This window comes from Solea senegalensis, linkage group LG1 (genome assembly GCF_019176455.1).
Source record: "Solea senegalensis isolate Sse05_10M linkage group LG1, IFAPA_SoseM_1, whole genome shotgun sequence".
Lineage (NCBI taxonomy): Eukaryota > Metazoa > Chordata > Actinopteri > Pleuronectiformes > Soleidae > Solea > Solea senegalensis.
Genome location: NC_058021.1, coordinates 15,419,348 through 15,481,166, shown reverse-complemented (window position 1 = coordinate 15,481,166; position 61,819 = coordinate 15,419,348). Strand labels below are relative to the sequence as shown.

At 39.4% G+C, this 61,819-nt stretch overlaps 8 protein-coding genes across 13 annotated transcripts; 4 read left to right on the top strand and 4 right to left on the bottom strand.

The window, feature by feature from the left end:
* Positions 1 to 3,808: 3,808 nt before the first annotated feature.
* Positions 3,809 to 12,232, bottom strand: ccdc13 (coiled-coil domain containing 13). Of its 5 annotated transcripts, none has more exons than XM_044042767.1 (14): positions 12,030 to 12,232; positions 11,342 to 11,553; positions 11,072 to 11,220; positions 10,837 to 10,979; positions 10,173 to 10,259; positions 9,955 to 10,071; positions 9,739 to 9,843; positions 9,431 to 9,601; positions 9,181 to 9,357; positions 8,531 to 8,752; positions 8,081 to 8,178; positions 7,750 to 7,812; positions 7,529 to 7,660; positions 3,809 to 6,993 (listed from the first exon to the last, which is right to left on the bottom strand). In XM_044042767.1, the coding sequence occupies exons 2-14, from the start codon at positions 11,527 to 11,529 to the stop codon at positions 6,885 to 6,887; spliced, it is 1,761 nt and encodes a 586-aa protein (XP_043898702.1). In that variant the 5' UTR covers positions 11,530 to 11,553; positions 12,030 to 12,232; the 3' UTR covers positions 3,809 to 6,884. The 5 variants fall into 5 exon arrangements, with proteins under 5 accessions (XP_043898702.1, XP_043898717.1, XP_043898709.1 ...); XM_044042782.1 differs by having other exon boundaries at positions 8,531 to 8,749; XM_044042774.1 differs by having other exon boundaries at positions 9,955 to 10,068.
* A 2,131-nt stretch (positions 12,233 to 14,363) lies between these two features.
* Positions 14,364 to 19,266, bottom strand: higd1a (HIG1 hypoxia inducible domain family, member 1A). Of its 2 annotated transcripts, none has more exons than XM_044024840.1 (4): positions 19,119 to 19,266; positions 16,682 to 16,756; positions 15,975 to 16,109; positions 14,364 to 15,849 (listed from the first exon to the last, which is right to left on the bottom strand). In XM_044024840.1, exons 1-4 carry the CDS (start codon positions 19,177 to 19,179, stop codon positions 15,776 to 15,778), a joined length of 345 nt encoding a protein of 114 aa, XP_043880775.1. In that variant the 5' UTR covers positions 19,180 to 19,266; the 3' UTR covers positions 14,364 to 15,775. The 2 variants fall into 2 exon arrangements, with proteins under 2 accessions (XP_043880775.1, XP_043880783.1); XM_044024848.1 differs by lacking the exon at positions 19,119 to 19,266 and adding an exon at positions 17,291 to 17,418.
* A 1,650-nt stretch (positions 19,267 to 20,916) lies between these two features.
* Positions 20,917 to 22,805, top strand: LOC122768649 (7-alpha-hydroxycholest-4-en-3-one 12-alpha-hydroxylase-like). Its single transcript, XM_044024806.1, has one exon. The coding sequence runs from the start codon at positions 20,946 to 20,948 to the stop codon at positions 22,479 to 22,481; it is 1,536 nt and encodes a 511-aa protein (XP_043880741.1). The 5' UTR covers positions 20,917 to 20,945; the 3' UTR covers positions 22,482 to 22,805.
* A 2,863-nt stretch (positions 22,806 to 25,668) lies between these two features.
* On the bottom strand, positions 25,669 to 27,225 carry LOC122768658 (5-beta-cholestane-3-alpha,7-alpha-diol 12-alpha-hydroxylase-like). Its single transcript, XM_044024817.1, has one exon. The coding sequence runs from the start codon at positions 27,208 to 27,210 to the stop codon at positions 25,684 to 25,686; it is 1,527 nt and encodes a 508-aa protein (XP_043880752.1). The 5' UTR covers positions 27,211 to 27,225; the 3' UTR covers positions 25,669 to 25,683.
* A 4,473-nt stretch (positions 27,226 to 31,698) lies between these two features.
* On the top strand, positions 31,699 to 45,455 carry gjc2 (gap junction protein gamma 2). Its single transcript, XM_044024829.1, has 4 exons — positions 31,699 to 35,727; positions 40,368 to 40,442; positions 40,527 to 40,644; positions 42,331 to 45,455. The coding sequence occupies exon 4, from the start codon at positions 42,360 to 42,362 to the stop codon at positions 43,611 to 43,613; it is 1,254 nt and encodes a 417-aa protein (XP_043880764.1). The 5' UTR covers positions 31,699 to 35,727; positions 40,368 to 40,442; positions 40,527 to 40,644; positions 42,331 to 42,359; the 3' UTR covers positions 43,614 to 45,455.
* Positions 45,456 to 47,430: 1,975 nt separating this feature from the next.
* iba57 (iron-sulfur cluster assembly factor IBA57) lies at positions 47,431 to 51,682 on the top strand. Its single transcript, XM_044028346.1, has 3 exons — positions 47,431 to 47,924; positions 48,790 to 49,139; positions 51,183 to 51,682. Exons 1-3 carry the CDS (start codon positions 47,563 to 47,565, stop codon positions 51,563 to 51,565), a joined length of 1,095 nt encoding a protein of 364 aa, XP_043884281.1. The 5' UTR covers positions 47,431 to 47,562; the 3' UTR covers positions 51,566 to 51,682.
* A 118-nt stretch (positions 51,683 to 51,800) lies between these two features.
* Positions 51,801 to 54,148, bottom strand: jmjd4 (jumonji domain containing 4). The gene is made up of 6 exons (XM_044028322.1): positions 53,519 to 54,148; positions 53,264 to 53,429; positions 53,055 to 53,180; positions 52,703 to 52,970; positions 52,392 to 52,538; positions 51,801 to 52,285 (listed from the first exon to the last, which is right to left on the bottom strand). Exons 1-6 carry the CDS (start codon positions 53,769 to 53,771, stop codon positions 51,953 to 51,955), a joined length of 1,293 nt encoding a protein of 430 aa, XP_043884257.1. The 5' UTR covers positions 53,772 to 54,148; the 3' UTR covers positions 51,801 to 51,952.
* Positions 54,149 to 54,174: 26 nt separating this feature from the next.
* snap47 (synaptosome associated protein 47) lies at positions 54,175 to 61,119 on the top strand. The gene is made up of 5 exons (XM_044028334.1): positions 54,175 to 54,441; positions 54,562 to 55,083; positions 55,736 to 56,250; positions 56,537 to 56,661; positions 59,321 to 61,119. Exons 2-5 carry the CDS (start codon positions 54,587 to 54,589, stop codon positions 59,465 to 59,467), a joined length of 1,284 nt encoding a protein of 427 aa, XP_043884269.1. The 5' UTR covers positions 54,175 to 54,441; positions 54,562 to 54,586; the 3' UTR covers positions 59,468 to 61,119.
* The last annotated feature ends 700 nt before the right edge of the window (positions 61,120 to 61,819 follow it).

Sequence of the window (61,819 nt, the reverse complement as noted above, 5' to 3'; positions counted from 1 at the left end):
GTACATTATGTTCTTCTTTACCTTTAAAAAAAGCCACAGTGAGGGGGGGGGGAAATTGCTGTGAAAGCAAAGAAACACTACCATTAAATAACCTCAGAAAAGAGATTTATTATTTTCTTTTACAAAACGTTTCAGTGTTATGGTTTGGGATATGTAGCCACATCTAAACGCCATCACAAATTACTGTGTCTGGTTTCAAATGTGCCAACAGATCATTTTCCTTTTGTTTATTTCATATTTTGTTTGTGAAATCTCAACCGCCACAATCCTGCAGACACAAAAATGCTGACGCTAATCACTAGCAAACGTGTCGAGTGTGTTGTTGCCCTCCAAAACTGTACAATATGCAATTACCACAGGAAGATGACGCACAATATAAACTTTTTTTTTTTTTATATAACTGATTAGTTTGCCTGAGTGAAATATATATACCATATCCATGTGGTGGGTTTTACTTGTATTTACACGCTGGTAATTGTATACAATCAACAAGTAAAGTGTAATTCACAGTTTCAGGTGTAAAATGCTTGTAGATAGCAAATTTTGTTCCGCTCCAGGCTAAAGGTTTCCCGCTGTTTTCTTCTAAGCTGAAGGCAGAATGTATTTTAATTGACAGAGATGTGGATGAGGAACACTTTTTTTTAATTTTACTCCTCATGTAGTAGCCATCAATAGAGTTGTCTGGGGGAAAAAAAACTGTTTGTTTTTTTCCGGGCGGAGTTTTGACATAAACAAGACGTGAGATGTATCACAACTTCAGTTATTGATCAGGCAATACCTGTTAAAAGATGAAAGACACAACACTCACTGTTTGTGAAATACAGACACACAGAGGCAGAATAACAACGTCAGGAGAAAACAGCAAAGGTTACGCACTGCAGCTTTAAGTGTGGTCTGGTATTAACATTTATATACACCGTCTTCTTATATAGCGTTCAGCACCAGTAGCCAAATCTCACCTTTATCTGTCTTTCATACGAATGTAACATAACACTGATTTTAATGACAGCCAGATCTGAGTATGGTATGAAACTATATTATTTTACAGTGTATTAAGATACGCAGGACTGGCTGTGGTGGAGACATTCCTCTTACTCGTGTCAGAAGTTCTTTTGCGTTGTATGAAAATTGAAAATACTGTCCGTACTATGTTATTACCACAACATTACCTCCCTGTGACAAAAGTATTACCATGTTTTTGCTGTGCCATTTGTGTAAAGTGTTGATTTTTGACCACATTCACTATTCACACATCGCTCTTATATCTCAGTTAAAAGAAAGTTATATCTTCAGTAAGAAATGCTGCCATTCAGAGTGAATCCATTTACTCCACCTTTTCTTGGTCTGCAATTATGATCAGTCTGTCAGAAAACGCAGGGAAATATTCTTCTATCGCCAGGAAAATCGAGGCACGGTGAATGTGTATTGATCACTACATACACTTAGAGAACACACTTGAATCACTGTACGCTGATGATAATTAACAGCAAATGTATTCTAGATACCCACAGTGCCATCCTGACGATTTCTGGTGATCATTACAACCCTTATCGTCAACTTTATTGTCATGAATAGCTTGCAGTGATTGGCTTTTGTCAGAGTTGTAGAATGCAATCACCAAACTCATCACATAGAAAGCCTGCTGTCTAAAGTATTTGCTATTTAGTTGCTCTGTTTACAGAGAAGTACTTCCAGTTTGTTTTGTGATTGTTCAAAAACTGTAATAGATATAAAAAACTTTGACTTTCACGTGTATGTGGGAATTCTTCGCAGTTTTTTTTTTGCAAAGAGGAATAATATTAAGAAGAAGAAACGTGGAAGAATAACAATAGGTGTTTGCTTTGCAATACAAAGCAGGCACTGTAATAAGATGTTATTACCATAATATTACCTCACTATTGTTTAATTATTACTAAGTGTTCCGTGCCAGTTTTATTTACCTCTTTATTTAATTGTTTATTTTACAAAAAACACCATCACTAGAGACATCCTGGCATCATGCAGGTGTTTTATATCCTACACACATAATATGGAAACCTAGTAAAATGCAAATACTACTACACAAACCGAAAAGAAAAGCACAGTTTAAGTTCTTCAGCCTGAGGGCTGTGTGTGTGTGTGTGTGTGTGTGTGTGTGTGTGTGGTATGCCATGATACTCTGTAAGTGAAATGACTTGTCTGACTGTAATCCAGAGAGTCAAAATGTTTCCTCCAGTGGGAAACCTTTGAACGTTTGACATTTTCCTCCTATGTCCATTTGGTGTGTCGGATTCTGTGTGATAGAAGAAACACACACGGAGGAATTGACGCCTTGTTATTGAGGTAGAGGACGAGCAAGGTGAAATATTTGTCAAATGTGGTCAATTTGTTCTTTACCGAAATAATTTTCTTTAACGAGTGATCAGGTACTATAGAAAAGGAGACAACATGCAGCAACCAGGCATTTCAAATAGAGTGAATGTGAACCTGTATCTTATAAAGAGTTGTCTGGAAATGTCTGAGCATCATGCTTATTGTTAGTCCTGAAAGTATTTGAATGAATCTACCATCTTTTACATAAGTGTGTATGTACCAGTGCCGACACAAGGAGGACCAATTAAAGATTAATATAGATGTCACTGTTCACCATGGAAGACTTCATATAGTTATATTCCTGAAGCGCACGCGCGCACACACACACACACACACACACAAACACAATTTCTCTGAGAGAGAGGCAGCCTCCTGGGGCGTTGTGGTGCCTCGGCTGACATCCCATCCTCGTTTTTGTCTTTCCAATTATTTTTGTCTAACGGATAAAGGTACAACTACAAACAGCAGCCGCTTGTGATCACCGGTGCTTATGCACACATCTCCAAAAGGTGGCACAAATGTGCTTAGCACTGTTGTCTCAAAGCAAGGAGGTTCACCTTAACCGTGTCTGTGAGGAAACAGTCGACACCATTGTGTCAGCATGCAATACAAGAATGTTGTTGTTCTCTTTTGTTTGTTGTGGGACCTTTCTCCACATGTCTGCTGCTTGGACACCCACACTCAGCATCACAGGCCAGGACTCTATGTGTGTCAGCCAGCTGGAACACTGAGGACATCTCCTCCACTGATGATGGGAACACATGACACGGCCAGTGACTCAAACTTCCAGACCTATTACATGGTTGTGTTATTTTGGCTTTAGAGTTGCGCAGAAAAATGCAACAATGTCAGCAATTAGAGCGCTAGAAACTAAAATAAAACAAAACGTCTAGTTTTAAACTCTTATTGCCGGGGCATCACATATGACCTGGATTATTTTCCAGAGGAAACAGATTATCTATTTCCATGTATACAGACAACTTCGATTTGTGTGGAAGAAATTGTTTAATAACCATTGTGCAAATGAGACAGCGATGAGGGCAGAGTGGAGGTTGTGGGTCGTCAGTGCATTCAGTGCACAGATGGTTTGTCAAAAAGAGAACAGATTTTCTAAGAAGGGGTGTCACCATTTCAGAGTCACTTTATTTCAGTGTCAGTTTTCTCTCTCTGCACTTTCCCAACACAGCTGCTGTACTCTGCAGTAATGCCTCCACCAATATAGAAACATGGAGTAATCCATGTTTCTATAGTTGCCTGTTTTAATTAAATTTACAGTAAAGTGTAAGGAATATAACTATTGTATTATTATTGTAATAGTGTAAGTATTGTACCATTTCTGTAATTACCAAATGTTTAATTTACTTTAAAGGCGGAGATCACATAGCTTATAGTATACTGATGACATGACAAGGGCAATTAAAAAGTACGATATAACAGTTACCGAACAGACTATCGATTAAGCTTACTGCAAGTTTAGTTCATTTATTGCACCATTGCAGAAATACAACTAATATGAGTTAATATACAGTGTGTGATCAACCACACCACCAAATAGTGATGTTGGATGTGCCAAAAATAAACAGAAACAGCCAAAGTTTGAAAATGAGCAAAGTGGAAGGGAATTGGGCTAACCAGAGGGCTGCCGGTTCAAATCCCAGGACAGGTCAAGGTCTTGGGTGGCCCTGAGCAAGGAACAAAAACCACCCATTGCTCCCCAGGCACATTATGCTGCCCACTGGTGTGTAAGAAGGATGGGTTAAATGCAGAGGTCAAATTCACTATGTGTGTGTGTGTGTGTGTGTGTGTGTGTGTGCGCGTGCAAATAAAACAAACTGCATTTCACAACTTTTTGAGTTTAAAGAGTGGGTTCGTAACAAGAGGTCAAGAGATCAAAGTCATCTGTTAAACTGTCGTAAACAGTGTCAGCAACAATTCTACTCGTCTTGAAGACTTCCACAAACATTTCACTTGTCGAAAAGAAATAGTGTTAAATCATAGTTTCAGCGCTGCCTCGAGGGTGAGATAAATGCTCATCATTTAATTTCTACTTACTGTAAATGAGCACATTAGGACTCTGCTGTTTATTTTCTTTCCATTACATGTAAATGAGAGGCACTGGTACATGAATGGACTCATAGAGGCACAAACCGTTTTCTGGCCTGACTTAAGTTCACAGATCCCTCATATACTGATGGCTAACTTTAACCTCTGCGTTCACAGCTCCACTATTTACTTTAGTTTCTGGATGCAGTCAATGGTCTGCAGGAAGCATTGGTCCAGAACGAGGGAATACCTCTGAGGAGAAGGATGGAGAAAGGAGTCATTCAAACCTGGAATGACAAATAGGTGAGGCTGTTTACGTATGCTGTGTTTACATAAGTTTGTGTTTGGTTTGGTGGGTTATTGGGCATTTTGGAATAAATCTACTCCTTTCTGCGTAATACAGCTGCATAAAACAATATTAAAATTGTTGGGTGAAGTCTAATTTATTTGAAAGTGATGACACTTTCAAACGACTGAAGTCAGCAGTTGTTGTTTTAAACAATTTCCTTTTACTGGAATTATAGTGAAAAGAATATTGAACAGCGGAAAGCATTATTTAAAACCTGAGCTCTGTATAGTTGTGTTCCTATCCGGTATCACATAGTGGAAATGAAACACTACGCATGCTTACAAACACTGACTTCCCTATTAGTGTGTGCGACAGCAAATATAAAGAACATAACAAAAATAAATGTGTTAAGTTCAAGGTTTTCCCTGGAGTTGAATGCAGTTTGGGACCATGGACAAGTTTGGCTCCATCAACACCTTTTCTGGTGCACACTGCACTATTTCATATATAACTTGTATTTGTGCAGGACACGGAGTCACATGGTATCTCATCTGTTCCTCCTTACGCTACTACATTAAAGGGAACCACACCTTCTATCCAGGAGGCATTCAAAACGAGCTTATTTTTGTTAATCCGAGCATAAAGGCTTTCTTCATCATGTCAAAACGCTGATATTTTTGTCTTGTGGCACTTTTTCACTCAGTCCAATGGGGACCTGCCAATCTCCCACAGGGTCCTGGAAGAAATAGTGCGGTATTTGAAGCTGCACACTAACTCAGCCATGGTTTTAAATTAAGCGTGATGTGTGTGTGTGTGTGTGGGGGGGGGGAGGGGGCGGGTGGTCTCTGCTGAAATCCTCTTGGCTACATCGGAAGAAAGTAACTCGGATGTAAGTATGAATGTAGGGGCCACTCCCACCAGGCTGTGCATATCCACACAACCACTGAGTTAAGAATTTAACATCACATAGTGTACATACAGTATGTGTGACATGGCCCAGGGACTGCACGGAGCACTCTGCATTCATTTTCAGCCACTACTCCAACACAGCTGGTCAGCGAGTCAGAAATTATTAACACTAATATTTTTAAAGGAATATTGATGCTTTTGGGAACTTAACTGAGGTGTTTACTATTTGGATTGGCCTGTCACACATTAACGTACAACCATCTGAAGCCAAAACAACTAAAAACCCTAGGAAGGTTAACAGCCATGAAGGCAAACAATGTATTCAAAACATCTGGACAGGATTTGGCTTCCTTTTCACTGATTCAGATGGATGTCTCATTAGTTTACAAGACACTTTAAATACATAAATTATTGCTTTTTATACCTGCAATGCACTCAAGGTTGCCAGCAGTGCAAAAAAAAAAAAACATACAATGATTTAATAAAATGTGACAGTGACATTAATAAAACTGTAAACTGACAAAATATGAAACCATGGGGAAACATCCTATCAGCACCAGACATTTCTGTAATCGTTGAGACCACCTGTCTGATGCCATTAAGGTTAAGTTGAAAACTGCTACTCAGGATTCTTAAATGGTTTAAGTGAGGTCACCTGAATGCACAAAGGGAGCATCACGGACCGTCATTGACAACTCAAATATAGAAGAAGAGGCTCTGTGTGACGCTTGTGCGGCATAACAGAAGAGTCTGTTTCCCATAAGGCTGCTGTTTGACACATGTGACGGGAGAAGGTGGGGCTCAGCTCGACGTGAGGTTGAGCAGGGATCAGCCAGTTTCTCTGGTTAGTGTCTTGTCTCCGCCGTCACGGAGCCTGCAGGAATACATGCTTGACTTGTCTCATCACGTCACTTCAGAGCTACAGGTCCTCGTGGAGTGTGCTCTTCGGTGATGCCCTTGGCACTTTCATGGCCTCTGTCGTGCAACGTGAACATATTTGTGCCGCCCAAACATGAGGATTGGGATGACCGTATACCAGGCAGAAGCGTATGCGGCGCAAATGCCAATCAAATTGATGCGCAGTCAATTTTAGTTTGTCTGTGGGTGATTGCTTTACGCAGTCGTGCCATCCATTTGCAGGGGCGACACCGCTCCTGAGGGACAGAGGTGACAGCCAAGAGAGCAACCGGTGAGCGTTAATAAACAAAACAAGCAAAAAACCAACAAAAATCAGCTCGACACTGTCACACGCTGCTGTAAGTGAGCCCTGCTGTTTGCACGGCCTTCACTTCTAATCTAATTTAGTCCTCTCCAGCTGCTGCTCCAAGATTACTGTCTTGCGGCGCTCCTCCTGATACTTGTGCTCTGCGTCCAAACACCTCTGGTTTACCTCTTTATCACTGGAAAATTCAAACACACGAGTTAAAATGAGAGTGATGCATTCATCGCTTGATGGCGAATGAAGCTTTGATATTCGACAAATTGATACAACGACTCAACTGTCTGTTCACCTTATTTAATTATCATTTTCAGAACACTGTGTTAAAGATATTCTATTTCTAATCAACTAACTGTATATTCTGAGGAATCTGAAATAAACAAAGACATTTAATGAAGAGAGTGTTTCATTGCTGTAACATTGCACAATTTCCTTAAGGCTGTGGGGTGTTGTTGTTTTGAGGGTTTTTTTTACCAACGAAAAGAAAATATAAATAATAACAGCTAACTGCTTTAAAAGGTGCATGAACATGAAAGTGCCAACACTGAGAAAGAGCTTACATATTATTACACTAATATTACTATATGACTTTACATCAGTAAAGACTCATACGACTCACCAGGCACTGCATTTCAACACCGTGCGTACACCTGACAGTACGAAAAACCTGAATAGTGTTAAATTAGAGAACAAAGACGTGTTGAAAAAGAAAATACCTTATTTGTAGGACATTCACCAGCTCAAGAAGTCTGTCCTTCTCCACACAAAGGACTTTGTATTCATAACTCTGAGTCATGAGTGCACTCACATCAGCTGAACATTGTGGACATTTTGAAGGACCTGAACCCCTACAAACAAATGGACACAACATGAACTGATTCATTTTGCTTTCAATGTATTTCATAGTGGTAAAAAAAAAAGAAAAAAGACCACGTACTTTAATTCAATGCTGTTTTTCACAGTAGGCAGCACCAGTTTATGACCGTATTTATTAAGTGAACTGTGGAAAAAGAACAGACACTTGTATTAACAGACAGCAGAGGCGTAGACTGACAACATTGTCAGGCACCAAACAAAATCAATGAACCATGAGGAATTAATAACAACTGGTGCTGGACAAGATGTCTCACAACCCTGTCCTATCATGAACAGTTAGTAGAAGAAATCACAAGATATAAATGCCTGATCAATTATAGTCTGTGGCATATTATGGGAAATCAAACCACCGATACACCCCAGTTATCATTCACCATGATCAGCCAACATACCCTGAAGATGTTATTCGCTTGTTAATGTCTCCCTCTTCAGGGGAAAAACCTGAACTGCGATTTGACCTGATGCTGGACTGTCCTCCGTTGCCCTCTTCCTGTAAACACACAGTCAATGTCTGGCCAGAATTTTAAGACATTATTTTGGAATTGATAATAAGGCTGGCCAAAGAGTCAAATACCACATTAGAACATTAGCCTTCTTATTTTTCATGACACTGGCCCCGAATCAGATTTGGAATTGAAAACTTTCACACACACAAAGCCCTGCATAATTAGGCACTTAAGTACATTCACAAGCAAAAAATATATACAGAATATGTATGCCTGTTGTTGCCTTTTCAGTTTTACCAGTAATTTTTTTAAGTGTTTTAATTTGTATTTATTTTAGTCGATGTTTGCATGTTGTCTCTTTTTAAAGGTTCATTCTTCTCTCTCTCTCTCTCTCACTTTTTCTTTTACCGTGGTGGAGAGTTGCTGGATTTCCTCTATTAGTTCTTTAATCTTTGTCTCTTTCTCAGCAACCGTCTGCTTAAGCTTGTGGACGAGAGCGTTGTGCTCGGCAGGCTCGCTGCTCAGCTGTTGTCTCTGACTCGGCTGGATCGCTTTGCCTTGATCCTTCTGCTGTTGGCTGAGCTGTCTCAGCACCTCCTGCATCTGGGTCTGCTGCTTCTGTCAGACGGGGTGGGGGGGATGTGAGATAACAAGCAGACGGTGTAACACTTTGGTAAAGTTTGGGATCACTACAGCAGATCCCACTGTCTACATTCTGGGGCCCTGATAAGTGTAATATAAATGGCTGCCATTTGGTATGTGAAATAGAATTAAATGTGATATTTAAAAAAAATTACTCAAGTGTCCTGTGCCTTTCATTGAGCATATTCACATACATTATGTTAAACATTCGACCATACTTAATTCTTATTCCATCTCAAACCTTTTTCTGCACTTTAAACCCAATGTTGCATTGCAATATAATGTATTTCAGTTCTTGTAACATGCTCTTTGAGTCTGACAGCACTGCTAAATTAAATTAGGCTACAATTTGTCCGAACATTACGTGCATAAACAGTAGATTATTTTTTTTCCATATGGCTTACCAGCAGAGCATCCACAAGCTCATCGTCATGTTTTCCCTTCTCCAGCAGGGTGGAAATCTGGAACTTAAGAGTTTTCAGTTCAGCAGACAGAGATTTGTTCCTGGCTTTGACGGCTTCCAGCTTTTTCTTCACCTCTTCGTAGTCTTTCTGCAGGGCTGCGTAGTCCACTGAGATCCTCTGTACAGTTTGGGAGGGAAACAGCAAGGGCTTCATTCATTCACTTAAGTTCATCCACAATATGCATACGCACCTCAAACGCCTCCTTCTTCTCCTTCTCCATGGTGCGGATGTAGCTGAGGTTCCTGTCTTGAGGAGGGGTTCTCTGAAGAACGCTCGTGCCCAGACACTCCTCCTCTACACTCAGGACACTTGGCTGTCTCCTCTGTGTTGACTGGTTCAGCTGCTGCTCAAGGTCTCGCACCTGTTGCATGATAATTAATCTCATTTTGATATTTGACATTTCTTTCGCTTCTTATGTTGTATGGTTGATTTGTTTGTTTTTTTTATCAATTTACAGACATAATGAGTCGAGGTATAATTGAAATGATTGAACTTCACCCTCGTCTGAAGAGCCAGTATCTGTTGAGAGCGACCTCTAAAGTTTCCTGGGCAGCTTTGTAAATGCTGAAGGTTGACCTCCTCTCCAACCTCGCTTATCAAAACCTGCAACAGCCCAAGCAGTTTGTGCATTTCAAGCCATGTCACTGATTCTTCACTATATGAACACTTGATGTTCTTCTTGAGCTTGACTTAAGCAGGAAAACAAGATACTACCTTCTGAGCTACTTTGAGCTCCTGTTTGACAGCTTGAACCTGGTTGCGATACTCAGCCACCTTCAGTTGTGTAGCAGCTAATTTTTCCTGAAGGGATTTCACTGCTGGGTTTTCCTGCTTTAGAGATGAAAAAGAAGAAGCCCGATTTACATTGAGTTGCCACTATTACAACCCTGAAGCCATGGACCTGCACCTACTGTATGTCAGCAATGTATTACCTCACAATCATCGAGTATCTTCTTTTCATTGTGTGACTTGGTGTCCATCTGTTGTCCAGTCGTACACTGGGCCAAGGCAGACTGCAGCTATAGGAACGTGTAACATTTCAATAATATCTTTAATTATTCAATCTTTGACACAACAATTGACATGATAAACATTATTGGCTACTTTAATAGGTGCACGTATACAACTGCTTGTTAACGCAAATGTCCAAGTGACAACTCGCATGGTAGCAACACACTGTATTCAGTATTTAGGCATGTGCACGTGGTCAAGGTGCAGAAGTGCAAACTGAGCATATAATGGGAGGGAAAGTTGATTTAAGGGACTATGAGCGTAGCATGGTTATTAGTATTTCAGAAACTGCTGATGTGCGGGAGATACACACAAAATTATCACTTAAGTTTATAGAGCATTGTCCAACAAAATAGAAAATATCCAGTGAGTAGCATTTACAACTGTGATGTACAGAAGAACAGCTCTAAATGCTCAATGGTGCCACGCCTGCCACCCTGTCTGTGTATCTAATTCATTCTATCTTACCTTTTGTCTGTTTGAATTTGTCCTTTTTATTTTATCTTAACTTAACTTTTCTTGTCTTTAACATAATGCTTTCTGTGGGCTGTATTATGAAATGAGCCTTGTGTATCCTTGCGTTACCTCTTTTTCAAGCTCTTTGATCCTGTTGCTTCTCTGCTTTGACTTAGTCCTCTCTCGCTCAACTTCAGCCGTTAGCTCTCTGTTCTTCTTGGACAGCTCGACAATCTTGGTGGCTGCCACGTCCCCGGCCAAGCTTGATACCCCTAAGTGGAGGAGTGGAAAATGAGGAAGCGATAACCTTGTCTAATATCATTGTGGTGCACGTTAAGTTTAAGTTATGGAAGTCTATGTATACCTGTGAAAGCCAGTCTTTCTTCCTCCCTTGTTTTCTTTAGGTGATTAATTTCAAAATCCTTTTCACCCAGAAGTTTGAAGAGCCGGCCATGTTCATCTTTCAGCTCTCTCAGCTGATCTAGCAAATTCTGATTCTCATTCTGTAAGTGTCTATAGGACAGCAATAAATATAAGTTAATAATAAGAATAGTTTAATTTCTCAGACAAAATTATTCAGGTAGATATTAAAGAATGGCAGGTAAACATTTGATTCAGCCTTTGTAAAACTCACCTGTCATTTGAAGGCAGGTCATGTGCCTGGATGCCTTGTTTCAATAGATCCAAATTATCTGGTGTAACACTGGCATCAGGGTGATCTGGTTCTTTCTTCTTTTTTCTCTCCAGTTTTCTTTCCTCCTGCTGCTTTTGTAGAGTTTGAAACTGAAGCCGCAGGTCATTTAGCTCATCCTGGTGATCCATGATCTGTTATTTAGACCTGTGGGGCTACAAGAAAAAGTGAATTTCATGACGACAACTTTTGAATACTTGTGTGTCGTGTGTTACATAATAATAAATAAATAATAATAATAAATCATAATAATTGATACATATTATATAAATAAGAATTAACACAATTATTTTTTTCTTTTAGCGGAATGAAATACTATTATGCTTCATTTTCATTTTTTTTCTTCTCGGATTCTTACTATTAAGTTTGAATACTTTACGTTTCAAATATGTGTCATTTAAATGTCTGTGTTGATTTAAAGTAAGATGCCAAAGTGGCCTGTTTTTAGCAAGTCGTGATCCCAACAGAGAACAGGTCGAAACTGACTCGAGTCCTCTTAGCAAAACAGCAGCATTTGCTAGGTAACGCACAAGCACTTACAAGTTTGGCGTTTACGATTATGTAAATCATTACATGGGATTTGACACGTTAAAGTTCCGTGTCAAGCTTGTCAAGACTACGAATGTCTCACCTGTCATTTATCCACGCACATCCCTTGTACAAAGAAACAAATGCTTTTGCGCTGCCTCATTTTGTACAGCAGTTGAAGAAAGTGTTGCAGCTTCCCCCATTGAGTGCGACGCTTTTGTATCCATGACAACGCCCCTCCAAAGACTTGGAACAAGATCTCGCGGGAGCAAGCATACAGTCGTCAATGTTGTTGGGGTTTTCTGTTGTTGTTGTTGTTTTAACCCCGCCTCCACCAATGATGGACGAAGACCCGTCCCTATATTGACTCTGCTTGTCCTCAAACGAAATGATTGGCTCCGCTCTCCGTTACGTAATCAGAGGCAGGGAAGGGGCGGGTCTACGAAATAAATGTCCACCATTTCACTGCCGGCACGTAGTAATATTATTCTGGGATGTCTTTTCCAGTGGCAGCAGGTGAACGCACTGGACAGTGTGATACAGGAGTGCTGATTAAAATGTTTAAGTAGCCTTAATATCTGTCATTTCTGTCTGTAGGAGTGTCTCACACAGAACAATAACAACGTTTGAGTGAGGATTCATGTTTGGTTCACCTGTGCCTTTATGCAGACCTTTGTACTCTGAAGTTCAAATGACAATTTTTGTTTTACTGATTTTTAATGTCGTAACTATTCACAATAAATAGTGTCTGAAAAAAATCTGCCTGGGCTCCACACACTACTTTTCCTTTGCATCTAATGTAACACAGTTTGTCATCAACGAGAAGGTACAGCATTCATTGATAGCAGATGTTTCATATTATACCGGATATTTTGATCTTGTCATAACACTTAATCCACTTGCTTTCCACACAGTAATTTGTGGCTCTTTGTATTGTGACATAGTGCTAATGTTTGTCAGTGTTTTCGGGAAATTCTCCGTCAACAGGAAAATCCATCAATTCCTTGTTCCATCCATCAATCAGCAGTAAAGACAGTCATGGTAAAGGTAATAAATAATAAGCATGCTTTTTCACATCTACTGTATGAATGAAAAAGAATAGAATTCATACGGTATAGACACGGTACATTTTGAAATGAAACCTCTGCAGCACCATAGTCATTGCTTAGTGCAGGTTCAGAGGTCAGGGTTGCAACCATAACAGCTTTCAGGGTGCCAATTTGGTAAAAAAAACAAATGAGGAGTTAACAGCTACATGATTAGCTGTTATTTTTAGTTCACTGCAATGACTTCTGAAGCCTTAACCTTAACTAGTTAATGCCTTACCCCCAACCTTAATGTAACCACAATACACATCTTAATCCTACCTTAAACCAGAGCCTCAGGAATTAGGTTCTATCTCGTTGAGACTGGGTTTTGGTCTGCATAATCCTTAAAAAATTTCCAGAGAAGGTCCTAACGAAGCAACAAAAACAAGTATACACACACTCACACACAAAGAGAGAGAGAATATCTTGACTACGGTCAAGTTTATTTGAAATGTATATATTTCACTAAAAAGGCCTTTCTCAGGGGTTAAGAATGGAAGTAAATTAAGCCTTGTAATTTAACAATAATAACTCCTACACCAAATTTTGTTTTTCCCATTGTTATTAAGGGGATGTAACTTCATGTTGTTATGAGGAAAACAGACAGGTTACTAGAACAGTGCCTTCGTTTTACATTTACATACATTTAAGCAGACACTTTTATCCAAAGTGACTGACAAAAGAGGAATAAGCTACATAGAGGTAGTCTTGGAAAGAGCTCCACTAGATAGGAACAGTGGACTGATAGAGGATAAGTGCTTGGACAGAAGATCTGGGTTTTAGTAAGGCCTATACGCTTTTTAAACAGCGTATAGGAAGAATGTAGGATTCCCTGATAATTACAGAAATTATTTATTTATTTATTTATGTGTACCATTTTCAGACAACAATAAGACACTGTAATTTACAACAACAAGGTTGTACACATCAGTACTTACTGGGTGTCACATAGCCTCATCCTTTCGATAGTAACGGGCATCACTAGAAATACAGAGTCACAATGACACAGCGTTTTGCAATACGCAGGAAAGTGTAAAGGCTGTGGTAATTTAATCATTTGAGTCACCTGCTCTGTTTATTGTGATAATCAACTCAGATGTCACTTCTAGATGTCGCCCAGGTTTAGAACCAGGTTGTCCCCTTTGTTCCTGGTTCATCACCCAGATTAAGTTCAGGGTGCTGCGACTCTTGGCGGCCTTGTTTTTCATCTGCCACACACGAGTCATATTAATGCTTCTTTTTCAAACTTTGATTTAATTAAAAAAAAAAAAATCACACCATATAACAATGCTATCGGGCTTCGAGAACAGGGAAGTCGTATATGATGGGAGTGGAAGGAGTGGTTCAAACACATTCAATGGTTTTATTGTTTGGAGACTTTTTTGGGACACCGAGTAGGACAACAGTAAGTGATCACAAAAAAAGTTCCATTAGGAGGTTAAAAAAAAAGAAAAAGGAATATATATCACAGCTGAACCTTTGTGATCAATCATTTGGCAGTTTGGGATACAATATATTAAAAATTTAATCCTACTTTCATAAAAAGCTTTGTCCAGTTTTTGTTTTCATTGTGGATGACGTTTCCTTAAACGTTTTATTTTTTGTTTAATCAGTTCATCCGTCAGTACAGAGGTTATTCGAGTGTATGATGATTTACTCTTTAGTGCAAGAGAAACACAGCAGCATTTCAGAATGAAAATACTTGTCACTTTATTTCCTAATGAAAAACCAAACAAAACAAAACAAAAAATATTCTAAAATACCCTGCTCTGTATTTGCACAAAATATCTAAAGCTTGGCTTTGTGTTTATAAATTAAGGCATATATGTCATGAAGCAGGTAATACAGTTGTTTGTATGCACACCTGTCTGTAGGTTTAGAGGTCAGTTGAGGGCTTGTGAAATTCTGGATCCCTGTAAATCACAGCATAATGATAACAATTGGAATATCTTTTAAATGAAGCCCAGTGTAATTGTACAATATGCTCATATGGTCTAATAAAGAAATGTGGCCCTTTTAAGCTGTTTTATTTTATTTTATTTTCGTTTCCATGTCATCATTTAAACATTTTGTTTTTTTTGGAATGGTGTTCTGAGAGCTCAGGTCTTATCTGTAAGCCCAGAGTTGTCAAAGTATACCTTGCGTATATTCAGAGGCCCTTTTTTAAAAATAAATAAATAAATAAAAAGGGGCTATAATATATACAAGAATATACTGTGGCAATGATGGTGGTTGAAACTAAATGACCAGGTTGGTCACGGTTTTTAAATATGCTACACATCCTGCATTTTATCTTCCACTGACTTACCATTGATCATTTAAAAGAGACAATAAAACTCGAGTCGAGTCATGTCAGAACATCAAACCAGCAGGGTTTATAACCACAGACACACAGAGAGTCCAGTGGCTGGGATCAGTGGTACACCAGCTAGACCCTATGGTGGAAGTATCATCAATACATTACAGCCATGTACAGAAGAGGTGAGCTGCTAAACAGATGTGTGCCTGTTAAAATAATATGATACATCTGTGTAGATCAGAGGTCTCAAACTCAAATGACCTGGGGGCCACTGACTGTCTAGCTTGGTCAGTAGGTGGTCAGCGAGTGAAAATAAGTCCTTCTTTCATACGGAAATAACTCAGAACTTGACATTAAGTGGCGGGCCGCAGGGAATTGATTGGGCGGCCACACGTTTGGGACCTCTGGTGTAGATAATACATAAGTATGAGGGACATAAAGCAAGTGTGGAAGAGGCTGGGTTCACTTGTCTTGCGTCGCTTTCTGTTCTTCTCGGGGTTTTACGATGTAATCATTGTACATTTTATAAAGGACACCTGAAAACCACAGAAACAGAGTGATGAGTCACATGACAGCCCTTATGTTAACTATAATTTTCAAAGCAGTTTGGGTCCAGGTGAAACTGTATCGCTAAGTGTTCATCAGAGACGTGACTACATACCAACTGTCATGGCTCCGACCACAAAGCCTTGCGCAGCTACACGCATGTGGATAAGGTGCACCGACATCTTTGTGTCTCCTCGACTCTTCATCTTCATCAGTCTGTAGCCAACGATGGCAAAGAATCCTGCAATTCCTGCAAGAAGCCAAAAAAAAAAAAGAATGCTCAAGCCTGATGGATCATGAACTAATAACTACAACAAAAATCAAGGTGTTTACACTTACTCATGTCTTTGTTAATTCGTAGTTTGCTTTTTGACTTTGTTTTACCCATTTGTGAATGTGTATTTGTTGTGCCTTTATAGTTCTGAGGTTGTTTTAAATGTGCTATATAAATAACGCTGACATTGACAGTTGACTCAAAACAATTCTGTTTTATTACCTCAACGAGGAACATTGTTTTTGCCTACATTTGCCTGTTTGTTTTTGTTTGTCAGCAGCATGACATTTGAGGACAGATTTTGATGACAATTTCTGGAGTTGTAAGTTATGGCTAAAGGAAAAGAACAGTTGTTGACCATGCAGCAACACTGTGAGATTGGTTTGCACTTTCCAATTGCTTTATCTAGTTTAGGACTGGGCAATGTTAACAAAGAAAACGTCTCATTAATCAATTATTAATTACTAAATTGACTGAACTATTTTGATAATTGATTATTCGGTTTTAGATGTGTTTTTTTTTGTTTGTTTGTTGTTTTGTCTACTCACCAACTGGAACAAATGGGTTCTCCTTCACTTTCCGCATCAACTTGGAATCATTCTGGTCATAGGCAGACATCCTGACTAAAAGTAAAGAGAACATTTAATATACAGTACTGAGCCTTAGGCCAAAAGTCATAAATCTTATGTGGCCAAAGTCTTAGCAGGAGCCTGGCTCATCATCAAGTTTATTCAAAAAAAGTTTGAGCATTAGATACACATGTCGTACGAGTTAAACTCAATGACAGTTTGCATATATATAAGACCCAATTCCAATATTACACATTTAGTACTATATTTGTATTAATTAATTTATTTTAAAACCAGCATATTACAGGAAGGCTAGCTGAGTCAACACCACAAGAACTCCACAGAGGTTATACATGAAGGGCAGAGGAGAGCCAAATCTCGATGAAGGCCTAAATAACTGTACATGTACAGTTGTACATGTTACGAAACAAGTGACTGAAAATAGTAATATAATAACAATAAACGTTGCTTACGATTATACTAAAAGCATACTATTAACAACAGGTGAAGATAAAGCTCGAGCGAGAGAATTCGACTAAACAACTGATACAAGCCACTACACAACAGAAGGTTGAACTTTCCTTTTACCTGTTTAATGATATTGTCGCTGTTTGATTAAGAAATGACCCGGAGTGGAGTGCGTTTTTGGCTGCGTTGAGGAACTCGTGCAAGGAAGTAAAACAGTCGGTTACGTGATGTTACCAAGGATAAGTAATCACGAAATTGTACGTAGGTCTGACGTAAGCAGGGAGAATCATGGGTGTGCTGCGTTCAACTGTAGGAAAAAATTGGAAATATAAACCTACCATGCTTTTTCATATTTGCCTTTGAGGAAAGCGTTAAAATGGTAAATAAGTACTAATATACGGATTATTGTCAGGGACGTATCAACAACAATAGATTTCAACGTAACTAAAACATAACAATAATCACAAACAGCAGAATTGTCCCGAGTCTGAAAGGACTAAGAAAGATGTGTAAAGTAACAGTGGCGAGGAACAAGAGATTCATAAATGTCATACAGTTCGAAAAAAAAGACAACATCTTGGTCCCAGTACCAACTCACCTTAAAAATGATAAGGACACATACAACTGTTGCGAAAGTGATTAGATAATGGTAAGTAATGCATTTAAATAAACGCTATAAAAATACATTGTTAGTAATCCGAGGAGGCGTGAACGCAGCATCAATCTGCCAGCCCCTACGTGAAATCCAAAATGGCGACATGCATGCGAGCCGGTTCTGAGGACGTTGACTGTTACGCAGCAAAACGGAAATGCCCCCTTTGTCCTCGTAAAAGGTTATACATGCATGTAAGTGTTTGAATTATTTCACATTTTCGCAAATGATGGATAAAATATCATATTTTCAACGTTGTTGTGCCTTTATTTGATTTTATCGGAGCTATACACGCCCCTTTTTGCGACGGCATTTCCAAACCGGAAGTGGCAAGAGGTGAATTATCTTCATTCGCACATTAATCTCTGCGGTATCTGGGGACCTCATAAATCGTGGTAGTTTTATGGCCTCCTGTCACGAAGAGCACGTTTCTGGATTGGCTTTCATCCAACAAGAACATCTGCACGTAGCACATCACTATTACAAGCAAAATATCTATGAATACAAATAATAATTTCTGCTTAAATTGGGCGAGTAATAAAAAAAAAATGGTATATATGTTTTGTAAAGCAATTAAAATGTGTGTGGGCGACGTGTCACATTCTGTAAGAACATTGTGATTGTATCGTTTAGTTCATATGATAGTACACACTATTCGATTACCTAATAATATTCAACTACCACTGTCTTGAATTCTGATATATACATTATCAGATAACTTAAATGACATCAGGGTTTTAATTAGTTTAATAAAATATTGCCTTATCATAACTTGGAAACAGGTTGAAAGTTTAAAGGCGAAGACAACAGTGCAATTGGTGCTATTAGTGCATTTGTTTTCCAATGACATGTATGAACCAGTAGGTGGGGCTGTATGTCAAGGGACAGGAGATAATTGTGATGATTTATTTGAAGCAGTTGTGGAAAGCTACAAATGGCAGTGCTGTCATTGTTGTTTGCTTGAACTTTTTAAATGATTTGTGCAAATATGTAAATGAAAATGCTCCACCTCTAAACTGAGAGCTACACAACAGCTCAGGTCAGAGAAAACAAACATAGCCCCAGACAGTGATTCTGTTTTTGTATCCATCCGGAATCACAGCTTGGTGCAATTATTGAAAGCTGAGTTTCCCCGAAACGTTGTTGCACTATTACTCATTTTCCCAGATGACACACATGTACGTCCAGGGTTAAGGAAAGGAGACTCCCATTTCACAACAATTTTAAAGGTTTATTTAAAAAGTGAGCATGCAATGTCAGCCGCCATTCTAGCTATGAGAGGTTCAGGGGACTTACCTGCAGCTGAGCTCGTCTGGCCTCTCATACTGAAATCTCCTGCGCACCCAAATCCCAGCATTCACCTAAACACCCATTCAGCTACCCTCAAATTAAAAATAAAATATCTAATATCACTGATGATGGGCTGCCAGTCTGCTCTCAAATGTTTTTGACAAATGTTATTGAACTTCTGCCTCACAAGTTATACATTAGTAGAAATATATTACTCCTACTTGAAAGAGGGCAGAAGCAATAACAGTCGGACTTTGGTTTATACATTTTATAAACTGATACTTAGCTGTGGAAAAAATTAACTTACATCACTAACGGGAAAATCCAGAGCTGGTTTTGTGTTGTTGTTGTTTTTCATGTGGGGGCAAATCCTCACATATCTTGACTAAACTCACACATGGAATTGACTATGTTACCCAGCATGATAGGCACACGAGAGAATCGTGTATGCTTATTTTATTGTATTTTTTCTCTTGAAAAGTTTCTCTTTTCACTGTTTATTTGTTTATGTTAATTGACTTTTGTGACTGCTTTTGTCAAGTTTGAAATACCTTTTAAATATATTTTTCAAAAGCAAAAAAAAAACTTAGCGTTCAAACATGCATGCAGACCTGCCAACAATCCCACACGCACACATCCACAAGCACAGAGAGAGGGACAGAGTCATTTGAGGAGATAGTATGACCTTGGGCTCGTAACAGCAGGGTGAAATGAGTGTTAATGCTATTTAGATTTAAATAAATGATTGCGTGACATTTCACCACCCTAGAAAGCCTCATATTCCCAAGTAGCATTTTAATCTTTTTCTTTATCAACGTTTTTATGTAGCTCTCCATTGGTCCATTCATGTCCTCTGCAGAGTGCCTCCAACTTGACTCTATTTATTTTGGGGGAAAAAACAGGATTTAAAGGAAAATGAAATTCAGAAATCAGGGTTATATTTACTGACAAGAGAATGCTGATCACAAAGCAGTTGGAGAAAACATTCAGAAACGGTCACAACGGTCACGTAAATCTGGAGACATTCCTCGATGCAGTCCAAGCAGAGACAGTTAAAAGGAAAGTGGAGTCAGTGGTAGCCATTACCTTCAACTTGGCAAAAAAGCAATGAAGTCAAAGACACAAACAGCCAAATAAAAGGTGAAAAAACAAACAACTAAAGGCATGTACATGCTCTGCAAGAACAGAGAAATCTGTTCTCTCTCTCTCAGGGCTGTAACAAAAGAATGACGTCATTACTTTATCGCAGCCCTCATTTGGGCGTCCTTGCAGCTTGTGTGCTTGTGTGGTGTTTGATAACTACTGTGTGATTGGCCAGACATTAGAAGTGGGTGTGGATAATGTCCCAGAAGTTCTGCACTTTCTCGAGTTTCTTGTGAAGTATGAAATGTCTTGACCAGCAATGACTTTGTTCTTGTTCTTGCCACATGGAGGAAAAAGAGAACAATTCCATCACTCAGCACAGTTTCCTCATGAATCATTGATTCACCACCAAAAGTCTTTAGTTGTTTGTACTGTGTTATCAGCACTTTACAAGAAATGATGTCATGTGAAGCACACTGAATAGAACTGTGTCCTTGTCTGGCTGAATCTGTCTGTGAAAACATTCTTTTTACAATAAACGAGGGGTTGGAAATACTGACTGTTTACTGACAATGATCTCTTACATATGCATCTTGTCATATGCAACCATTTTTAGTTCTTTTAATAGTTAAATGATTTCACTGAAACCTGTTACTCATCCCACACAAAGGGAGGAGCATAAAGTCTATTTATAATGCAGGACATGGAGCGTTGTGCCACATAACTGCATGGTCCTCAGAGTAATCAGTCATGGGACTCCTGCTCTCTATATTTATTGGCTTTCTTGCCTCTCTGATCGGAGGACTTTACCTTCTTGGGGTGTTTCGAAGGCGGCAGCCAGGAGAGCCCCCTTTGGATAAGGGGCTCATCCCTTGGCTGGGTCATGTCTTGGAGTTTCGCAGGAACACACTGAAATTCATCGAGAGGATGACGCAAAAGCATGGCGATGTATTCACAGTACAGCTGGGAGGGTTTTATATCACATTCCTTCAGGATCCTCTATCATTTGGACCTTTTGTAAAAGAGAGCAGAGAAAAACTAGACTTTAACAAGTTTGCAAGGCATCTTGTACGCAGAGTGTTTGGTTATGAAGCTGAAGGGGATGAGCACCACATTCTCCAAGTCTCCAGCAACAAGCATCTCAAGGGAGATGGCCTGAAGGTACTGACACAAGCTATGATGGCTAATTTACAGAATCTGATGTTGCACAGAATCGATGGAGCTGCAGACAAAAGCACCTGGATAGAGGATGGACTCTTTATGTACAGCTACAATATTCTTTTTAGGGCCGGCTACTTGTCTCTGTTTGGCAATACAACACCTGAGTCAGAAGGAAGTGAAGAGAGATCAAAAGAGAAAGATAGAGCTGAGTCAGAAGCCTTATTCTCTGAGTTTCGTAAATATGACCAACTCTTCCCTAACCTGGCCTACGGGGTGCTCACACCCAGGCAGAGATTGGAGGCAAAGAGGCTGATGGAACTTTTCTGGAATGTTCTATCAATGCAGAAGATGAGGCTCAAGGACAACATCAGCTGCTGGATATGGGATATGCAGCAGTTCAGAAATGAGAAGGGTATGAAGGAGTCGATGATTGACAGGTATATGTTTGTGCTTCTTTGGGCGTCCCAGGGCAACACAGGGCCCGCCTCCTTCTGGCTGCTCCTCTTTCTCATGAAACACCCAGAGGCCATGGCAGCAGTAAAGGAAGAGGTAGATAGGGTTGTGAAGGAATCAGGACAGGAAGTCCAGCGTGGTGGTCCTTTAGTCGACCTGACCCATGAAATGCTGATGAAAACACCCATCCTGGACAGTGCTCTGGAAGAGAGTCTCCGACTCACTGCTGCACCCCTCCTCACCAGAGCTGTGCTTCAGGATATGACTCTCAAAATGGCAGATGGTCGTGAATATTTCATTCGTAAAGGTGACAGAATGGCAATGTTCCCTTACAGTGCAGTTCAAATGGACCCAGAGATCCACCCTGACCCATGGTCATTCAAATATGACCGCTTTCTCAATCCAGACGGGAGCAAGAAAACAGATTTCTACAAACAGGGGAAGAAGATGAAGTACTACAACATGCCCTGGGGTGCTGGGGTCTCAATGTGTCCTGGGCGTTTCTTCGCCTCCAATGAAATGAAGCAGTTTGTTTTCCTCATGCTGGTCTACTTTGAGTTTGAGCTGAAGAATCCTGATGAGAAGATACCTGAAACTGACTACAGGAGATGGGGCTTTGGATCCATGCAGCCTGTCAGAGATATTCCATTTCGGTACAGATTCAGAGATTAAACCAACTTCTGTGTGATCAGCACACATTGGGTGGAGGTATAGCACTTTGTATGTTCAATATGTGTTCAAATATGCACTACTATCAATGATCTGTTCATAAGGGAAGATATTCATAGGGAAGATAAGATTCATGTCACGAAATGTGTAACTAAAATTATTCTTAACATCTAGAAAAAACAAAAATGCGTTTGCATTGTTTTATACATTTGTGTTAAATGCTATCATGATGGTTTGAATTTGATGTATTCTATTTGTATTTGTATCTTTTTTATGACGGTTGCAAAGCATTACATTTATCCTCATAATTAAAGGAACTTTTAAAAATGTGATTGTTAATGCTTAATTCTGTATATTTACTGTGTAGCACACAAATATGAATTGACTGCTGCGGCATGATATGGTATTGACATAGCTGTTAAAAGTCTCTCTAACTCATACTTCAGATTGTATGTGTACGGTACGGTGGCCTGAAAGTGCAAACCAGTATTACAAAACTCCGAAACAAATTTACAAATATAGAAACAAATTAACAAAACTTGAAACAAATTGACATTTTACGAAACTATTTTTAATTTTTGCGAAACAAATTTAAAAATGCAAAACACTTTTACAAATACCAAAACAAATCAACTAAAGTTAAAACAAATTTACATTTTCCAAAGCAAATTTACAAAATGCCAAACACTTTTATAAATCCTGAAACAAATTTACAAAAGCCACAGTCTATTGCTGGGAGTGACCTGGAAATGTTGCCGGGAGCACTCAGTTCGCTCAGAGCGACAATTTTGTCATGGTGGCCACTCGTGGTACTGCAATAAAAAATACTCATACAGCCCAAAAAGCAATTTTCCCATTGACCACAATAGTAAAATAGACGCTATAAAACTGTCCACGCACCTTGAGACATGGACATAGGCATGTATAGATCTTTATATTCTATATTTTTAATTCATGGAGTTTCATAGAAGCTATAAAAAGCAGAGAAAAATATCCCAGAGTGACATCACAGCGGTGTACAAGCACAGCAAAGTGGTATAATCTATGATTGATTAATAGCTAATTTAAAGTATATTACTGTTAAAAAGGGAGAAGCAGACTTTTATTTGAGATATCTCTTGTATGTTGCTCATTTGATTCGATTGGATTAGACGGATGAAGTGGTGGCTGATGACATTTGATTGGGCGGGTCAGTTTTCAGAGTTGCTAGGATGCACCTTATTGGTCCATCGCACCAGTTTATTTACTGAAATTCACTTACTCTGCTTGGAGTTTGCCTGATATTACATTTCACAAAAAGCCATTCTCTAAAATGCAAGAATTTCTTGAAGCCCAACTTGACAAACCTTTTTACTCAGGGATCCACATTTTAAAGATGACAAACTATCTGACCCAAATAGAAATAGCAACAACAGCAAATGTGTGCATAATATAACATTTCTGTCTCTACGCTTATAGCCCAATCAACCACACAGGTACAGGTATTTCAACAGGTGACAGTGACTGAACGCAAACTCCTGTGGACCAGAATTAGTTTTTGGTGCTATTTTGGCACAAGAACAGACTCCCCAAATTGACACAATGTCACAATCTCTGACTGATTCCACTGTGTGCCCTTTGATGGAAATGTGTCATTATTAGTGTGTTGTTCAACAATGCTAATTACAATTCTTTTGACGTGGTCATATTTTTCCTGAGGGATTAGGTCAATCGGTCACTCGAAATTGTTCCATAGGCAGAGGCATTTTTTATCCTGGGAGTAACTGGGCTGCTCATACAGTGTTGTCAGTTTTACATTTAGTATCCAACAGGACCTGTCAAGCAAATGGGTTTATGGATCTGGATATGTCTTTGCATTTGTACTTTATTTGTGAGGCATCAAATACCTGCCAAAACCCACATTAAAAAATGAAACATAAATTGTAAATATTGTTTAATCCAACAACACAGACTGAAGCACACACTTAAGATCAGTTATAATTTACAGTCACCAAATATATATCCTCATCCTTACACATTATAGGATGGTTTAACAACACCGGAGATATAGTTAAATTGTCTACAATTATCTAGTTCATAATGCTGCCATGAGTGTCAAGTGATGCGGTGTTATGTGGTCTGTAGTGACCTTTTTGTGTATTGCTACCAAGTTGTTGTAACTGGATATTTCCAGCATTTGCATTGTGTTTCTGGTTATGCTGTTAAACAGACTATTTGAGTTTGAACTGTCCACATTCACTAACTTTATAGTCGCTGTTCTAATTGTATATCTGTTTATTCATTTATATAATACAGAAAACCACACAAACTGTTGCAGCGTTGTGAACACTGATTGTGGGACTGCAGTTTTTCTGACCGAAGACTTAGACTAGACTTGTGTTCACCAGTACATCATCATAAATATACACTGCCTGGCCAAAAAAAAAGTTGCCACCTAAAAAAAAAAAAGGGTCACATCCTTGGACCGCCTTTAAACAATGCCATTCACTGTGGCATTGTTTCCATAAGCTACTGCAATGTCACAAGATTTATTTTCCGTCCAGTGTTGCATTCATTTTTCACCAAGATCTTGTATTGATGATGGGAGAGTCGGGCCACTGAGCAAAGCCTTCTCCTTCCCAAAGATTCTCAATGGTGTTAAGGTCTGGACTCTGTGGTGGCCAATCCATGTGTGAAAATGATGTCTCATGCTCCCTGAACCACTCTTTCACAATTTGAGCCTGATGAATCCTGGCATTGTCATCTTGGAATATGCCCATGTCATCAGGGAAGAAAAAAATTCATTGATGGAATAATCTGGTCATTCATTATATTCAGGTAGTCAGCTGACCTCATTCTTTGGGCACATAATGTTGCTGAACCTAGACCTGACCAATTGAAGCAATGTGCTTAGATAAATCCAGATGGCGACTTTTTGTATTTCACACTGCCCATCAGTTGATGATGAGAATAATTTCAATGGTACAGGACAGCACATGAACATTTTTCTTTTTCCTAAAACAAAGCACATGTGAAAGGGTGACCAAAAGAGTGTTTCCAAAAATGTAACCTTGTAAATGGTATCTAGTTTTATGTAAAACTGCACACTCAGCTCTAATCAAACTTTTTATGTTTTAATACAGGCACGTGCTCCCTGTGTTAAAACATAAAAAGTACGAAACTCACATCGATTAGGTGCTGATCACACAGTTATCAAGGAGTTGGTTTAATCTCTGAGCCTGTATCGAAACGGAACATCTCTGTCAGGCTGCAGGACTCCAAAGCCCCATCTCTTAAAGTTAACTTCAGTGGACTCGTTCTTCAGCTCAAACTCAAAGTAGAGCAACATGAGGAAAATAAGCTGCTTCATTTCATTGGCAGCAAAGAAACGCCCAGGACACATTGAGGACCCAGCACCCCAGGGCATGTTGTAGTACTTCACCTTCTTCCCCTGCATGTAGAAATCTGTTTTCTTGCTCCCGTCTGGATTGAGAAAGCGGTCATATTTGAATGAACATGGGTCAGGGTGGATCTCTGGGTGCAGTTGAACTGCACTGTAAGGGAACATTACCACCATGTCACCTTTGCGTACAAAATATTCACGACCATCTGCCAGTTTGAGAGTCATATCCTGAAGCACAGCTCTGTTGAGGAGATTTCCAGAAGTGAGTCGGAGACTCTCTTCCAGAGCACTGTCCAGGATGGGTGTTTTCATCAGCATTTCGTGGGTCAGGTCGACTAAAGGACCACCACGTCGGACTTCCTGTCCTGATTCCTTCACAACCCTATCTACTTCTTCCTTTACTGCTGCCATGGCCTCTGGGTGTTTCATGAGAAAGAAGAGCAGCCAGAAGGAGGCGGGCCCTGTGTTGCCCTGAGAGGCAAAAAGAAGCACGAACATGAGCCTGTCAGTCATTGACTCCTTCATACCCCTCTCATTTCTGATCTGCCACATATCCCATATCCAACGGCTGATGTTGTCCTTGAGCCTCATCTTCTGCATTGATAGAGCATTCCAGAAAACTTCCAGCAGCCTCTTTACCTCCAATGTTTGGCTGGGTGTGAGCGCCCTGTAGGCCATGTTAGGGACAAATTTGTCATATTTAAGAAACTCAGAGAATAAGGCTTCTGACTCAGCTCTATCTTTCTCTTTCGATCGCTCTTCACTTCCTTCTGACTCAGGTGTTGTATTGCCAAACAGAGACAAGTAGCCGGCTCTAAACATAATATTGTAGCTGTACATAAAGAGTTCATCCTCTGTCCAGGTGCTGTTGTCTGCAGCTCCATCAATTCTGTGCAACATCAGATTCTGTAAATTAGTCATCATAGCTTGTGTCAGTACCTTCAGGCCATCTCCCTTGAGATGCTTGTTGCTGTAGACTACGAGATTATGGTGGTCATCCTCTTCACCTTTATAACCAAATAATCTGTGTACAAGATCCCCTGCATACTCGACAAAGTCCAGTTTTTCTTTGCTCTCTTTTACCAAAGGTCCAAACGATAGAGGATCCTGAAGGAATGTGATATAAGACCCTCCCAGCTGTACTGTGAATACATCGCCATGCTTTTGCTTCATCCTCTCGATGAATTTCAGTGTGTTCCTGCGAAACTCCAAGACATGACCCAGCCAAGGGATGAGCCCCTTATCCAAAGGGGGCTCTCCTGGCTGCCGCCTTCGAAACACCCCAAGAAGGTAAAGTCCTCCGATCAGAGAGGCAAGAAAGCCAATAAATATAGAGAGCAGGAGTCCCATGACTGATTACTCTGAGGACCACACAGTTATCTGGCGTAAAGCTCCATGTCCTGCATTATAAATACACTTTATGCTCCCCCCTTTGTGTGGGATGGGTCAGTTGAGAAAACAGAATAAACATAAACAAACATAAACAAAATAAATATTGTCGTATGCAAATGTAGGAGATCACTCTTCACTGCACCACAGTCAGACCAGCTATACACAAGTTTGAAAGTCCTCTCAGTCATTCTTATTGACAGTAACAGTTCTTCTTTTTCACTTCAAAAAGTAAGAAGGTATAGAGCAGGGCTAGTCAATTAGAGACAATGTCCTCATGTACAGGTGTGCAGCATCATCATGTTTAAGATGCATTATAATTTAGTTATACATTACAATTAAGTTATACATTAAGTATCAATGTATTAATACAATTAAGTAGCATTGTCGTTGTATCAATATCTGCACTGTGTAAAGTCAAGGATGAAGAAAATTCAATGCCATTTTAACAATATTTCTTTTCAGTGCAACTCTGCTTGGATTATATACAATAATAAATAATGGATAAAATAAATAAAAGTAAAAGCAAAGTAAATTGGACATTGAACTGAGAACTACAAATAATAAGTACTTTCATAACAGCAGCTCACAAGTAACATGATTTGATAAGGAGCAGCCAGTCAGTATTGTATTTCTTAAGGAACAAAGAACTGTGATAGCAACTGACTAAAACTGTGTGTGATAAATACATTATTGAAACACAATAGACTTTACTTTGTAAGGTATTTTTTGACCCATCTTCCATGAATCATCTGTGACTGCTTTAGTGTATTAACAAACTGAATGGAATTTGACTTTGGCGTTAGGAGTCTAAACAAAGATTCAATCTGTCGTCTGCATAAAAGGAATACGGACAGACTGGTTTCTCCGCAAGGCTACGATTTTATCACATCAATACTTTAAACCTTAAAACTTGTAGTTAGATTAATTTGAAAGTGAGTAAGTTATTGCTGTCCTGTGTTTGTCTGGCTGTGGATTATCTCTGCTCATGTCGCATCTCAGAAACTGCTGCCATTCAGTCCATCAATCAAGAGTGTTAATTTGCTGTTCCTGTTTCCCCTAGACAATAACTTAGGAACGTAACACCAGAATATTTAACTTTAACAGCAGAGGCTGACAGAGGCGTGTTGCTTGAATGGGGTGAAGTCTGCCATCTCTGACTGCTTGTTTGGGCCCGAGCCACGAACAGCGGCAGTGACTGCGAGGAACCCTATTTTTGTCCTTCAGATTATTATTATATCTTTCCAGCAGGGGTGTGCTGTATTGATGAAAATCAATATCCCAATATGTTTTGGGATTTTGCCAATAATGATAATTGGCAATATTTTGCAATCCTCAAAAATGTGTTTGTAAAAGCAATAAAGGCCTGTTGTACTAGCTTGCTCTTGTTAATAGTATAATAGATGTTAGTGATAATATTTACAAAAAACAGGTCTTATTTATTTACTTAAACTTACTTTAATTACTTTCAAATATTGCACAACGACCAACAAAATGTATCATGAGAGCATTTTAAACTGACACTTCCCCCTAATGTAAACAATGCTCGTCATAAATCTCACCTGTGTAAACCTGTGTAAATATTTAATTTTCAGCAGTGTTTGATGACTTTATTTGTGGTTGCTCCTCAAAGGGAGAACCTGTGGGGAAAAGCTGTTAATTTGTGAGTTGACTTAGGAATACTTTGTTTGCTGTGTTGGTCTTTGCTGATGTTGCTTTATTGTTTGCATTAATACCCGGGGCTCAAATCTTTGGACTTTAGACCAGCATCTGTTCACAATCTTATCAAGTAAAGTCTTTTCCTCGCCTTTATATTTGACCACAACACCCAGGCGCATGGTCCCATTTAATAAAAAATGTAAACTTGGTGCACATAGAACCAATAACTCACTCCACGTGGATCCTGACGTGAGCTAGTTTCCTGGTCTGTTCCACATCTTTTGCATCCAGTTGGCTGCGGCCCCTGGTGAATGCAGGGATTTTCAGTGTGGCACCCTGCTGTCCACCTGTGTTGTCCATTAGAGCAGCATCCTCCTGACATGTCTGTGCCTCTTTATCTGACGACCCTGTTTCCATCTCAGCTACAGCTACAGTAGTGTTGTCTGATGGTGATAAGAATAAGAAATATTGTTGTTATACAATACCGTTTGAAATCCCAAAAAAAATCACAAGGTGCTGTAAGATTTGTCATACAGATTACTTACATTGATCAGTGAATTATCATGTCAATTAACAAAGTCAGGTCACACTAGCGTCAACGGTGAGCTACTTACTTATAGCTGTAAACGTTAATATTAACAATGACAATTTCATTAGCCTTAGCACATGTATGTTATGTGTTTGCTGTAATGTCATGTCATGTTCGAATAGGAAATTGTGATAACGCTAATGTTTTATAATATATATTCATAGTGCATAGTTTTTGGCTCCATTTTACAATGCACTAAACATTTACAGCTAAAAAATGTAAAAGGCCAGAGTTGTGCCTTCATGTTATTTATCACATTAAAAAATGTCAGAAATGCTGCTACAAGCTGCACAGTTCATTAAAAGTTGAATGAACTATCATCTTAATTGTCTATAGTTTTAGTCAGCATGATTATTAGTTAGTGATGATTCTGTCTCTTCGAGGCTAAAATTCTCCTTAAAGCAGTTTGAGGAGTGCCTACATTCAAATGGCCACATCTTCTTCAAATATGTCCACATTTAGTCTGTTTGCTCCTGAAACCTGTGTAAATCTTTAATTTTCAGCAGTGTTTGATGACTTTATTTGTGGTTGTTTGAAACTCCTCAAAGGGAGAACCTGTGGGGAAAAGCTGTTAATTTGTGAGTTGACTTAGGAATACTTTGTTTGCTGTGTTGGTCTTTGCTGATGTTGCTTTATTGTTTGCATTAATACCCGGGGCTCAAATCTTTGGACTTTAGACCAGCATCTGTTCACAATCTTATCAAGTAAAGTCTTTTCCTCGCCTTTATATTTGACCACAACACCCAGGCGCATGGTCCCATTTAATAAAAAATGTAAACTTGGTGCACATAGAACCAATAACTCACTCCACGTGGATCCTGACGTGAGCTAGTTTCCTGGTCTGTTCCACATCTTTTGCATCCAGTTGGCTGCGGCCCCTGGTGAATGCAGGGATTTTCAGTGTGGCACCCTGCTGTCCACCTGTGTTGTCCATTAGAGCAGCATCCTCCTGACATGTCTGTGCCTCTTTATCTGACGACCCTGTTTCCATCTCAGCTACAGCTACAGTAGTGTTGTCTGATGGTGATAAGAATAAGAAAGATTGTTGTTATACAATACCATTTGAAATCCCCAAAAAAATCACAAGGTGCTGTAAGATTTGTCATACAGATTACATACATTGATCAGTGAATTATCATGTCAATTAACAAAGTCAGGTCACACTGGCGTCAACGGTGAGCTACTTACTTATAGCTGTAAATGTTAATATTAACAATGACAATTTCATTAGCCTTGTATGTTGTCATTAGCCTTGTATGTTGTCACATGTATGTTATGTGTTTGCTGTAATGTCATGTCATGTTCGAATAGGAAATTGTGATAACGCTAATGTTTTATAATATATATTCATAGTGCATAGTTTTTGGCTCCATTTTACAATGCACTAAACATTTACAGCTAAAAAATGTAAAAGGCCAGAGTTGTGCCTTCATGTTATTTATCACATTAAAAAATGTCAGAAATGCTGCTACAAGCTGCACAGTTCATTAAAAGTTGAATGAACTATCATCTTAATTGTCTATAGTTAGTAGTAGTTATAGTTAGTGATGATTCTGTCTCTTCGAGGCTAAAATTCTCCTTAAAGCAGTTTGAGGAGTGCCTACATTCAAATGGCCACATCTTCTTCAAATATTTTCACATTTAGTCTGTTTGCTCCTGAAACCTGTGTAAATCTTTAATTTTCAGCAGTGTTTGATGACTTTATTTGTTGTTGTTTGAAACTCCTCAAAGGGAGAACCTGTAGGGAAAAGCTGTTAATTTGTGAAGAGTTGGTCTTTGCTGATGTTGCTTCATTGTTTGCATTAATACCCAGGGCTCAAATCTTTGGATTTAAGACCAACATCTATTTAGAGTCGTAAATCCAATGTTTATTGTATAAAAAAAATCCTTGGTGAGCTTAAATCAGCATAATTGGTTATCATCACATTTAAACTACCCAGTCCACAGTTGGTAATTTTTTAAAGGATATTTTTTAATTACTTTATTCTGCCAACAGGTGAGATATGCTCCCTGAACCAGCAACAGCAACATGTGTTTTTTTCTTTATTTTAACTGGCAAGGTGATGATATTTTTTCTTGAGGATTCCTTTTGAATTAAAACTGTATAGGTAGGTAGGTAGATAGATAGATAGATAGATAGATAGATAGATAGATAGATAGATAGATAGATAGATAGATAGATAGATAGATAGATAGATAGATTGAACTATATAGACTATTCAATCCATGTTGAATCCCATATTTCTTGTGTGACAGGTCGTCTCCCTCCTTGCCACTACTGTATATGGCACTATGCCAATGCACAGAGCATACTGATTGAGGGACAGTGCAATGCGTCCTTATATAGAGAGGTGCAGACACACCTGTGACTGTGAGGAATTCAAGATTCATATACCACTGAACAAAGTGGATTTCTCCCAACTTTGACATGGAATAAAAAGCTTATTTTCCATAAGTAGTAGAAGGTTCATACACTACTGAACTAAGTCTTCCTAGACTATTCATATTATGAATTCAGGTAGTCTGGGAAGTACGTAGTCCAATAGTGTCATCCTCTTGTCAGGATTTTGACTGGATTACTCAAAAAGTACACAGTAAAAGTACTTCTTATTATGAATGTATGTAGTCTGAGAAGTACTAAGTTCAATAGTGTATGAATCTTGGACTACTTGTGGAAAATAAGCTTTTTATTCCATGTCGAAGTAGGGCAAAATAGACTTAATCTTGTCCTCTTGTCAGGATTTTGACTGGATTACTCAAAAAGTACACAGTAAAAGTACTTCTTATTATGAATGTGTGTAGTCTGAGAAGTACGTAGTTCAATAGTGTATGAATCTTGGACTACTTATGGAAAATAATGTAAGCTTTTTCTTCTTCTTCTTTGGGTTTTCTGGCGGAATCCTCTGTTTCGGTGTGCAACAAAGTTAAATAAATAAATAAATAAATAAATAAATAACTTCCATAACGCCGGGTTGTTGCTCTCCGGGGCTGCAGCTGGATGCTACTCAGTCCAGCAGTATGAATCTTGAACTCCTCTCAGTCACTCCCAGCTCTTCAGTGCCGTTTCATGACGATTACCGTAAATGTTAGTAGATTCGCGCACTAGAAAAAACCGTGCGGCTGATTTGACCAGGCAAACGCGAATCACGGCTGGCTTGACCGCGGTCGTATTCAGCCACTGTGCCCTGGATCTGCGCTGCTGTTTTGGCTCCGTTTAATTTGTGGATGCTCCGGACTCGCTGTCAGTGTCACGACTTCAGCTCGTGTGCTATAGCCGTGTCGGCTATTAAAAAATATGTCCCGCCCTGAGTGAACGTGAATATTATACGACTGATTGCTTAAGGGGCATACTGTTGTTGTTTTCCATGTGTTTTACGTAGTTCATTCCTTTGTATTATTTAGTGTTTCGTTTTTGTATTTTTGTATTGTTAATTCATTTGGTTTCTTCCCTACCGGTCCTGTGTAGCACCTTTTGGCATGTTTTAATTTATTTCCTGTTTTTGGTTAGGTGCTGTGGCCCAGAGGCTCCAGTCCAGTCCATGGTGGTGGTTCCCTTCATGAGTCCCCCTTTTTTTTGATGTGTGAGTGCAGTGTCACGGGTGTTTTAAGTGGACCAGCCCAGCTCCAGCCCTTTCCCTTGACTTTTATTCTTGATTGGTGCTAATTTTATGTGATAATTATTATTATTGTGGGTAACTGGTGTATGGGAAATTACTTATTTTTGTTTAATAAAGTATTTCCTTAATTTGAGACCATCTCTTGCCCTTAAGCATTAAAAGTTTAGCAGGTGGCAGGTGGCGTTGTCACTTGGTTTACCTTGGCTGAAAACACACAACCCAAACATAGACTGGACCACATCAACCATTCAAAGTAGACATTGACTTAACTAACGTTCCCCGTGAATATCATGACTTACAAGATGTATTCAGCAAAGACTGTGCCCTTTCACTTCCACCTCACAGACCGTATGACTGCACCATAGACTTGCTCCAACGTTCCCCTCTCCCAACTAAAATACTTTGTTTTTTCTTTGTAGAGAAAAAAAGGACCACATCTTCCGACCTTGTGTAGCCTATATAGGTTTGAATTAAATAACTGTAAAAATACCCACTCCCTCTCATCGAATTGGCCTTTGGACCGCTTCACGGTGCAAAAATCTTTTCAAAACTAGACCTAAGAAATGCCGATCACCTTTGTTAGAATTAGAGAGGGGGGGACGAGTGGAAAACTGCATTCAACACACCTGGGACATTTTGAGTATCTGGTAATGCTGCACACCTGCTGTCTTTCAGGCACCTGTCAGCAATGTTTTGCGAGACCTACTAAACAGAGTATTGTTTGTGTATTTTGATGCCATTTAAAAGTTTGTCAAAGTTGAAAAATGTAAACCTCATGTCACAACAGTATGTTTGCTAAGGTAAAAGCAGTAGAGGATTGGCCAACTCCTTTGCCAATTACTACAGAAGGTTCATTAGGAGCTCCTTTCATCCAGTTAACTTCTGTAAAGCAAGCTTTTGAATTGTCATCTGCTGCTCAGAATGCTTTTGATGAACTGACATTTATATTTATAAATGCACCTGTGTTGATTCACCCAGATCCTGATCTTCAGTTTGTGGTTGAGGTGGATGCCTCTGATTCAGGTGTGGGGGCCGTCCTCTCCCAGTGCCTGCCTGCGGACAAAAAAACTACACCCATGTGCATTCTTCTCTCATCGCCTCACCCACACGGAAAGAAACTACCATGTGGGGACCCGAGAGTTGATGGTGATTTCATCCTCTTCTTACCTCTGCTCAACTCGCAGGCTAAACTCGACCAGGGCTCAAAAACCTAAATCCAGATGCCCTCTCACGCCAGTTTTTGCCCCTGCAGAAGAAAAATCAGTGATGGAAACGATCCGCTCGCCATCCTGTGTGGTGGTAGTGGTAAGGTGGCAGGAGGAGCAGGTAGTTCAGGAGGCCCTCCAGGATCATCCAGCCCCAGATTGATGCCCCCCTGAGCGACTGTTCGTCCCACCAACTGCAAGGGCTCCAGTGCTCCAGTGGGGGCACTCATCCAAGCTGGCCCGTCATCCTGGTGTTCACCGGGCCGGGGTACTGTTATGGCCTGGGTTGTGTTTATTTATTTATTTTGTGGTTATGTTTTGTTGTGCACTTGTTTTCTCTACTCCTGTCTCCACTGTTTTACCTGCAGTGCTGGTATTATAATCATAACAATCTTAATATGCAACCCATCAGTTGCTGTAGTGTGTGTGTATAGCAGGCTGAAGTTTGTACTACGCATGTGTGGTTGTACTATGGTACAATTAGACTCCTTAGATATACTTTGAACTGCTTTATTGAGAGAACATAAACACAGAACTCAGGGACACTAAACACATATTATCTCTGTATTAGTCCAGCCCAGGTCAATCCAAGATCATGTTCAATATGGTAATTTAAGATAGTGACTTATAATTACACTAATTTGGTTGTTGTTGTTGTTGTTCAGATAAAAGCTACTTTTTTTTAGGAGAATAAACCACTTTTATTGTTATTTAAGAGGTACGCCCTCTGGCCTATTTGTTTGTACCATTGCATGATTTGGTTGACTGCATGTGTACCGAAACTACCTTTGATCGCTTAAAAACTGTGACACTTGTGTCGAGTCCACCTGCACACAGTTGTCACACTGTGAAGCAATAGTGGGGGTTGACTGGTTTGCAAGGTACATGGGTTTAAAGGGTGAGGCATCAACATATCTTCTTTTTATCTAACCTCTATTTTAACTCGGATGTCACATTGAGATTAAAATCTCTTATACAAGACATTCATTATGAGTTCATTAAAGCAGTTGCTGTAAACTACTTTATTTTATGCTACATTTAAAATCCTCTAAGGGATGAGGATCCGAGGTTTGAAAATAATATGAGGAGGGATGAGCAAATATCTAAAACACTTTCATTGGATACAACGAGTTGGAAAAAGGTTGAAAATGGAATGACAGTGTTGCAGTTTAAATTATTTAAATATATGCTGATCAGCTCGAGTTGACTGCCATTAAGTATAGGGTTGCTACATAAGTATAAGAGTTTCTCAGGATATTTAGTTGTGTTTGTAGTTGTGTAGTTGGATGTGTAGAACATGGTAGTTGTGTGCCATCTCACTGTGACAAATGAGCAAAGCCCTTACATAAAGACACAATCTCTTTTTTTTTGCAGGTTTGTCTCCACGGCCCTCAGTTTTCACAATAAGGTACATTAAATATCTTGTTTTCTGCATAGATAAATGCACAGCTGTGACGTTTTTGTGTTGACTCTTCATGGAAATGTTGTAAAGTTCCTTTTTCCAATAACAGGACTGTTATTTTTGGTCAGTGACAACAGTCTTCCGGCCATTCACCTCAGTGAGTGCCTGTGCAAATGAGAGTTTATTGAAGTTCAAAATAGAGTAGGGGGCGTTTTTCAAACGCGTGATTGCCATCTAGTGGTGAATAATCTCCACTGAGAAAAGAACAGCAGCTCTCATTTTGGTTTTCAAAAAACTATGTATTGATCTGTACAGCACATGTATTCGAGTGAGAACCCTCGAAGGTTGTTACATAAATAAGTCACTACTAGTTGAATTTCTTACATAATCTTTATCACTTGTGTGTGTTCATGATAAACCAATCAGTATGTTCATGTGTATGATTTCGATGTGAATTTTTGTTGCATAAGTGCTAAAGAGATACGGTATTGCTGTTATCAGTGGGGTCCCACAGCGTTGCTACCAGTGTCTGGACTTCAGGCAGTTGGGGAAGGGCATCAGTACGAGCAGAGATGTGCTCACTGCAGCTCCTTCCAAATGCTTTTTGACTTGGTCTGCAGGTCCTTTGGGCTTGCCTCAGATTAGACATAGCCACTTAAGACAAGATAATGTCAGGGATTAAAGCCCTGCAGGTCTGTAAACAAAGCTCTTGTGGGTTGGTATTCAAAAAAAGTCAAAAAATAATGATGGGGTACAACACAATTTAAAGTGGCGCATATTGTGAACTGAATACTTTTTATTTTATTTAAATGAGTGAACTCTTATTTCCTGTAAAGTGACCATTGTGTGTGTGTGTTTTTCCCCATACACACACACATGTAAGGACTTTGACCCCCAGCTTTTACAGTTCTCTGTGTACTTGTACATATAAAAAAAGAAAGAAAGACAACTGAACAAGTTTAACTTGAACTTAGACGATTTTATAGAAGTGTTAAATAATGAGCCATCAGTGTTAGACATGCCCCTTCACTGTCCACTTTTGAAACACGTCTTAAAACCTATTTTCACTGTTTGGCTTTCGACCCAGTATAAGACGTTGGTTTTTATCCTTTTCATATTTCTATGACTTTTTGTGTTTACACTTTTTTTTACAGTATTTTACTGTGTTATTGTTTGTCCTTAGGTCTATTAGGTCACATATTTTTATATTTTTATTTTGTTTTATTTTTCTCTGACGTACAGCACTTTGTTTCAGCTGTTGTTGTTTTTCAAAGTGCTGTCTAAATAAAGTTGGATTAGAGTGCTTCAGGTCATTTTGCAAAGGATCGCATCACTAAGTATGTTTTGATATTAAGATACACTTTTACCGTTTATCTTATGGGATAAAATATTCAGCAGGTTTACTCCAAGTTTACTGTGTTGGTTTGCACAGACATGTTGTAACTGTCTGTGACTTAAAGAAGATTAATAATAAAAAAATAAAAACAGTGTATGGCACAGTCAAGTTGTATTGCTCATATGTGGCGGGCCGCAGAGCACCGGCTGAGGAAACTTGTTGGCATCCACCTCAAGGCTTTTCATCTCAGTCACTTCAGTCCAGTCTATCCTTTGTAAAACTGGCATGGGACACACTCACCCCGGGGGTAGGGTATGCTCAGCTGAGAAACTGCGGGAAAAATGAACAAATGAGACAGGACTGCCACCACTCTCAGGCTGCCTATAGGACACTCCCCGACAGGCTGGTAAGAGCATTTTAATGATTGTGGTGGGAGAGAAGCACAAAGTTGCATGTTGGCTTGTCTTACTCTCTTCTCTAAGGGGTTGAGGATGTGTGTGTGTGTGTGTGTGTGTGTATGAGTTGCTTCTCTCCTTTAGGACCTTTCCTGGCATAAACACTAACCTTGTCAGGACCAGTAGTCCTCATGGAGACCAAATCCTGGTGCTTGTAAGGCAGAACCTAATTTCCAAGGATCTGGTTAACTATAAATAAGGCTTAAATTTGGGTGGGTAGGTTAAGGGTAGGCATGAACTGGTTTTGGTGAGGGTTAGAGATAACATTTTGTTCCGGCTGTCCAAATGAATGGGGGATCCAAGTCACATGGTGGAGCTTGATCTGTTACATAAATACAGACCTCCACAGGCCCCAGTCGACTCGCATCAACTTTGCTAAGCAAATCCATGTGCATAAAACTCACGGGATGGCATCGGTGGCGGCCGAGGAGAGTTGTCGAAAATCTTCGCAACACTCGGCTGTACTGAAAACCCCAGAAAATGTCTGGGGCAAAAACACCATCCCAATTAAATATTCCTACAATTGGAAGTTTGTTCACTTGTACAACATGATTTTATTTTTTTATTATTTTGAACCTCACAGATACTACATAGCTAAAATGATAATAGTTATTTAAAAACAAACAAACAAACAACAACAACAAAAGGTCTATGTTCAACACTAAATATAACTTTGACCTGATAAATATTAAACACGTCATGGGATGGATGCCAGTCTTGCCTTGTGACAAGAGCAATGTCAAACAATGTCTTGCAGGGGAATACTGCAATGTTTCTCTGTCTCTGGGCAGTCCAATCAATATTTATCAACATGAACTACAGTTTCCCAAAGCTAGAACAGCCTGATTTGTCCGAGGACAAGGACGAGGACATTATTCAAGTCTAGACAGACATTGGTTTGACTCTGGGAGTTTGCGCTCTTTTGCTTTTGCCAAATAACCATGAGCAAGTATCTTATGCAGTCTCCATAACAAATTGATTGTTTCATTATGCGTTTTTGTAGAAATGACAGTATTATAATAATTTGCTATGAGTTCAAATGTTTCATGTGCATAATATTTGGTTAAAAAATGATAATTTATTTTCCTCCACTCCAGTAAAGAAGAAGTGAAGATGAGGAGGACATAGGGATTTGCTTTATGGGAAATTATGATTATGTTAGCTTGAAAAATGTCGTAATTTCTTTTCTTTTTTTTCTTCCTATCAAATATGCAATGTCATTAAGTATGAATTATAAACCACAGCCATGGACAGGAAGCTCCAATACCTGTCCTGACTTTGCATTATAATCACACTAATAGTCACGTATCAGTCATCTTCGTCTGTGTCTCTTGGATGACTGGAGCAGTTTGGAGGCAGTGGAGTGCATTGCAACTTAAAAACACGTGCCTATCTGTCCCTTGGGGAAAGCACATGTCCAAACCCCAAATGCTCCGGCAGCATCCCCTCTCTTCTTCTCCTCGGTGCTGCACTAGGGCTGCTCGCTCTGCCACATCTCCTCAGTCAGAAGAGGAGAGAGAGGGAAGCTTTCAAGGCAAGGCCCTCTGGATGGTGGGTTCAGCAGGCAAGCTTTTCTTTGGACCACCATGTAAACAGAATGCAGTCGAAATGCAAAGGCCATCTCAATTTCGCAGTTTCCCAATCCAAAAAATAATCCTACAGTGTAAGCTTACTGAAGGAATTATGCCACAGGGATTCAAGTAACCGAGTTGAATCAAGGATCTGATTGATGGTGGACTTACTAATGCTGTTGTATGTCTTCACTTTATGGCTGCACCCAGGGCATAATTAAGGGTTATTGAGGGCCTTGTGAAAGTAGCATTATAATAATATGCTCATTGTGACACTGACCAGACTCATTTCATTAATGCAAACCAGACACTCACCCATTTATCTGTCCTGACTTTAGATCCCTTCCTAAACGGGACGGGGGGGACTGGCACATAGAATAAAGTGAATGGGGAAATTCTTTTCCGGTAATAATCCAACACGAAGCCCCTCTGCAACTGTCCTTTGTCATTAAAAAATGATGTGAATGTGTTAGAGAAAGAGAGAGATGGAGAGAGAGAGAGAGCACAAGAGAATGATTTCTGTCAACATACACTTGCGTCATGTGAGAAAAATCCCTCTTTAGAAACAGCATGTGCTACTGAAGTCTGCAGGCTGAGGTGAACGCTTGAAATGTAAACAACCAGTCGGAGCGGTAGAGTCCAGTGCGACCTGTCCAGTGCTCTGTTATCTGGCCATCTGCCTGGATTATATTATGATATAATCCAAATATTATGACACTTAATATAACTGAGCATACCTGCTGGTTACATTCTAGCGGATCTGCGCTGAGGCAAGGTGGCTTATGTCTCCATGACACTTCTGTCCTCAAACTCCCTGTCTTTATCACCCCCAAAGTTGTTTTTTGTAACTGTCACCCCACTGTGCAAGTGTTACGTGTTACTACCTCCTTCACGGTTATACTTTTTGCCACATTTGTCTGGTTTCCTGAGAATGAACCATTATTGTTGCTGCTTGAATAGACAGGGGGCATGAAGACATTGACCTGCAAGAAGCTGAGATAGATAGATGGAGACAAGAGGGGTCAAGACAAGTAATAGAGGGAAAACTGAGGGAGAGTGAGAGAGAGAGAGAGAGAGAGACCCTTACCAGCTGTGTTACATTGTTATATTTGAGTGCTGGGTGTTCACTGTATAGTCATTAACGTGTTTGCAGTTGGGTGTTTCTTTCAGTCTGCCGTGTGATATCCTCATGTCTGCACCCTTGGATGAGGGTCACTTGCCAGAGGAAGATTTTTTTTTTTTCCTGCCTCACTGATTTTTTTTTTTTACTTCCTTCTTGGGCAGAAGGCTGGTGTAATAGAAACCAGACACAAGCCAGAATGTGAGGCATTCACAGCGGCAAGACCTCACTTCTTCACAGTAAGGATAAAATCAGGATTCAAAAAGAAAGTCTGCTCTAATACATTTTGACTTTTTTTCACTTTCTTTTGGACATTTTACAAGTTTTGTTTAGTGCCAGGACATTAAGATGGAAGTGGAAATCAATGGATCAGACTGAGGGTTCATCAAGAGAGAGCAGAGGAGACTTTCAGGATGGGAAATGCTTGTATACTTTTACCAGGTGGGTTATGTGCGTGTGTATACGTTTTGTCATATACTAAAATTAATAATAATATTCTCCTAAGGAAAAATCAGTATGATCAATGATGTTGGAGTTTTATGAAATGACAATATATTAGATGACGTGATGTTAACATTATAAGACACTATTCACGGTAAATATTATCTGTTACCACCTTTGTAATACATAAATATATTAAATGATTTAAAGAATATGGTCACTTTCACTTCATTTTAAAATATTGGAGTCGAATACAATAGTTTGGGAGTGAGTTGCACCGATTGACATCCCAACAGCTATGTTTTTGCTAAACATCATGAATTAAAAACCCTTTGATATTGCTGCATGTTTTTAACAGGTGGACTAGCAAGTATATGCATGCTATTAATCTGATGGTCTTATCGTTTATCTTCAATTAAATCTACTCCTTATTAAAAAAAAAAACAAAAAACAGGCAAATATTTACATTGGAACCGTCCTTGTTCAAGAAGACCTGGTTAAAATGAGCAGCTCTCAACTGTGCAGTAAAAGCTCAACACAACAGCAGAAAAACACAACAAAGCCAAAAGCAGCAGGAAGACACCTCAAGGTTGCGTATCATATATTTTAGTGAGCATGTGGCTGTTGCGACAACATGCAACACATTCTTTGGAATTTAAATGTAAATCCTGAATGAAGGAGCCTCTTGTCACATCATCCAAAGGCAGACATGAGTAGCCCAACATCGGTGCCATCTGTCTCCATGTGGTTGTACCGCTCCCCAGCATCGGCCGCTCTGGGTCTGGAGGCGAGGCCTCTTTGGCAAAACAACAAGCCTCTCCTGTTCATTCAGATGAGGAGATGGCACATCCAACACCAGGGAGCACGGTGTCACAGGCATGAGATCAACGTGAACTTTGTGGCTCAGTCCCATGAACGAAGGGGACAGAAGCATGATGCTATATCCTCACTGCATTCATCACGCATTCAGCAGTGACTCTGACAGAGAGGCGAGATTGAGACTGTCTGGTTTTTCACGTCATCCGTGTTTGTGTGCCATAAGCAGCAATGTTCCTGAGATGGCACTCAAAGTAGACTACAAATGAATATGCTTTTAATACAACCACAGCTCTGTCAGTGTCTTTCCTATATTTAAGCCCTTTCACGAACTATTTAAATCAGCTACAATACAATAATGGCTGTTGTGTGGTGTGTTGGGATTAAATGAATGAATGACATCACTGTGCTTGCTGACATGAATCAAGCCTTTGTCTTGCATTTGGATGTGCATCAAAATGAAAATGGATGTTTCCTCAACATAAAAAAACAATTTATGTTGAGATTGATTGAAATCTTTATTGCTAATTTAAAAGTTAGACAAGAATATCTGTGTCAATCATTTATACCAATTGAGACTAATAATCAGAAATTAGGAATTTTGTTGATGAATCCTTTTTGAAATAGTAGGATTGTACACAATTCAAGACTGATGAGCAGAGAGTAACCGTACATGACTTTGTTTGTAGATGATTAATCATTTATTCTGATTATCATGATGCAATATCTTGATAATCTTGATCTTGACAATATCTTGATAAGCTATAGGCAGCAATGCTGTCTAGCTTTGTCGTTCACTTCAGTAAAACATTTGATTTCATTTTGAACTCACCCGTAGCTCGTCATTAATTCATTCTCATTGCCTTACAGATTCTAGTTGAAAAGCTTAAAAGACAAACATGAGCTGGAGCTTCCTCACCCGTCTCCTGGAAGAGATTCACAACCACTCCACCTTCGTGGGGAAAGTGTGGCTGACTGTGCTCATCATCTTCCGCATTGTGCTCACAGCAGTCGGAGGTGAGTCCATCTACTCGGACGAGCAGACCAAGTTCACCTGTAACACCAAACAGCCGGGTTGCGACAACGTATGTTATGATGCCTTTGCTCCCCTCTCGCACGTCCGCTTCTGGGTCTTTCAGATCATCATGATCTCCACTCCTTCCATCATGTACATGGGCTATGCAATTCACAAAATAGCCCGAACTTCAGAGGAGGAGCGCAGGAAGCACCAAAGGCTCCGCAAAAAGCTGCCCCCTCATTCGAGATGGAGAGAGAGCCACCATCCTGAGGATGTCTTGGAACAGGAGGAAGATGATGATGCTGAGCCCATGATCTATGATACACTGGAAGTGCAGGAGGCAAAGCCTGAGCAAGTAAGCAGCACGAAGAAAACCCCACCAAAATACGATGGCCGCAGAAGAATAATGCAAGAAGGACTGATGAGAATCTATGTTCTTCAGCTCATGTCACGAGCTATTTTTGAAATTGCTTTCCTTGCGGGACAGTATCTCCTCTATGGTTTTCGAGTCAGTCCTTCTTATGTGTGTAGCAGGATTCCCTGTCCACACAGTGTGGACTGTTTCATCTCTAGGCCCACAGAGAAAACAATCTTTCTTCTCATCATGTATGTGGTAAGCTGTCTTTGTCTAGTGCTTAATGTGTGTGAGATGCTTCATCTGGGACTTGGGACTTTTCGGGATACACTTCGCATGAAGAGGAACCGGGGCCGCGGAACATCCTATGGCTACCCGTTTTCGCGGAACATCCCAGGCTCTCCTCCAGGGTACAACCTTGTCATGAAGACAGACAAACCTGGCAGGATCTCCAACAGCCTCATCACACATGAGCAGAACGTGGCTAATGTGGCCCAGGAGCAGCAGTGCACCAGCCCAGATGAGAACATCCCCTCTGAACTGGCAAGCCTGCACCGACACCTACGGGTTGCCCAGGAGCAGCTTGACATGGCCTTTCAGACATATCAAACCAAAAACAACCAGCAAACCTCCAGAACCAGTAGTCCAATATCTGGAGGCACAATGGCAGAGCAAAACCGAGTTAATACAGTCCAGGAGAAACAGGCAGCCAGGCCAAAATCAGCAACAGAGAAGGCTGCACCCATTGTAAAAAACGGGAAGACCTCCGTGTGGATCTAGAGGATAAATCTAATTTAATGCATTAACGGTATCAATGTTCTCTTACAGACTCTAGGACTGCACTGTAACACATCTAGAGGATGTGTGAGTGAGTTTAATGTGTGACTTTGAACAATAACACTGAGAATTTCAATCACCCTATAGCTCACCCTAGGAAACGCACATGAAGCAATTATCAAGCCCAGAATCACCAATCTTTTTTTGTTTCTGTTGTGTGTCATTCTGTGCTTGCCATAATGTCCGGACATAGTTAATTAGCACATGCTTACTTATTGAACATCTGTATTTCCAGCTAAAATGTCGAAGTCTAAACTGAGTGTTTTTAAATCTATTTATCTGATCTACCCTTGAATGCCACTGAACTGGATTAATTTGAAGAAATTTAACTAAGTGTGTGATTGTACCCTAAATCCTAATTTGCACTTGACGATGATGATTGCTGTTTGAAAGATGCATGACTAATATTTGGTGAGGTGTTTTTGGAAAAGTGTCGTTTTGACTGTTGCTGGAATTAGATAAAAGGAGAAATATTTTGGTAAGGGGTGGAAGAGTACTTTGATTAGTGTGATGAAGCAGGGCTGCGTCAATGTAAGCTCTTTTTCGCTCAGTGCGATGGTTTTCCGTCGTTGTGTGCAAATCCTTTATCCAGTGTTTTCCAAAGAAAAGCAGTGTCACATCTAAAGAGATAAATGAAAAGAAAATCAGTCTATTGCCCAAAGTAAATACTCGTTTTATGCAATCCAAAACAGATACAGACATATGCCGGAGACAACTGGGGACATACAGAACATTTAGACTACAGTAGAACTCCCATCCTTTGCTGTTAAGTTAGGTTCCAGTTGTGTTCAGGCATGTTGGTATTGATGATGTGTATTGTAGTTCCTATCCTCATTTAAAATTGAATCCTGCCTTCATTATTGTCACACTTCAAAGTGCCTTAGACTTTAAAGACTGTTCTGGTATTTTTTTCATGAAGAAATAAATGTATTTGAAGTCTCTGATTTCCTTGTATTATAGTAGCTGTCTTGTCATCTGCTTTGGGGGAAACTTCCATTATTAAGAGAGGACAAGCATGTTGTTACAGCAAAAACGTTTTATGTTACAACGAGAAAACAATATTTAAAAAAAGCCTATAAGATACTTTGTCTCCTACAACCTGAGATATTGTAAATATTTAATACATACTAATTTAGTTTAGTCATACCTGCTGTGAGACCTGTAGAAATGTATCAGTTAAGCAATGTAAATTTGTCCAAAGTAATGTTCCAAGCTTGTAGGGCAGTACTTGTGCACACAACACTTACAGTAAGTAAGTCATAAACTGATGTTGCAGAGGTTTTACAACCTAACAATCTAAGCACTATTGTTGTGTCTTAAATATGGGAAAATGCCATAAAAATGAGAAAGTACAAGTTTCCCTGAATCAGCTGCAGCAATTTAAATAAATGAGGGTAAAATAAAACATCCTTTTATTGGTGTGTAAGGTTTATATGTGTGCATGTAGTAAAAGATGGACTTTTGGAGCAAAGCATTAGTTGTGTTTTTTCTCTCCTATGTTAATTTATAGATAATGAGTTCCAGGTGAATGCTATAAACAAAGGATTCCAGGCTACACTGCAATCGCTTTACTGCAGAGCCAATCTCAGGACCATTTGACAAACAGCAAAGAAGTTGTCGTAAAGTTCTTCCTTCAGTCACCAATTTATTAAAACCTGAATATGTGAAATTGAGGTGAACATAATGATCATTTTCACTGTGTATATGTCATTGGAGGATGTTTCTTTGTATGGAGAAGGGACCTGGAGATAACAAATAAATCTTGGCAGTGCCCAAATAATAACACACCTTAGGGTTGTGGTTCATGTTCCAGGCCTGGCCTTCCTGGGGAGTTTGCATGTTCTCCTTGTTTGTATGTGTGTGTGTGTGTGTGTGTGTAAGTAAGTAAGTAAGTAAGTAAGTAAATTTAATTTATAAAGCACATTTACACACAGCATAAGCTGACCAAAGTGCTGTACAGTGAAAAACAGAAAAAGACACAAAATAATACAAAGTAATACAAAAAACATTTAACCAATAGTCATCATTAAAATAAGATAAAACATGGATTGTAAAATAAGTAACATTCAAGACAGGGCACACAACACAGAAAATATAAACAAAAGCAATACAGGATTAGGGAACAAGAAAGGCCAGGGAGTACAGATGGGTTTTTAGCCTGGATTTGAAGGCAGAAATGGAGGGGGCAGATCTAATATCCAGGGGGAGCTGGTTCCACAGACGTGGAGCAGCAACAGCAAAGGCTCTGTCACCCCGCTGTTTGAGCCGTGTGCGCGGCACATGTAGGAGCCCTTTGTTGGTAGATCGGTAGATGTGATGTGTGTGTGTGTGTGTGTGGGTTCATCTTTTAGGTTCAGCCTAAAAGAGCTGTCTTGAGACATTGACAGCTCTTTTAGCTTCAGCCACGCTTCGCATTTTTGACCACCACATCTCTTTGTGTTTGACTAACTCTGCTGGCAACAGAAATGCTACAGTCTGTGTTATAGTGTGGCACTACAGGCCTAAACACACAAATGTAAAACTTTCATAAATTATGAATACATACCTACTGTGCCATTACATCCATGAAGGCAGCATTTTAATTTGACATATTTCCTTGATCTCTAATGACATACTGTAGTCATTTTATGAACATGGGGTTACCACTGATCCCCCATGGCTCAATCCTTATGCCTCAGGTACATTTTATAACAAATGACTTTTGATACTTGAGTACAGTAAATGTCATGTATGTTAAGACATTTACTTTAAGTAATGTTATAAAAAAAAAACTTCTCAACTTCTGGTAATAGTCTTTTTCTGGTAACTTTTAGGTACTTTGCACAAGACTGTCGGTGTTAATTTTTTCAGGTCTGGCTTTTCACAGCCTTGCAATTTGTGGGTGCAATCTGCCACCTGCTGGACATACAAAGCATCACTCCATCAATCAAAACAGGGTCAAAATGTCAAACCAAAATGACATTAACCTGACAAGGCTCAGACTGGGACACTGTGGATTGATGAGTGGATAACTGGCAAGCACAGGGAAGCTGCTGTTAACACTGTGGAGAACTTGAGTCTGTGGTGTACACTTTGATGTACTGTCATATGAGAGAGCGCTTTTCAAAATTTGGGAGATGGAGGTGATGAAGTGCTACATTTTCGTCTCCAACGATGACCTCGCCAAAGGTTTCAATAATCAAACATAAACCTGCTCATATTGTTGTCCAATCTGACTGAATTTATTGACATCTCCGCACTATGCACCTTCACACATTCTTGTCATGTATTCTTGTCAACTTATACTTTTTGTGTGCACAAACTTGGCCAATAAAGTTGATTCTGATTCTGAGATGAACATTTAAATGACTCCATAAGAGTGAATCCAAGTGGATACACTCCAGCATAATGGGGAGTGAATAAGCCAAAAATGTTGATGTTTTGTTTTGGCAGCATTAATGTAATGTATACAGAAATACAAAATGCCCATGGGGGTGAACTGAGGACTATTTCTTTCTTTTTTTTAATGTTTATTGCAAAATGTGAGTTGTGGCCACCAACATGTTGTCAATGTCCAGGCAAAACAAGCCCATTCTGTATTTGGTTTGAAATAAGCTATGAGAATAAATGTTAAAAGCCATTTTCATACTGTCAAAGTAGCTCTCAGACGAAAAAGCTTTTTTCTTCTGGTATAGACCTGCAGTGACTGAATGTTTAAGTACCACTTCCACACCGGTGTGAGGCAGCATTGCACCGAACGTGCCCAGTCGGCCGGAAAGTGTAGAAGAAGAAAATAGAACTGTTGGATTTGACGTCAACAACTAGGTGTTAGCAATGTAGCCGACCTTTGATGTTTATACGCGCAGTGACCGCTTCATATTAAGTTTAACACGCTCTCGGGACAGTGTGCAAAATGCGCGTTTTGTGTCTCGCGAGAAGAGCTTTCGCGTTCAGCGACTGTCTCGGTGTTTACACCAGGAAATGCGCCGGTCGTCGTTTGTGCGTGACATTTCTCTCTGAAGTGCCAGCTGCAGCAGCGGGCAACCGTGTCAAGAAGTACAGCAATGACTCTAGAAATATCCCGGGACAGTTTGTGTGCTGTCATCTCCCTCACAGGAGCGTGCTGAAAATCCAGGGCCAAGACACTTGCTCCTTTCTTCAGGGAATTATAACCAATGACATGAGGATGTTACTGGAGGAGCCTGCGCTTAGAGCCATGTACTCACATATGTTGAACGTTCAGGGGAGGACACTGTATGACATCATGCTGTACAGGTAAAGTAAACGTCATCGTGTTTTTCACAACGCATATACATGTTATTATGAGTAAACACGAGGGCGTGGATGCTCAGCTTATCTCTATAATGCCGCTGTTCCCACAGCACTGGTGGCGAGGTTTCATGGTTACAAAGACTGCACTACTGGGTTCAAGATAAGTTCCCTTTTAAAATTAGATGAATATAGTCTAAAATCAGTGGAACAGAGAAAATAGACTGACTTTTTCAGATCATAATGCGTTCAATTACGTTGACCTAATTCTATATAATCGCCTTCCAAAGTGTGTCCTCTCTTTAGTGTGTCCTGTTTTTGTCATTTGTTCCAGAAAGTGCAGAAAAGGGTGGTAACTGTAGTGACCCTCAAAATTACATCCTCCAATTTTTACATTTGCAATAACATCCTAGATATGCAATTCACTGGCATAAATTAAAAAGAAACCAGACAATATTCACATTTAAGAATCTGAAATCAGAGAACTTTGTATTTTATTTTTTAAAATAACAAAAAAATATTCTATTCTCAGATATTCTATAGTCCTGTCTTATGAAATAGATAAATACAATTATCTTTAGTAGTTTTGGTGGCTTAGACCATAAAATAAGCCATCCTGACAAAAAATACTAGATGTATACTGTATGCAAAAGAACTTACAAGTTCATTTTTTTTCATATATCTTATACTATTCTGATTTGTGACACTGCAGGCTTTGCAAAATTTCATGTAAACACTTTGCTGATATCATGTATGAATGGCACATACTGTAGGTTGAAGTAGTCAGTGAAAATAATTGGGGGGCAACCCCTTGCATGGTATTATGTTTTATTGTAATTTGAGTCATTTAACTTTTTGTTTTTCCTTTCAGTCTTAAAGAAGCTGATGCTGGACCTGGCGTTTTCCTTGAATGTGATGCTGCCGTTGAGGACTCGATTTTAAGACACATGAAGGTATACAAGATTCGCAGAAATGTCAGCATTAATCCCTGTCCAGAACTTTCTGTTTGGGCGGTGCTCCCCCCGCAAAAAAACCCTGGCCAAGCGGTGAGTAAACCTCAGCTTTCCTCCCCTGAAAAAGCTCTGGTATGGGAAGCTGATCCCAGAATTCAGGAAATGGGCTGGAGATTGGTGATGGACAGTCACATGGACCCCAGCGCTATCATTTCATCTTGTCAGAAAGGTGACACAGAGGACTATCACAGACATCGCTATGCAATAGGTAAGACTGGTTCGTAGTCATTACTCTTTAATTAAATAAAATGATTTGTCTGTCGTAGGGCTGTAGGGCTGTCAGTATTTACGTGTTAAACATAATTGACAAAAAGCAGATCTTTTTTACTTTGTTAATTATTTTTTATTGCATTAATCGCATCAGTGGAGTGAGAGAGAGAGAGTTGGTCGTTGTGTGTCATACACATGTGGACAAAATTGTTGGTACCCTCCCGTTAAAGAAAAAAAAAAACCTCAATGGTCACTGAAATACCTTGCCACTGACAAAAAGTAATAATAATACATAAAAATGTAATGGAAATTAACTAATGAGAATCAGACATTGCTTGTGAGTTATGGTTCAACAGAATCATTTAAAAAAAGATAATAATAAAACTGGCCTGGACAAAAATGGTACCCCTTGAAAAGATTGAAAATAATTTGAACTGAATATGGACCACAGAAAGTTAAGGAGAGAGTTGTATTGGGAGATCAAAAAATATATATTCTAGACAAGCACGTTAAAGGTAAAGGCTCTGAGACCATCGCCAAGAAACATGATGTTCCTGTGACCACAGTTGCACATAGCCCAGAACAATATCCAAAGAGATTAGAGGTGAACACCAAGGTCAAGATACATCAGTGTCAGATCGCACCATCCGTCACTGTTTGAGCCAAAGTGGACGACTGAGGAGGACACCACTGTTGGAAGCAAATCATAAAAAAGCGAGACTGGAAATTGCCAAAATGCATAACGACAAGCCACAAAGCTTCCGGGAGAATGTGCTTTGGACAGATGAGACAAAGCTGGAGCTTTTCGTCAAGTCACATCAGCTCTATGTTCACAGACGCAAAAATGAAGCATACAAAGAAAAGAACACTGAACCTACTGTGAAACATGGATATGTGTTGGGGCTGTTTTGCTGCTTCTCGCACATGGTTTCTTGAATCTGGGCAGGGTACAATGAAATCTCAAGACTATCAAGGCATTCTGGAGAGAAATGTGCTGCCCAGTGTCGGAAAGCTTGGTCTCAGTCGCATGGGTTCTCCAGCAGGACGATGACCCACAACACACAACTAAAAACACCCAGTAATGGTTATGAACAAAACATTGAACTATTCTGGTGTCCTTCTATGAGCCCCGATCTGAATCCTATTGAACATCTGTGGAAGGAGCTCAAACATGCAGTGTGGAGAAGACACTCTTCAAACCTGAAGAAGCTCCAGAGAGCTGGAGCAGTTTACTCACAAAGAATGGGCGAAAATTCCTTTCAAACGGGTGCAGAAGTCTCAATGAGAGTTACAGGAATCACTTGATTTAAGTGATTACCTCAAAAGGTTGTGAAATAAAATATTAATATTTTGTCCAGGCCAGTTTTATTATTTTGTCGTTTAAAATAATTCTGTTCAACCATAATTCAAAATGAATACATACATTTTCAGTACATTTTTACATTTCAAGTTATTTCAGTGACCGTTGCGGGTTTTTCTTTTCTTCAACAGAAGGGTACCAACAATTTTATCCATGTGTACTTCATTTATCGCTTAGTCAGGAAGTTAAATAAATGAATACATTTAGGTGCAGCTCTGCTGAGAGATGATGAAGGCGACTAAATTGGGACTGCAAAGTGCAAATGCTGTTGCATTGACGTTTCTGAAGTACATTGTGTTACATCAAGCATTTCGCACTTCTTAAGGTCAGAAATGATCAAATAAATGCAAAGGTAACTTTCTCTGCATTCATTTGATTCCCAATCAAGGTACACGTGTAACAGTTGCTTTACATTGGACTTTTAATTATAGACAAAAACGATTATTGTCAATTGCAAAATAAGTGTTTTGAACATGTGATAAAAATGTGATTAATTGCGATTGATTATTGAACTTCAGAATCAGAATACTTTTATTATCTAGAGGAAATAGTTTAAGAAATAGTTTAAGAGAAATTGTTTGCAATTAAGAAGAAAATGTATCTTTTGACACCCCTAGTCTAAGCATTTGCTATTGATATTTTGTGACAAGTTTTGTTTGTTCTGCTGTCATTGTTGTCTAGGACTTCCTGAAGGAGTCAAGGACCTTCCTCCTGGGGTTGCACTGCCACTAGAATCAAATCTTGTCTACATGCAGGGCATCAGTTTTAGCAAAGGCTGTTACATTGGCCAAGAGCTCACAGCCAGAACTCATCACACCGGGGTGATTCGGAAACGCCTGATGCCAGTGCACTTCTCCTCTCCAGTTCATGACCTCGAGGAAGGAGCTGCGCTACAAACGCAGGCAGGCAAGCCAGCTGGGAAGTACCGAGCAGGGGTTGGAGACCTGGGTCTTAGCTTAATCCGCATGGCTCATGCCAAAGATGTGTTGACAGTCAAATCTTCTAAGGACACCACAGTAACAATTGAGGTCTCTGTGCCTGACTGGTGGCCTAAAGATGTGTAAATGAACTAAAGAAAGTGACATACTCCATATTTGATAGATCCCTATTTGATTGCTTAAACACTGTGTGGTACAAATGTGTACTTGTTTTCATTACAATAAAACATAATTTGAGAGTGATTTTCGATATTTCTAAAATACTATTAAGATATAAACCTCTAGTGCGGCATTTACAACATGATGTGATAACTGCCATATGGTATTGGTGGTAGTTGAATAAAATTCAAATGCAACAAGATAAAAAAACAATGAACTTTTTTTTTTAATATAATTAGATTTCTTTAACTTTAATGTTTACAAGCAACATTTCTAAGATTGCAACTCATCTCATCCCAAACACATTGGCAATTTACATTCAAGCTTTATAAAGGTGACAAGCCACAAAACGTCTTACTCCTGATAAAGGAGATGCTGCCCTCTTGTGGATTGAATGGTGTCCCGAATTTGCTGTAACATTGTTTCTGGCTGCAGCGCCAGTGTTGAATGATCGAGCCGCTTAAAGTCTTCGTTGCAGAGGAGGCATTCGAGTACATGAGCCACTCTCTGTAGATCAAAGGCAGCATGGTAAGGTCCAAGTGTGGTGAACACCTCCGAGAGATGACGTGGGTAATCGGAGGAATCCCCCGAGCAAGCATTCAGGAAAGCCATTCGGTTGTCAGAAATGATTTTTAGGAACGAAGCAAATTCACAATAATTGATACCAGAGCAGGCCTTCATGATGACCTGAAAAGGAACATGATTATCTGTCAAATCTTCTATATATTATATGCAGTCAGGCATTCTTGGGCAACCTGAAAAATATAGAAGAACAATCTTATCTGTCAAGTACCTGGCAGTGCTGATGCCACGAGTCCATAGTGTTTCTCCACTCATCTATCTCTTTCTGAACAGAAGACAGCTCGTTCTGAAGGAACTGCCACATTATGTCAATGTTGCAACCATTTAACCAGTTGTGATTAATAGAGATAGTGTCCTCCTGCAAAACAAAATTCATAATGGTAAAAAAGTACACTCATACTATATGTGATAAATGACAATATACAGACAATACGCACAATATATATGTATATATATATGATAATCGCTTATCATTTTGCTCTGCCTCTATAGTACAAACACTTTTGCCAGTGCTGTTCTTACCAGATTATAAACTTGATGGTGCCACCCACTTGGCACAAAAATGATTTCACCTGCCTCTTGAATGATCTCAAGAGGTTGACAGGCTTCTTCAAAGTGAGGAAAAAGGCCTGTGTCTTGAAGCTCTGATGATGTTACATCATATGGGAGGTTGCCGTGAGTGTCTTGCAGAAATTCCTCCTGACCTGGGGGATATAAGAGCCATTTCTTCCTGCCACAGATGTTTGCCGACCAACTGTAGGAGCGGAACACATCAGTGTGGAATGGGGTCCTGGTGATGAAAAGATAAGTTTGATTGTGTGAAAAACAATGCTATAATCATAGTTATTGTCATTAATTTGTTGAATTTTCATACCATGAACCTTTAGGCCCCATGTAGACAAAGCGATAGTCATCAACTTCAAGTGTATCCCAATATTCATTAAGCCAGTCTGAAGAAAAGAAGACTGGGGTGGTGTAAACATTGTGTTCTGGGAAGTCCCTGGGGATATAATAACATTTGTCAGTTACATGTAAATGAACAACAACAACATTCACAAAAAGGCAAATTATGTTGACATATACCTTGACATGTGCCAGTCTTTAAGATAGAGACATCCTTTAGGTGATGAGTGCCCATTCTGGATATATTCCTTCCAGTAGTGTATAAATTCTTTGAAAGGCATAACTTGTTTAGGGTTTGCATTGTACTCCTTAGCATTGCAGTTTGCAACAGGAACAGGAGTCTCATCTGTAATGGAAAAGACATGCATTAGCGTACATTGCAGTCACTGCAGCATGCTATTTAATAATTGACGTGTTGGTGGTGAGTTTAATTACCAAACTCTTGTAGCAATTTCTGGAAATTAGGCTTTCCTTCTTCAGTCACCCACTGTTTTCTACACTTCCAGTCCTCTGTGAACCTTCTCGAAAACATGCATGGGTGATTAGGAAGCAAGTATTTCTTAAAAAATTTAGAATAGCTCAGCTCCTTGTCGATGTAATCCACAAAATGTGATGACCAAAACTGTTCATACGACTGTCTTGGTATTTTGACGAGGCTGCAGCAATTGCGGTACGCATCCCTGTCCATAATTCTAAACAACAGCTCGGCTAGCCTGTTAGCAAGCTTAGCTGTCAGTGCCTGGACAGCATGAAACGGTGAGGAAAGCTTGGCTTCCTATCACATTCGCCGTTAATCTTAACACCGTGTTTAGGTTAGAACAAATACATTGTGCTAAAATGTGTGATTTTCATATCTTGATATCACATCGGTGCAGACTATTCCAAACACTGCGGGTTACAGTTCCTCAACGACACAAATAAAACACTATTTTTCAAAATTGCTTGTATTTATCTTTGTCAACTCTTAAACTATGCTCGCTATCTTACCTTTATTGATTAGCTACAAATGCTAACAATACTTATTTTTATATTTTAATCAACCTTGCCGTTGTAGCCTTTTGTTTTTTTTTTACTGACAGCAGCATTTTCAAGTCGGACAGTAAACACTACCGCACTACTGTGACGTAACTTCCGTTGTAAACATCACTGTTTTCACTGAGAAGACCGTGGGTAACGTAATGCTGAGCCCGACGAGATAATGTCGATTAATTTGGTTTGGGACGAATATAATTTACCAAGAATTAACGTATTACATTATAACTGTTATTACATTATATTACTCTTGTCAAGCGGCCAGTTGGATAGACACCCGAAGCTGTCCGACTCTTTATATATGCTGTGAAGAAGAAGAAGAAGGAGTATGTTCACTCTGACTACAGTTATCTCCCACAACGTTGTCCTTATGGTGTAATAATAGATTAAAACTGTAACAGTGTGTGCATGTTGTCGTTGTCACACGTCTTTTGTCCCTCTTCCAGGTGAATCTGTGTGCCTCCTTCCATAATGAGCCGGGACCATCCTATCCACAGCTGGCCCGGCTCCTATTACATAAACAGTGAGAAACGATGGGAAAATGGCACCCTCTCCCTCACCAGGACCACTGTGCGCTTCGTCTCCAACCAGAGTAAAGAGAGTCTTATTAGCTTCCGCCTCTCCCGTATCATGGAGCTCAAGATGGAGTCGTCCAGCTTCATTTTCAGCACTCTCACCGTTCTTGAAGAGGGCAACGTCAAACACTGGTTTGGTTCCCTGAAGCCCAACAGAGTGGTGGTATATAATGTGTTGGAACATTTCTGGAGGGAACGCCTGCTGTCCCCTAGCTCAGAGGCCCACGGTGCTGACTCTCAGCCTTCTAAAGGCAGAGAGCTGATCAGCCTGATGGCAGGAGCCCAGAGACGACTGGAGGACACTGGCAGAGTCCTCAGCCATCAAGGAGAGCAGTTTGATAATATGATGCAGGGACTTGAGAAGATTGACTCTGACCTGGGCGTGGCTGATAAGTACTTATCTGCATATTTACTAACAGTATAATTAAGCATTTTCTTCTTTATTTGTAGTCTTGTCCATTTTGCATGTTAAAACAACACAACTCATGTTAAAAAAAAACTGTCCTTCACAAACTGGATGTTATTTACCACGCTGCCATCTACTTAATGACTGGGGCTGCATTTAACACTCACCATTGCTGCCTGTATTCCCCTGTGAACTGGCCCTCACACCATTCTCACAGACAGACTTGCTTGTTTCTGTACATTTCATCGGGGAAAACACCTTCATGTCTATAGTCACTTCTCAATATTTAACACCACTCGCTGTCTTCGTTCTAGCAACTTCATTTATCTCCTGACCCCCAAAGCCCATACCTCCTTTGGTCGACAGCTGATCATCTGATAGTCAGAGAACGTTGCACTTGCTTTTAGCCACTTTTTAATATATGTCTGTGTATTTTTACACTTCATTTTCTTTGGGTATGATATGTTCTAAAACTTTGTTTTTCTTTTTTGTTGATACTTTCTGCCTCTTATGCTTCCTCTTGGCCAAGCCATCATTGCAAATGGTTAAGGATTAGATTAAATAAATAAAAAAAATTTTTACGGTTACAACAGCAAACCCTCTTACAAGTTCTCCTGGTATTTGTCTACTCTGTTGCAGACTTTTGTCACAGCTGGAGTCTCCCCCCTGGTGGCCTTTTGGTAAACTCCCCTGGAGGACCCATCAAGAAGCCAAGGCTGAGGATGCTGCAAGCGCTGCAGCATCTGCTTCTGCTGCTGCTTCAGCTGGCAGGGAGTCTGTTAGAAATAAGGTGATTGTAAGTATCCCTGCTGTCATGTCGAAAGGGGAAGACTCTGACTTGAAACCAGGATGCTTGGTAGTGCTGGTGTCCTCACTGGAGGTGCGGGACAGAAATTGCCAGCTCCTTCATCGCTTTGAACGATATGAGATAGACGAAATCAGGGTCAAGAGTCCCTATGAAATTGCTGTCAGACAGCGCTTTATTGGGAAGCCAGACATATGCTACAGATTCCTGTCTGCCAAGATGCCAGAAGCATTGTCACTGTTGGGGATGCAATATAAAAAGAAGATGGAGTTTACAAGGGAATACATTGCTTTCAGGGGAACTCCAGCTTCATCGCCATGTGACAGAGAAGGCACTAACTGGGATGAAGGTAATGGGGAGAACTGCTTTTGTTTCCATGTCTATAATACATTTGAACACTGAGTGGCAGTAAAGCTCTACTTTTCCACATCTGTATTTTTTCAAGCATGTAGCCACCTTTAAAAACACTTCATCCACACAACTTTGGACATGGCTATTGGTGTATTAGACATGTATTTCAATGAGTCACTTCACCCTGATTGCCTCAGTTGTTCTGTTTTGAGTTTACTGTCTGGTTTCCTGATAAACAACATATGCACTCTGCACTTTTTCACCATCTCCACCCATGGAGTCAGGTTTGTCACAGAGGTGCCAAGAGACAGAGCTCCCACTGGAGGTCCCAGCAGGAGAGCTGTCCCAGCTGCACGTGCATGTCCTCCAACCATCTGTCAGTCAGGCTGAGGCCCAGGAACTTAAACAGGTGAGTTCCAGTTGGACAAGTAAAACTTCCATTGCCTCTGTGACTGAATGACTTGCACTACTGTTACATTTCGATTTATTTATTTTTTTTCATATTTGTATATTCAAGGTAGGTAATACAAATGTCATGTCTGTGTGTACAGGCAACAGATTGTCTTGGCAGCTGTTATAGTAACATGTATTTTGATAGTTCCATTCCAAGCCACAGTTCATCATAATGATTTTTATTTTTTATCCTGTGTGTTTAAAATGTTATTTGGTGAGACCACAAACCAAAGTCCATCCTGGTTTTAAGAGAGGAAAAGAAACATGGTCAACTTGCTCAGACTGTGCAACATCTTTCCATTCAGAACCTTGCAACAGTGAGAACCGTTACAGACATGGTCTGTGGTGGCAAGACCTATACAGTGACGCAAACTCAGACCTATGATTCAGACATTGTTTTATGTGTGAGAGAGAGAAACACAGCACACACTATAACAGGTTGCTTAGAATAAGATATATTTAGTGATAAAACCTTAAGAAGGCTACTGTGTTTTTCTTTTGGTATATCTTGTACTTACGCATCACATGTTTTTAGATTATTGAAAGAATGACCATAGTCTAAATTAGCCTGATATCCCAGTGTCCTGCTAGTGACTGGCTTGCATTAACAATAAATGAAAAGTGTAATAATAGTAATAGTTGAAATGTGACCAAGATGTGTGATGAGCAGTTGAAACATTTATTAATCTGTGTCCCATAGTGGGCAAAATACTTAACACTGACACTACTTCTTAAAAATAAAATATTTCTCTGCTTTCTTGTTGGTAACTGGTTAACATATGAGCAGTACACCAGTATACAATAAAAACAATTTGGCCTCATATACTGAGCCTGCAGATTTATCAGTAAGGCAGTCAGCATTTATGTTAGTGTGAGACATTTGTGCTCACATTAAAGCCAACATGATAAAACAACTGCGTAATAAATGAATATGACAAGATTAACAGCAATGAAAAATACAGATTTTGTTTGCTAAACAAAAGCAAATAATTCCACAACAAAGAGGAAAAGCTATTACATGCTGAAACCAACCGGTACCCATTTGATTGGCATACACTATGCCTGAGAAATACTGGGCATTTGACTTATCTTTATTTTCATAGTTTATCTTATAGTTAACACTTTGTATTTAGAATTTAGTTAATTATCAGTAGCTCACTGTTGTTTTTGCATGTACAATCATTTTTCAAACAAATTTATCTCAGCACTAACAGCATTAGGCCAGTCATACAAATACTCTGTCATATATTGTCTTCAGCTGATACTGGCTCAGACGTCAAAGGCTGTAATTTTTAGTTAGTAACACATTTCTACGCACACCCTTCTCTTTATGTATTACATGTCAAGATTAGTATTGACAGTAGGGAAAACGTGTACTTGGGTCACTCAATTTATTGTCTTATCCTAAGTGCTTTTGCAAATTTTCTCCTTTGTCCAATGATTTTATACAATCGTTGATGTTTGAAGATGGAAATTCCAACTCTTAAATGGAACAAACTGGTTCACATGAATGATACTGTTTTTTTTATTTTTCATGTAATGCATGTCTATTATCATAGTCCTGAAACTACCTCACTCTTGCCCATGACAGAAGGAATTTTAGCTCATATATTTTTCTATTAGCTGTAGCCTAAATGTTTAATTTTGTGGGTAAATGTTTAATTTTGTGGGTTACATGACATAATTCCATTTGCCATTGTATATGCTGCAGCTAAAAATATTCATTTTCTGACTTTTTCTATGACAAAAACTTAAATTCAGTTATCCTTTCCCAGTAGAAAGTGTAAAGTCACAGACCTGAGTGAGTGAATGCAGCTGTTCCTTAGTGTGTATTGACATACTATCTGTTTTTTAAACTGCTGTCTGGAGCCATTTGTGTGCTCGCTTGCAATGTCCACATGTAACACACGTCCAGTGAAAACTGACATAATGTCAGTGGGAGTGCAAGCGTGTCTGTGTGAGAGACAGAGCATATGTAGCATAACATAATATTAGTTTAGAAACCATGGTGGTGGGGTTTGGAGTGAGTGTTTATTAGGTTTTGCTTGGCACATGACAGTACATTTAAGTTTTCCCATCAACCATAACATACGCAATTGTTTGACCATTAAGATGTAGTTGCAGCAATAAACCACCTGAAAACAGCATATAAACAATATAGTGTAATATCAATGATCCCAACAGACTAGCCAAGACATTCTGAATATATTCTCAAGTTTTCTTTACTGCGTAATAGGAAATATTATTATTGTTCTGTATCCACGGAATGATCAGCTGTTATTGCTGTTATGATTAGTTTTGATTTGAAATATTGTCTTCTGATCTACTCTGACCTATTATTTTCAAACACAATGAGAAGATCACTCTCAGCTAATCCTCTTTCTCAATTTCATTCATTGACACACTCACTCTCTAAATCCATGACCCCATCTTTACAGCCCTCCATATATGGCCCACATGTCTCACCCTCAACAGCTTTGTGCGGGTTTTAATATAGTCTTGCTTCTTCGTTGTTCTTGTTCACTGGGGGCTGGTGGATAATTGCATAAACAAACAAGTGTAATGCATGTTCTCCAAATGTGTGCACTTATTTGGTTGTGTGTATATCCCTGCAGATGCTGATGCAGCTGAAGAACCTTGCCCTGGAGGCAGAGACAGAGCTGGAACGGCAGGATGAAGTCCTGGACGTCCTGACCAGCTCCACTGACAGAGCCACCATGCACATAGAGAAGCACACCTGCCGTATGAAAAGACTGCTATAGCTCTGACAGGCCAGCTGATGCATTTGGTCAATATGTCCCTCCTGGGAAATGCTCCGTTGCATTTTGAGAACACTGGGAAACAGCAGTCAGGATTTATATATGCTCAAAAGTAGTTTAGATTAATTTATTTTTTTGGCGTTGCATGAGATGGCACACTTACATGCTATAAACACTAAAATCCTTAAAATTTGCTCATCCGTTTTAACTATTTTTAGTAGGACTATGAATTTAAAAATAATAAGGAGGTAAGCATTTCTTAATGCTTTTTCTTTGTTTTGTTTTTTTAAATGAAGTGATAATGGGATTCTTTCTTGATGTCATAAGTTAATCCTTTTGTTCAAACCCTGTTTTGTTGTATTGAATTCAAACATGTGTGACTGCGAAAAATCAGGCATCCTAATGAAAGGTGTGTCTGTGATCTGCACTTTGAATGTGTGGCCTGCAGCACTTGGCAGCAGTGTCTACCAGTGTTATTGTTACATTTTGTTTGGATGCTGTCAGCTTAACAACTGACATCTTGAAAGCACATTTTTTCTTATTTTCTTACTTTAAGGGAATTCAATATCAAAACAACATCCTGTATTTAATCACATCTTGAATCATAGTTTTCTGGAGCGGTCAGTGTGGGCCAAATATTTCCAGTAGGTGTTAGTTCTGTAATGCTAATATGAACCTGTTTGCCATTGAGGAGAAACAACTCAGCCATTGATGGAAGTAGTACTAATGGCCTAATGGCCTACTTACTTATCTCACTGACAATAATTGTGGTGGAAAGACAGTGAGGGATCACATTCATATTGGTGCATTAGTGACTGCCTTTGGTTGATCACGGCACAGAGGACATACAACAGAGTACACCATTTACAGACCGAGGCGGAAACATTAATTGCAACGTCAATTAAGAGTAAAACAGACATTAGAAAGCAAAAAAGAAGAAGTAAATATAACCGCAACTAATTCAAAACAGACAGTGAACTGTAAAACAAAAATCTAATTGTTGTCAAAGAAAGTGTTCCATAGGCACAGACCTCCACAAGCCACTTTGAACACATTGAATGCCCTATATTACAATGTCAAACGATACAAAGAATCTTTCTGTGTCCACACTCCATTTGGTCATCTCTAAAATCATTCGTCCTTGTGTCATGTCCTGCCCCTCCACAAAAAGGTTTTGTAGTTTTTGAGGAATCCTGCTGGAGGTAATGGACCAACCTAAAATGTACACAAAGGAATCAGTGACAGATTACCATCTTTATTTGCTAAGAATATTCCTGTCCTGATGATTTGACCCTCCCACGTGTGATGGGGTCACTTATTCCTCAGACATACATTTGCAGTGTCGTAGTGTTGCATGTCTCAATATAACTGCTTTGTACTGCATTGATTGGAAATGTTCTCTTCTTATTATAAACACATGGGCCTTTTGCAGAAAGCAGAAAGCTTTCCTCTCTGTGTGTTCTTTTTTTAAATATACATAATTGTAAACATGCTAATATCTACTGTATATGACTTGCTTAAGACGGATGCTATTCTGCAGCTATTCGCTATCTGTATTTTCTGTAAAGAGCTGATATATTGTAACACTGTAATTTCACTGTGGTGTGTTATCACTGTAAAGTTTAAACACTGGACAACTAAATGATTGAGTTTGACTCTGAGGCAAAGTACTTCTGCATCTTATAGTACACATAAGGAATTCTTACTTATCAGATAGGAAATCATTAGCATTAAAACAATAATAATCAATCAATAATATATAATTTGCGATAAAAGAAGGTGTAATGATTTGCAGAAGACTTGCAGTTTGATTATTCATGCTAAAATAATGACATATAGCACCTTCACATTAAACTCTTCTACATCTTATGTATTTACTGTAGTTAATGGAAGTTCATGTGTTATCGTATTCACCTCATGTTAAATCACAACCACTTTGGCTCATCTGTGAACAAATGCACATGATACCAGCTTCACCTCAGGGTGTAAGAGGAAAAGAGGAAGATGACTGCATCAACGACTATATTTTCATTACTTTTACATTACTTTATTTATGATAATATGATTTGTCTAATTTTAAAAGACCATTTTAGGTCTATAAACTAATAATTTTTATGGATAACTGCATCAAAGGCAGGTACACATATGGTATATATGTTCATTGTCAAAGTCAACTCACCTTTATTTATCAAGCCCAACATCCCTAACACAGTTTGCCTCCAAGGGCCTTTTAGTCTCTACAGAAAAAAAGTGAGGGAAAACTCAACAAAAAACCGGGAGGGGGGTTGTGGGTTGGGTTGTCTCACAGACCTGGCAACCCTGAACAGACACAATAAGAAACAAAGGTGAAATACT

What these genes read in the sequence shown, in the direction of transcription:
- LOC122768649 (XM_044024806.1), top strand. Translation starts at nt 20,946, where the DNA reads ATGGGACTCCTGCTCTCTATATTTATTGGCTTTCTTGCCTCTCTGATC.
- snap47 (XM_044028334.1), top strand. Translation starts at nt 54,587, where the DNA reads ATGAGCCGGGACCATCCTATCCACAGCTGGCCCGGCTCCTATTACATA. An exon ending in AGGCACTAACTGGGATGAAG is followed by an intron (nt 56,251 to 56,536) that starts GTAATGGGGAGA and finishes CCATGGAGTCAG; the next exon opens with GTTTGTCACAGAGGTGCCAA. An exon ending in AGGCCCAGGAACTTAAACAG is followed by an intron (nt 56,662 to 59,320) that starts GTGAGTTCCAGT and finishes ATATCCCTGCAG; the next exon opens with ATGCTGATGCAGCTGAAGAA.
- gjc2 (XM_044024829.1), top strand. Translation starts at nt 42,360, where the DNA reads ATGAGCTGGAGCTTCCTCACCCGTCTCCTGGAAGAGATTCACAACCAC.
- LOC122768658 (XM_044024817.1), bottom strand. Translation starts at nt 27,210, where the DNA reads ATGGGACTCCTGCTCTCTATATTTATTGGCTTTCTTGCCTCTCTGATC.
- iba57 (XM_044028346.1), top strand. Translation starts at nt 47,563, where the DNA reads ATGCGCGTTTTGTGTCTCGCGAGAAGAGCTTTCGCGTTCAGCGACTGT. An exon ending in TATGACATCATGCTGTACAG is followed by an intron (nt 47,925 to 48,789) that starts GTAAAGTAAACG and finishes TTTTCCTTTCAG; the next exon opens with TCTTAAAGAAGCTGATGCTG. An exon ending in CAGACATCGCTATGCAATAG is followed by an intron (nt 49,140 to 51,182) that starts GTAAGACTGGTT and finishes ATTGTTGTCTAG; the next exon opens with GACTTCCTGAAGGAGTCAAG.
- jmjd4 (XM_044028322.1), bottom strand. Translation starts at nt 53,771, where the DNA reads ATGGACAGGGATGCGTACCGCAATTGCTGCAGCCTCGTCAAAATACCA. An exon ending in ATGGGGCCTAAAGGTTCATG is followed by an intron (nt 52,971 to 53,054) that starts GTATGAAAATTC and finishes TTTCATCACCAG; the next exon opens with GACCCCATTCCACACTGATG. An exon ending in ACCATCAAGTTTATAATCTG is followed by an intron (nt 52,539 to 52,702) that starts GTAAGAACAGCA and finishes TTTGTTTTGCAG; the next exon opens with GAGGACACTATCTCTATTAA.
- higd1a (XM_044024840.1), bottom strand. Translation starts at nt 19,179, where the DNA reads ATGCTGGGATTTGGGTGCGCAGGAGATTTCAGTATGAGAGGCCAGACG. An exon ending in CCAGACGAGCTCAGCTGCAG is followed by an intron (nt 16,757 to 19,118) that starts GTAAGTCCCCTG and finishes CTTTACTTTTAG; the next exon opens with TCAGGATGTCTGCCTATGAC. An exon ending in GGTCGGAGCCATGACAGTTG is followed by an intron (nt 15,850 to 15,974) that starts GTATGTAGTCAC and finishes TGTGGTTTTCAG; the next exon opens with GTGTCCTTTATAAAATGTAC.
- ccdc13 (XM_044042767.1), bottom strand. Translation starts at nt 11,529, where the DNA reads ATGGATCACCAGGATGAGCTAAATGACCTGCGGCTTCAGTTTCAAACT. An exon ending in AGCTCAAAGTAGCTCAGAAG is followed by an intron (nt 9,844 to 9,954) that starts GTAGTATCTTGT and finishes GGGCTGTTGCAG; the next exon opens with GTTTTGATAAGCGAGGTTGG. An exon ending in AAAAACAGCATTGAATTAAA is followed by an intron (nt 7,661 to 7,749) that starts GTACGTGGTCTT and finishes ATTTGTTTGTAG; the next exon opens with GGGTTCAGGTCCTTCAAAAT.